The 72,089-nt window shown below is 43.2% G+C and overlaps 1 protein-coding gene and 1 long non-coding RNA gene across 7 annotated transcripts; one reads left to right on the top strand and one right to left on the bottom strand.

Moving 5' to 3' along the window:
- Positions 1–12,634: 12,634 nt before the first annotated feature.
- On the top strand, positions 12,635–66,819 carry IL1RL2 (interleukin 1 receptor like 2). The gene is made up of 13 exons (XM_067704062.1): positions 12,635–12,774; positions 13,379–13,447; positions 14,244–14,475; positions 17,433–17,628; positions 29,691–29,850; positions 33,325–33,399; positions 46,063–46,192; positions 46,967–47,103; positions 50,840–50,983; positions 57,762–57,923; positions 59,530–62,622; positions 62,899–63,077; positions 64,463–66,819. Exons 1-11 carry the CDS (start codon positions 12,678–12,680, stop codon positions 59,946–59,948), a joined length of 1,821 nt encoding a protein of 606 aa, XP_067560163.1. The 5' UTR covers positions 12,635–12,677; the 3' UTR covers positions 59,949–62,622; positions 62,899–63,077; positions 64,463–66,819.
- On the bottom strand, positions 55,610–64,476 carry LOC137205851 (uncharacterized). 6 transcript variants are annotated; one of them, XR_010934328.1, is made up of 6 exons: positions 64,287–64,476; positions 61,993–62,107; positions 60,419–61,355; positions 59,720–59,815; positions 59,413–59,612; positions 55,610–55,875 (listed from the first exon to the last, which is right to left on the bottom strand). It is a non-coding gene; the product is annotated as an uncharacterized lncRNA (long non-coding RNA). The 6 variants fall into 6 exon arrangements; XR_010934325.1 differs by having other exon boundaries at positions 59,413–59,815; XR_010934326.1 differs by lacking the exon at positions 60,419–61,355.
- Positions 66,820–72,089: the final 5,270 nt, after the last annotated feature.

The following is a 72,089-nucleotide window of genomic DNA, read 5'->3' as shown; positions in this document are numbered from 1 at the left end:
GTAACTGCCACCAGAGGGAGAAGCCAACTGCATGATGACCAGACTGCAGCCGTGACACAAGCTGCTCCACCTTGAGCAACACTGAGTCTATTGAGCACAATTCCAGGAACCGGCCTTCAGACAATGGGATTAACACTATTGCTCATAATCTATATATTTGTGGGCGTCTGAGTAATTGCAGCTTGTTCTGCCCATACATGTAAGTGGGCAACTACAACTGTCAGCAAAGATGCTACAAACCCACATCGACATCTTCCAGTCTAAGAATACGGCGCCCTACGTCAGCAGGAAGAAGTTAAAGATGGACCTTCATCCATAATCTCATAGAGATGGAATGAGGTTCTGACAAAGGGGATTTGCAAGCAGCTTTCGGCAGGAAAGCTCTCTCTGCAGGAGGCACTCTACTGCCTTGTTACTATCCTTAAACCAAGTGCCCCCACGCTCTACTAGTCTCCAGCCCTAGCACATCTTTCAAATATTTGATCACACAATATCTTGCCTAATCTATTGGTTCTTTCTGTAAATCAACGTAGAAAAGTAATTAACAGATGACCAGATCTCTTCCCTAGCTCTCCCTTCAGTAATCTCATGAACAAACTGTGAAAAAGAAAGTATCTAAAGAAAAATCACCAGATGTCGACAAGACTGTACGCAACCCTACACACAGTCTGTGCTTTTCGTAGACCTCAGGGGGATAGAGCTATGACTCCTTTGCAAAGGTTTTCATGAGCACCATCTGTGGGCTTAAAGCATGTTCTGGTGGGACTCCAATGTCAAGCTGTTCTGGTGGAAAAACTTTAAGGTGGGGGCTTCCCTGGTGGCGCAGTGGTTGAGAATCTGCCTGCTAATGCAGGGGACACGGGTTCGAGCCCCAGTCCGGGAGGATCCCACAGGCCGCGGAGCAACTGGGCCCATGAGCCACAACTACTGAGCCTGCGCGCCTGGAGCCTGTGCTCCGAGCAAGAGAGGCCGAGACAGTGAGAGGCCAGTGCACCGTGATGAAGAGGGGCCCCTGCTCGCCGCAACTAGAGAAAGCCCTTGTACAGAAACGAAGACCCAACACAGCCATAAATAAATAAATAAACAAATGTGGGCTTTTAAAAAAACACACAACTTTAAGGTGAGGTCTATCAAAAAGTCAATCAGGGGGCTTCCCTGGGGGCGCAGCGGTTGAGAGTCCGCCTTCCATTGCAGGGGACACGGGTTCGTGCCCCGGTCCGGGAGGATCCCACATGCCGCGGAGTGGCTGCGCCCGTGAGCCATGGCCGCTGAGCCTGCGCATCCGGAGCCTGTGCTCCGCAACGGGAGAGGCCACAGCTGAGAGAGGCCCGTGTACAGCAAAAAAAAAAAAAAAAAAAATTAATCAGGGACTTCCCTGGCGGCCCAGTGGTTAAAACCTCACCTTCCAATGCAAGGGGTGCAGGTTCAATCCCTGGTGGGGGAGCTAAGATCCCACCTGCCTCGGGGCCAAAACACCAAAACATAAAACAGAAGAAATAGTGTGACAAATTCAATAAAGTCTTTAAAAATGGCCCACATTAAAAAAAAAATCTTAAAACAGAAAGAGAAAAGTTAATCAGCTCATTCCCCACTGGCATTTTTTCCCAGGGCTCCTTTGGGGAATTAGGCACCTCATGTCCAAGGGAGCCTCTGGACTCCCTGTTCATTCAGCAGAGGGTTAGTCTCTTTCTACCACGCGAGAAGCTCTCATCTTTTGTTGTTTTTCCTCTTATGTTTTAGCCTAGGGCAACCTGATTTCCCATGTTATTTCTCCGGACGGTGAAGGCATTGTTTCTTCCCCAACAGTGGCTTACCTCTTTCGGGTTACTTGCCTTCCGGGAATCCAATGTCACTGCCAAAGAGGGAAGTTTTTGTTTTGTATATTTTTCTTCTGTGTCTGTTCTCTGTTGAACACTTAAAAGGAACATTTACCAATTGAGAAAGTGCATTAGGTTCATTCCAAATGCACTAAATTTTGCAACTTTTCTCCCAGTATCTGAGGCACTTTGCACCCCTTCCACAGAAAAGGTCAAATTTACCATTCTAATATTTTCAGGGGCCTCAAGATCTGCATTAGTATAATGTCTGTAGGCCTGATAAAGATTTTCCAAAAATTCAAAAATGTCTGTTTCTTTAATTTCTTGACTTTTGTTCAAATTCTTTTGCCTTGGTTTCCCTTTTCAAAAACCTGCCACCATGCACTTCTGGGAGTACTCTAATAAGGGCATTCGTCCTTTATTGGGGTCCCAACTCGGTTTACCTGTGGGTGCTGCTAAGTGGGCTTCAGGTGTGGAGGATCCTCCCTGTAAGGAGGATTTCGATCTTTCCAATTAAACAAGTCTGAGAAACCCAGCCAGCTGGTCATTTGCATTTAGGCCCCCTATGAGATGACAGCATAAAGTACACTATCCTGCCCCGGGAGTGACTCTTGGCTCAAACTGGGTGCCCTGTTGAGTCTTAGAAAACGATACCAGACCAAATCCCTGTGCTCCACGAACTAACACAGGATTTTCTAATTGTTCCCTATAAGGACGGACAGTTGTGAGCCCCAGTGTCAGGAGACAGAGAGACATGGAAGGCAGTGGAGGGGGTGGGTATAGTGGAATGATGGCTGGAGTGGCAGGGACAGCTAGCTCAGCTGGAGGAGTTAAAGCTTGAAGCAATGTATCACTCTCATTACCTTCCTTTTCTTATTTTCCCTGATGTAATAGCAGAAATGCTTGTACGTAAAGAATTTCATCATTCTTCCCCGCTTCTTCACAGAATAGCCACCAGAAAACCATAAATAGCAACTGATCATCTCTAACCATTAAAAGGATGTCTTTTTGCCTGGGCATCAATCAACCTGGCTGATTTCTGGACTGGGGCTTTTGGTGATTTTAGGAACCAAGTGGAACCTTTCTCTTCTCCCTGGCAATGTCCTACAGCCAGGTCTTTTTTACTTCTATTCCTTTTCTCTATTTGACATCTGTAAAAGTTTTAAATATCACAAAATCGATTCAGCAATAAACGTGGAAACAGTACAGACAAAATGAAAAGTTAGAACACACCCTCACACCATACACAAGAATAAACTCAAAATAGCTTAACTATTTAAACGAGACATGGCACCATCAAACTCCTACAAGAGAACATAGGTAAACACTGTCGAACATAAATTGTACCAATGTTTTCTTAGGTCAGTCTCCCAAGGCAATAGAAATAAAAGCAAAAATAAACAAATGGGAACTAATTAAACTTGTAAACTTTTGCACAGCGAAGGAAACCATAAACATAATGGAAAGAACTTAAGGAACGGGAAAAAACATTTGCAAATGATATAACCGAGAAGAGATTAATTTCCAAAATACACAAACAGCTCATACAACTCAATATCAAAAGAAAAACCCAATCATAAAATGGGCAGACGACCTAAAAGACCTTTCTTTAAAGAATACATACATACAGATGGCCAATAGGCACATGAAAAGGTACTCAACATCGCTTACTTTTAGAAAGACACAAACCAAAACTGCAATGACGTACCACCCCAATCTGTTCAGAATGGCCGTCATTAAAACATCTACAAATAACAAATGCTGGAGAGGTTGTAGAGAAAATGGAACCCTCCTACTCTGTTGGTGGGAACATAAATTGGTGTAGCCACTATGGAGAACAGTATGGAGGTTCCTCAAAAAACTAAAAATAGAGTTGCCGTATGATCCTGCAATCCCACTCCTGGGCATATTACCCGGACAAAACTCTAATTCGGACAGATACACGCACCCCAGTGTTCACAGCAGCAGTATTCACAATAGCCAAGATATGGACACAATCTAAACGTCCACCAACAAATGAATGGATAAAGACATGGTACATATATATAAAATGGAATATTACTCAGCCATAAAAATGAATGAAATGCCATTTGCAGCAACATGGATAGAACTAGAGATCATATTAAGGGAAGTAAGTCAGATAGAGAAAGACAACGTGTGATATCACTTATTTGTAGAATCCAAAATATGACTCAAATGAGCCCATCTATGAAACAGGAGAACTCACAGCTGTAGAGAACAGACGTGTGGTTGCCAAGGGATAGGGAGGTGGGGGAGGGATGGATTGGGAGTTTGGGAGTAGCAGGTGGAAACTATTATATATGGGTTGGATAAACAACAAGGTCCTACTGTAGAGCACAGGGGACTAAATTCAATATCCTGTAATAAGCCATAATGGAATGGATTATGAAAAAGAACATATATATATGTACACACATATGTATAACTGAAACACTTTGCTCTACAGTAGAAATTAACACGACATTGTAAATCTACGATACTTCAATAAAATACATTTTAAAAAAACCAAAGAAGCAAATGAACTGGTTCACAAATTGGGTAAAAGCCCAGCAACTCTTTCCTCTCTCCAACAGGCTGCCCCACTCAAATGCAAAAACAACTGGCTCATTCCGCGGAATAAAAGCCCCACACGGAGAGCTTTCTGGCTGTACACACCAGAGCAACTTACCCTACTGCGTGCAGTCCTTCGGCTCCCAAATATTGATTCCTTGCTCCAATTGCCAAGCGCTGGGGCGGCCAGAATGTTGAAGGGAAGATCCTCGGACAAGCGGTCCCGGCAGCGGCCAGGACCTTACCCCCAAATTCCCAGGCTGGGATCAGCTAGCCAGGGAAGCTGATCAGCAGCGAGGCTCCTGGCGGGTTTCATCCAAATCAGTTGCCGGGGCTTCCCTGGTGGTGCAGTGGTTGAAAGTCCGCCTGCCGATGCAGGGGACACGGGTTTGTGCCCCGGTCCGGTAAGACCCCACATGCCGCGCGGAGCGGCTGGGCCCGTGAGCCATGGCCGCTGAGCCTGCGCGTCCGGAGCCTGTGCTCTGCAACGGGAGAGGCCACAACAGTGAGAGGCCCGCGTACCGCAGGAAAAAAAAGGAAAAATCTGTTGCCAAGTCCAAACCTTACTACTCACCCCGTGACAGGCCAATAAATCGAAAGTCGAGCTGTTGGGGCAAGAACTAGGGACTTTATTCGGAAAGCCAGCACACCGAGAAGACGACAGACTCCCACCTCGCAAACAACCACCTTGCCTGAGTTAGAATTCACGCTTCTTTTATACTCAAAGGGCGGGAGTAAAGTCAAACACTTCCTGGGTCAGGTGAGATCCAGAGAGGAGGTGTTAACCTCTCCTGTCCTGCAGGCATTCACAGGTGGGCCTGGTCAGGATGTCTCCTGAGAGCTGAACAGAGATATTTTTAGCTTAATGATCATTACCTGGGATCATTAGCTTAATGATCATTACCTGGGCGGCAGTGTTCCCAGAGATGGCCATGATGTATAATTAACGCTTACAGGCAACACCTATTTAGTGATTAACTTGTAATAGAATACAAAGGTTTCTCCCTATGTCAGAAAGTCTGTGTCCAATATCTGAGATAGAATCTCAAAATATATTTTCTTAATTTTACCTCTTGATCAGTACAAGTAAGAGTAAATTCGTTTAATCCAGAAATGAATCTTTTTCAAATTCTGGGGATTGGGGAGTGGAGGGAGAGGAGGGCAGATCGTCCTGGTGTCAGCTTCTAAAAATGATAATAGCTTCCATTTGATCCAAGTTTAGCAAGTCAGGATCTGGCTTGGTGTTTACGATACAGCTGGTTTCCCAAACATTCATTGAAGGGCTAAGTATAAATAGCATACAGTTAGAAAATCAGAGATTTCCATAAGCGAGTTTGTCAGAAGAAAACCTTTTCCCCTTTGAGGCAAGAATCTGTGAGTGTGGTGACTTTGGCTTAATGTGGAGGCCACAGAGAGGGTAGCAGGTAGGGAAGAGAATGATCTGGGGGTAGAAGGGGGAAGTCCTTTCTTACTAAAATAAAACGCACAAGTGAATCATGATAATAGCAAGAATTCAAAAAACAGGGAAAAAATAGACCACCCCTGAAAAAATGTACATGGGGAGATAGCTGGGAGGGACATTTTTGTCGTACTAACATTTATTTTGCAACTAAAGTACGCGTGTGTGTGTGTGTGTGTGTGTGTGTGTGTGTGTGTGTGTGTGTGTGCTGGTTTTAGGGAGGAGAGCTATAGGAAATAGATGACAATATTTAAAGTGAGTATTAATCTTTTAAACTGAAAACATGCTCATCTTAACATGCATGGCTCAGATGCCTTCTAGGGAAGGCTTGGCTGTTTAAAGTTCGTACATCCTGTACGTTCACCTTAAATCTGCTGCCCAAACACAAAGGCAGCAATCACTAAAAATTTCAGCTGTCAGACCAGTTGAGTCTGGACCACCTGAGTCATCAAGACTCACAGGATCCTGTTGACTTGCTCAGGGCTCAGCCAGTGGGGAGATTAATTTACGCAGAGTGAAAATCAAGGAAGCTTGTTTTTCTCAGAACCTTTGACCTGAAAGTGATCCCACGTGTTCCTGTTTCTGGGTCTGGCATGCGCTGCACCGATACCAGTCTGCAGTGTTCGCTGATTTTCCTTTCATTAAACACATACTGGAATGAGATTTCTCGGATGTCTTCAGTGAGAGTGTATTGCATGTTTAACATCCATGGTGTGAACCCATTTCTGCCTTTGCTCGCGTGGTGAATCGTGCCTGGCTACCCAATTTTTCCCTCCTCAGCCATCTCACATCGCTTATCCCTCTTAGTCTGAGACAGATTCCTGCTTCCCATGTGCCTTCTAGTTGTGCACAGTAGCCGTTTAAGTACTTTATTGTTACATGATATTCCATAATCCTTCCTTCCACACTACACTTAATTGCTTCTGAAGTCTTATGTTTCCCCCAAGTGGATCTCAGCCTTTCCTCAAATTCTAAAATAGGGGAATATTTTTGCTCCCGAGTTGACTTTTGGGTTGTTTTAAAAGTGCTATCTATGTGCCTAACATAATAGGCACTGAGAAAATTTCCAAGTTCAAAACAATCTAGTCATAGAGTGTAGTGTGGAGAGAAAGCAGCTCAGGAAACGAACTCATACAATAGATGGTCTTAAATCCCTGACTGAAACATTTGGACTTTATTATCTGGAGTTGGTATATGCGTGCTCTTGGAGACTTTTAAATGGGAGAACACTAAGGTATAAAGTCTTGATGGAGGGGTGGGTATTTTTATGAAGGCAAATTAGAAGGGAGTCAAGTGTCAGAGAGGTCTTAGAACGTTGGGACAGAAATCCCTCTGTGAGTTGATTGTATTAGGAACATTTTTCTTAAATAAATTGAAAATACTTTTTTGTATGATAGAAGCAATGTAGGTTTGAGAGAACACAGAAATTTCTGAAACGTATAAGGAAGAAAAAACTAACAACTAGAGATAATTATTAACATTTTATTGTAGTTTTATGGATATAATTGAGATCATATAATATATGCAGTTTAACACCTTAACTTTTTAAACTTAGTAAAAATATTTGCCCACATTATTATTATTTATTTATTTATATTTATTATTTAAAATATGATCTATGAAGGAGCATTCGTTTTATCGAGTGGATGCTTTATATTTTAGCTTTCCTGCTTTGGTTGTACATCTAGATTATTTCCAGTTTGTAGCTATCAGGGGTAGTCATCTTTACCCAAATATCTCTGTCCACTTCCCTGATGATTAGCTTAGCATAGATTCTTAGGATCAATGGGCCAGAGGGCAATGGACCTTTAAGTTCTTCACTAATTGTGTTCTGTAGAGACATTTGCTTTGCCTTCCCATAGGAAGCGTGTGACACTGAAAATAGTCATTTAAAAATCTTTGTGAACTTGATAGACACAAAGGGTATCACTGTAATAAATATGGTTGAAAGGTTCAGTCAACATTCACTGTACCTGTGGGGGGCAGCCCTTGCCCCCAGATTTGTTACAATTCTCAGCTAGTTAGCAAGAGGGCTGAGAAGGGAGCCCAGATGTTTTGCCTCCCAGATAAATGACCTCTTTAACCAACCATCTTTTACCAGATGACATTGACTAAGGATAAATGTAAGACCCTTCACTTGCAATAAGGAACATGCCTAAACCCTGATGGAAAAAATATGCTTAGTGGCTACAAAAGTGAAAAAAAAAACATTTAGGATGTTGGTGTGCAGTAACCCCAGAATGAATGAATGAGCAAAACCAAAGCAAAACAAACATGTACAAGCCCAAGCAGACCACCATCCCTTCTAATTTGTGTTGTTAACACAAGCCTAACACTTAGAATGTCAGGGATGAAGGTCCCACGTCCTCCATGTTTGAGAGGTCAGCAGCTTAGTTGACTTGCGGGCTGTTGGAGGCCCTGATTTCAGGTACTAGGTCTGGAGAGATCAGTGGTTGCAGGAGTTCTGGCGACATGGCATGTGTGGCGATGTGGAAGACTGCGTTCTCCTTTCTATGGATCCGAAGGATGGAACAAAAATCCCTACATGGCTGAGGTTTCCTCTTCCTGTTAGGAAGGAGGGATTGGCTGGTAGGCCTACAATTTGGAATAGGCTGCCTTGGAGGGAATGAGTTCCCTCAAGCCTGATCTGAATAAACTCTTGGCAAGAATATGAAGATATCTGAACACTGGGTGTGAGATTAAGATGGATGACTTGTGGGTGGGATGTCTCTAGAGAGATGCTGTCCAGAGCCAAGTAGACCGGTGCTGGCTGGGTTGGGGGTTGCGATTATGGCCGTTTTGTGTGTGTGTGTGTGTGTGTGTGTGTGTGTGTGTGTGTGTGCGCGCGCGCGCACACGCACGTAAGCTGTGAGGCCTGAAAAGTGTTAATTATTGCCCCATGTGTAGGAGGGTGCTCATTACTCTGCTCAAGTGATAGCCAGACCTTAGGTCCTATTCCAACCCTGTGATGTCGTGATTCTCCGAATTTGATTTAAGATAGACTGATGTGAAGAAGGAACAGAGAGACCCTCTAATGCATCCCAAATGGGTCTCCATACGTGCATGTCCACTGACATCGGCCTACACCTGCCACATCACCTCATTCTTACCGGGAAACTAACTGCAGGTTATGTTCAATGGGAAATGACCAGCTAGTTAGTTAGAACAAATAATATTACTATGCATTATATTATATATACAGTCGTATATGAAATCTTTAATAAAATGTATTGCTCTGCTACTCTTCTGAATGTACATCACATCCTCATCTGAAGATCAAATCAATTGAGGGTAAAATTCAACTAGTTCGAACTGAGCAATGCATCCGTTGCACTCAGAGCATTGCTTCACACCTGCTCTCAGGATGAGGTAATGAATTGGTAGAGGAATTGTTTCAGCTCATGAGAAAAAAAAAAAAATTGAAAGAGTCCATTACCTATGGCTTGTGACTAATGGCATGAATATCTAAGGATATTCTCACTGCAAAGCTATCTGCAATATTAAATACTGTGGCAAGGAAGAATTAGTCATAACATGATGGTAACAAACTCTGTGCTCATCAAGTTTCTATTATTGTCAGGCACTCTGCAAAAGAGGATTTACAAATGTCACCTCTGAAAAGTGGGTCTAATCATCGCTATTTTATAGATAAAGGGCGCTGCTGGGTTTGAGCTCCCTGTCAGGGGGAGAACAGTGAGGTACACCTGTGCTTCACTTTGAAGGTAACCACATGAAACATCAGAGGTAGAATTTAATGAGTTCTCTACAAATCGATGAGAGGAAGACAAACAACCAGGCGGGTAAAATGGGAAAAACATGAGAAGTTATTCCATACAGAGGACACAGGATGAACATAGGCAAAGATGTTCCACCTTCTTAGTAATTAGAGAATTGTAAAATAAATGCACACAATAGCTTTCCCATCATTGGACTGGCAAAAGCTGGCAAAATATAAAAGTCTGACATACCAAATACTGGCAAGAACATGAAGCAATGACATACTATCCTCCAAAAAATATCAAATGTGGAGAAAATCAGGGTTTCCTAGTATAGTTGAAGATGCATCTACCCAGTGATCCTGCATTTTCACTCACTGGACAATCTCTCAAAAACCCACACAAGGGCTTCCCTGGTGGCGCAGTGGTTGAGAGTCCGCCTGCCGATGCAGGGGACACGGGTTCGTGCCCCGGTCCGGGAAGATCCCACATGCCGCGGAGCGGCTGGGCCCGTGAGCCATGGCCGCTGAGCCTGCGCGTCTGGAGCCTGTGCTCCGCAACGGGAGAGGACACAACAGTGAGAGGCCCGCGTACCGCAAAAAAAAAAAAAAAAAAAAAAAACCCACACAAGAGGACATTACAAAAATCTTCACAGCAGCACTATTTTTAAAGCAAAACATAAATTTGATATTTAAATATCCAACTTAAATATCCAAAGGAGATAGATACATAAATTGTGGAATATTCATACAATAGAATACAATATAGTAGTTGCCTTGAGTGAACTAGAATTACACTTCTCAAAATATTTGAATGTCACAAATATAATATTGAATGAAATAAAACGTTGCATAAGTATATAGTACTTTTTATATAAACGTTAAAAAACCCTACACAACAATATATTGCTTAAGGAAGACACACACACATAACACACACACACACGTCAGAATGATAAACAAGTTTAGGTTGGTGAGTCTGGAGGGTGGGAGAGATGTACACAGGAAACTTGGTAATTATGATTTCTGAGGCTGGGTCTTGCTTATATGACTTATGACTTATTGAATTATTTAGATGTTAGCTATTGCTGACGCCCATTTAAATAGAAAATTTAAAAAGTGAAAATCAGAGAGGAAGAATAAAGTGAATGAATTGAGGAAGTTTTGGCATAAAGCAGCATTTCTCGTCGCCAGAACAAAGCAAACCTGTTTGGATTCCTTCCTTCCCCTTTCTCATTAGCAAACAATGTTCTCCAGTTTCTCTGATTTTTCAGAGTAGTTGAGAACCTGCAGTAAAGGTTTTGATTTTCTATTGTTTTTAATTGCAAAGGTTGCAATCCCCAAGTCAGTTCTGCCCTCAGAGCCAAGCAGTTCATTCCGCCAGTACCGGGAAAGACATTTGGTACAGAAACCATCTCTGGAAGTGCAAGTTTCGCGACCATAGCCTCACCGACAAAGTGAAGTGTCAGCCCGTGTCCCATCAGAGGGAGGCATGCAGGAGGGCTGGCACGCCCGTCTTAACTTCCTAAGCTTTGGAGCAACTATACTGATTGGACTTGGCATGCAAGTTTTTCCTCAAACTATACAAAACAGGATAGGACACAGATTCCTCTATTTATAAGGTAGAAACTGAACAAGACAACAAAAAAGATTTAGGAATAACTTTCAACACTGCTTATAACAATAGTTCTGTATGCAAGTCACTTGGTATCTTTTATAGTAATGCTAGTTTGGGGGCATAAACCTTGCAAAACGTATAAGTATGGAGGAACCTCACTTAATGCTGATGCCAGGGGAAAAGTAATAAAGATCTCCACTTCTGGCTTACCAAGGGGGCCTCAGAGTAGAGAGCCCTAGGGCTCCCTGAGGTCTTTTAAAAAGATCCCTGAAACCAAAACCATTTTCATCGTAATATTAAGACCTTCTCTGTCTTTTTTACTCTCATTCCCTCACCAGTGGACAGTGGACTTTCTCAGAGGCTACATGACATGTAACATCATAAGAGACTGGATATGAGAATCCAACTGTCTTCTGTTAAATTAAACATTAAATAAGAGATTCCCAAACACTAAGCATGGGTATGTAGAGGTGTGTAGAACAATACCACTTGTCTCAATAAGTCTGTTTTGAAAAGTAGAGTTATTTTTCATAAAATGTATGAGATTTATATTAATGTGTAGAGAGTTTATTGCTATTTTAAGTAAATAAGAAAATAAATGTTTCAAACGCTTTCCAGTTTAATTTCTAACATAGTAAATATCGACAGATATAAACCACATAAACAAAACCACTTTGGAATCCTCAATAATTTTTAAGAGTGTAGAAATTTGCAAACCACTGGCTTCCAGCTGGTCACAGAAAGCTTTGCTGTCATCTCCCCTTGCTGCTAATGGCTGCTTTTCTCGCTGTTGGGAATCCCACAAGGACCACCAGAAATAGCTTGGCCAGAAACCTGTTGAATGGAGATTACATTTTCTATTTTTTTCTAAGTCTCAGTGTCCTCCGGGATGTCTCTGGGTGTCTCCTGATGGCCAGGGCAACAAGTCCCTGTTGATGTTGTCAGGGTTGGAAGTTTCAGACAGGAACAGTTTTCCTGCTCCGGCTATTTGAGGATCCCCGTGGGATGCCTGCTTTACAGAAGTTAACAGCACGACCCAGGCAGATAAATAATATCACTTAAAAGCCATCTGGGTCGGCGTCTACTCCGGGGGCATTCTATACAGGCCAATGCAGGGCATGTAATAACTGCTCGAATGGAGTTCGGAAAGGAAGGAATAGTTCATTTGGTGGCACAATTTGGAATAGATTTCAGCAGACAATTAATGGGGATGGAGGACTTCTTAGCTGCCAGAATATCCGGCACAAAGCCTTCGAACCCACTTCCTAGTGCGATGGCACGCTCCTTCCTAAGCTAGCACCGGGAAGGTAGGGCTGCCCCGCCCATCGTAGTGAGGAACTAGCCTGGTACGGAAATGCCACGACAGGACTCAGTCCCGGGCTGTCAGTCTCCACTTTCTACGAGTTCCTGCGCGCTCCGATCCAGTTCTGCAGGTACACATCGGCTCACGGAGTCTGCAGCTGAGCAGGGCGCGGGCGGGACGAGGAGGTGGCAAAAATGTGCGCGACTGGGCGGCGGGCGGCGATCGGGACTCCCGGGCGGCCCCTGACCGGCTGGGCGACCTTGGGGGAGCGGACTCCGTCTGTGGAAGAAGGTGTGGAGCCCGCGTCCACTGCCGGTCCGTCTTCCTCCCTCTTTTCCTGCCGACCTTTGCCATATAGGCCTAAGCTGCCTTCTCCCGAGTGAGCAGGTTTCCGTTTAGACGGCCAGGCCCAGGAGGAACCTGAGGCCAAGGACGCGCAGGGAAGGCTACGCGCGACGCACGGTGGGCACTTGGGCGTCACCACGGGGAACGGGGGCCGCGGGCTGAGGCGGGCCGGGCGGCGAGCTGCATGGCAGAAGGGGATGTCCCTGCGCCCCCAAAGGAGGCGACCGGGCAGCCTGGAAGAGTACCCGCCCCGATGCCCACACTGCGCCTCCGGCCCCTCCCGACCCCTCCCACTGATGCGTCTCCCCCCGGATTCTGGAGGTGGGCGCTCGGAGCAAGGGTGGGGCAAGGGAGGGAGCCGTCTTTGGGGGCGCGTCCGGATACATCTGGGGCCAAAGTTGGAGGTCTCCTCATGGAGCAGGAAAGGTCAAAAGCCTAGCTGGGATCTCTAGCTGGGATTCAGAGGTCGCAGAACCCTGGCCTCGTGCCGCGGGAGGGCGCGCTCCGCCCGCTGCGCCCCTTTCCACGCCTCCGTCTTTCTTCCTCGCAGCCTGTAGGGGAATGCCATTGTTGCTGCTCTGCGTCGTGTGCACCGCTCTTCCACGATTTATCAGAGCAGGTACGTTCGGTTGGTTCGGGTCTCAGTGGCCCCCCTCCCTCTCTGCCACCCTGCCGCTCTGGGCGAGCCCCTGTGCAGACCTCCTGGGGGATCACGTGAGACCGGAGCCTGGCCGGTGACACTCGCCCCAGGGGTCCAGGCAAAATCCCGCGGGAGACGCTCAGCCCCAAGCATCCCCTTCGAGCTTTGAAGTGACTTGAAGAGGGGTAGGAGATGGGCAAATTTGCAAGTCAAGGCTCGAGTTAAAATGCTCAAATAGATCTATAATACCGTCTACTTTATATGACAAACGGACATGTTAGACCCAAGGTAATAGCAAAGAAACCAGCCACGGAACAAATTACTTCCAAGAAACACTAAGCAATTTGTTAGAAACGAACTTTAAAGCGAGCGGAATTGTTTAACAATCCTTTTGGGGAGGAGATGCTTACACCTTTTATTGGGGACGGACGAATTAACCGGGTAGCAGAGCAGTAGGAAAACAGATCAAGTGGGGCTCAGAATAGGAACGTTTACACTGAAGGAGGAAGATGAAGGAATTGAGGGTCTTAGAAGGGAAAGAGGGGACTCATTCCAAATGGGGAGATCACTTGTTGAGGGGGAGGACCGAGTAAATTCCCTCTTATGGACAGATGTGAAAGACTTCGGGTCATGCTTTCACATCAGCAACTCCCATACTGAGAAAACTCTCACATAAAATTTCAAATCAGCAAGAAAATCGAGGTGTTTGTGGAAACTAATAATAACCGACACTAGCGCTCTCGGTTGTGATTATTTTTTTCCTTTCTTTCCCTAGATGCTTGCGAGGACGTGAGTATGCAGGATACTGTGTCAGTGGGCCAGCCTACGGCTTTTCACTGCATATACCCTCTGCCAACATCTGGGAAGGTAGATGCAACATGGTATAAATATCCTAGAAAAATCCCAGTATCCAAAAACATACAGTCTCGAATCCACCAGGACCAAAACTGGATTTTGTTTCTCCCTGTGAAAGGGGAGGACTCTGGGATCTACTACTGTGATACAAAGTAAGTTCCTCATTCATGAGAACTGTCTCTCTCATTTATATATATATATATATATATATATATATATATATATATTTATATAATATGTATAATATTTATATAATATATAATTCTTTTAGAAAAACTCTTGATAAACTCTTAATCAATGTAGAAAACAATGAGAAGAATATAGTTTTGTAATTGTTACGAGGTGGTTTCAATGAACAGACTTTTAAGCAGAACAGATTTGTAAATCAGTTGCTGGACCGTGAAATGCATCTTTTCCTATTGAGATGATGTCCAAGGCCAGACCAGCTTACAAAGCCTGTTTAATTCCAACATGATTGCTGCCTTCTTTCTTGGAATGCCAGAAGTTTTTGCGACAGGTGGTACATCCAGATAGGTATAAGCCTCCTTCAAGCACTTTTTGTAAGGGTTCTGCTATAGGAATTTAACAGTGACCAAGCACCCAGTATGTTCTAGACCCCATGCTAAGCCTTATGCTAGTAATGTAAGTAAGTGACAAAGGTCTGGTGGGAGATAGTTAAGCCTGGTTGGCACTGTGGTGAGCCAGAAAGCGTATGTCACACCAAAGGTGGCAGTCTATGCAGCAGTTCAAGTCCATCTTCCAAAATTTCAAGGTAACCTGGAAATTGGAATGTGTGTGTATGGGTGTGTGTGTGGTTAACTTTCCAATAAGCTTTGTGCATGTGTCCTAATTAAAACACATCTGTGGACCACATTTTGGCTGAGGGCCCCAATTTTGTTATCCCCCTTTGCTAATGTGCATGACCTTCATGAGTCATTTGACCTCCACGAGCCTTGGCTTTCTTATCTGTAAAGTGGGAGTAATGTCAGCCAGATAGGGTAGAAGTTAAAATGACCCCAGCTCATGTGTGAAGTAGGTACTCCAGGAACGTAGCTGCATCCTCCCTCTCTTGCGGTTCCTCGGTATTTGCCAGCCTCTTTCTGTGTTTCAGGATGGCCATGTCCTTCTCTGATTCCTGCCAGATTCCTCATTTCCGTGTGATTGACTCGAAGTACATGGTTACTCAGTGGCACAGGTGGAAGTGCCAGTAGCCCCTTCCCCAAAATTTCACTCACTCTGCAGACCGGCTGCTGACGTCTTGAGGGGGTCTGCTCTCCTCTTTCCTCCAGGTTATTCATTAACCAGAGTTGGAGATCGTATGCCGCACAAATCTGTCTGGACGTCCAGGCTGGATTTATTTATTTTTTATTCTAACTGGGACTTCATTTTTATTTATCTTTATTGGGGTATAATTGATTTACAATGTTGTGTTACTTTCTGCTGTACAGCAAAGTAAATCAGTCATACGTATGTCCACTCCTTTTTAGACTCTTTTCCCATATAGGTCATTACATAGTATCGAGTAGAGAGTTTCCTGTACTATACAGTAGGTCTTTATTAGTTATCTGTTTTATATATAGTAGTGTGTATATGTCAATCCCAATCTCCCAATTTATCCCTCTCCCCCCCTTTCCCCTGGTAACCATAAGATTGTTTTCTACATCTGTAACTCTATTTCTGCTTTGTAAATAAGTTCACTTGTACCATTTTTTTTATATTCCACACATAAGCAATATCATATGATATTTGTCTTTCTCTGTCTGACTTACTTCACTCAGTATGACAATCTCTAGGTCCATCCATGTTGCTGCAAATGGCATTATTTCATTCTTTTTTATGGCTGAGTAATATTCCATTGTGTGTGTGTGTGTGTGTGTGTGTGTGTGTGTGTGTATAGCACATCTTCTTTATCTGTTTCTCTGTTGATGGACATTTAGGTTGCTTTCATGTCTTGGCTTTTGTAAATAGTGCTGCAATGAACACTGGGGTGCATGTATCTTTTTGAATTATGGTTTTCTCCGGATATATACCCAGGAGTGGGATTGCTGGATCACAGGCTGGATTTAAAATATTTAAATATGGGAGCTGTGAAATGGGGCAAAATAATCTTTCCTAGAACGTAGACATCAATACTGTCTGTCATGGAAGAAAATAAACATGAATTCTCACAAATCTTTAATATATAGATATGATACATGTTTAGTAAACTGTATATTTTTACTTTGAAATAATTCAAATTCATATCACATTTGCAAGAATTGTATAAAGGGCTCCTGCCTACCCTTTATCTAGATTTCTATTATTTAACATTTTGCCACATTTTCCCCATCATCCCCTGTGTATGTTACACACGGTATTTTTTCTAAACCATTTTATTCCAAATCATCTCAGTTGTATGCATCAGGTCCCTTTACCCCTTAATATTTCAATGTGTCTTTCCTCTCAGCAAGAATATTCTCTTAGTTATATTAGAATAGTTATCACATTCAGGAAATTTAACCATCACACAATACTTTATCTAGTAACCAATTTGTATTCTAATTTTCTCAATCTTCTCAGTGATGACTTTTATAAATGTTTTTCTTCCTTTTCCTGTGGAAGATTGAATCCAAGATCACTGCATTGCATTTGGTTGTCATGTACTTTTAATCTCTTTTCATCTGGAACAGATCTTCAGCCTGTTTTGTGTGTGTGATATTGACATTTTTAAGAAGTACAGACAATTATTTTATATTGTATCTCTTAATTTGGGTTTGCCAGATATTTCTTCATGAGTCGGTTCAGGCTGAGCCTTCTTGGCTGGAATGCTATGGAAGTGGTTTGCATTCTCTTCAGACAGCACACTCAGAGACACCTAGCATCCGCGTGTCCCTGCTTGGTGATGTTCATTTTGACCATTTGGTTAAGATGTCCTCCCGTGTTTCCACCATCCAAATACATCTTTTTTCCTTTCGTAATGAATGACTTGTGAGATGTATGCTGTCTTGTTTGAGGCAGAGGGTTTCCACAGTGCTTGGAAGAGGATTTGGAAATATTTGGAGATAAACAGAATTATTTGGTTTTGTGACTGTTTGAGTTTATGAGGTTTCAATCTGTTGTTTTCTTACAGTGATACAAACACCTGTCCCAGAATGCAAGTCAACCTCACTGTATTTAAAAAACATTGGTGTGGTACTTCTGGAAACAGTCAACCGCATGTGCCAGATGAGTACAAACAGATTTTATACGTTGGAAGAGATGACATTCTTATATGTCCTCTGAACTTCCCAAACAGTTTTCATTTGGATTCAGTAAAGTGGTATAAGGTAAAACAAAAAAAATTTCCTATTGCTATTTTCCTTCCTCTTCTTTAAAACCTACTTGTTTTTTTAGTTTAAGCTGTACCTTTTGAAGCAGAACTGGTAAAGAGAGAGATTTGTGTACGTAAGATTTGTTAGCTAATTGCTATGGATAATTTAACGCTGTTAATTACTTATTTTTTAAATTTGTAGTTATTAGAGCTTGGTCATAGCTTATTATTGGAATCCACCCCTCCCCCAATTATTCTTACTTTTCAGACTATCCTTCGTTATTCTTTTTAATTAAGATTGATAAGTAGTTTCTTTGAATGGGTAGTACACACATAGGTTTCAGGAATCACGAAGTATCAGAAGGCATGCCCCGGAAAGTCCCCTTCCCACTCCTGATTCATATTTGCCCAGGCCCATCTCACCTTCCATGACATGTGGCTGCTGTAATTGGTTTCTTGCAGACCTTGCATTATTCTTGTGTAATGCCATGCAAGCAGATAAAACTATACATCCTAGTCCTTTCTTTTTTTATGGAAACAGGGCATCCTATACTCACCTTCCTGCACCTTGTGTTTTCACCTTCAAACCTTCTCTTTTCTTGATTGCACTGGCAGACAATAATGGAAAAGGCATAATCCTTGGCACAGAGGTGCACAGGCGAGGTATTTAATATCTGAATTAGTTCTCTCCCAGCTCTGCTTGTTAGCGTTTGCCAGTACAACCATCTGGGTCATGAGTACTCTTTGTGGGAAGGTTTTTATGTACTGTTTCAATTTCTTTAATGGTGATAGGATTATACAAATTTCTTATTTATTCTTGAATGGGTTTTTGTAGGATGGTTTTCTAGGAAATTGTTCATTTCATTAAACGTTTCAAATGCTCTGGCATGAAATGGTTTATCATTTCTCTGCTTTTAATGTCTGCTTCTGTAGTAAGGTTCATCTTTTATCCCCATCACAATATGTTTCTCTCTGTCTCTGTCTCTGTCTCTCTCACACACACACACTCTCTTTCTCCTTCTCACTTGATTAGTCTTATAAAAGATTTGCAGTCAGTTCTATTACTCCTTTCAAAGCACCAATTTTTGCCTTTGTCAGTCCTCTCTGTTATGTATTTCACATTCATTTAGCTTGTTTCTGTTTTCCCCCTCACAAGGAAAGTGGCAATGAATGCCCTTATCTTGTATTTTATTTTATTCTAATTTTTTTCTTTCCCATTATGGCTTATTACAGAATATTGAATATGGTTCCCTGTGCTCTACAGTAGGACTTTGTGTATCTCTTTTATATATGATCGTTTGTATCCGCTAGTCCCAAACTCCTAATTCATCCCTCCCCCCACCTCCCCACCCCTCTTTCCCCTTTGGTAACCATAAGTTTGTTTTCTATGTCTGTGAGTCTCTTTCTGTTTTGTAAATAAGTTTGGTTGTATCATGTTTTAGATTCCACATATAAATGATAGCATACAATATTTGGCTTTCTCGGTCTGACTTACCTCACTCGGCATGATAATCTCTAGGTCCATCCATTTGCTACAAATGACATTTTTTAATGGCTGAGTAGTACTCCACTGTATATATGTACCACGTCTTCTTTATTCATTCACCTGTCGATGGGCATGGTTTCAGTGAAATCCTCATGTGGTGAATCAGCTGGAAGGGCTTGAGTATGGTGCCACGTTGATCGTTAGTATTTCAGAAATTGAGTTAGGAAGCGGGGATCATTAAGAGAGCATGTGAAGTAGAACGGATAGAATGAGGGGGGAAGGGGAGGGTGAGCAGGGGGAGGGAACTCATTCCTGCTGCCTCCGATTGTCCCTGTCAAGTGGAAGGAGATGTGATGTGGAGAGTGTGAAAGAGCAGACAGGCGAGCAGGTGGGAGAGAGTTGAAGGAGATGCAAAGACTTTCTACGGTGAGGACCATGGATTTGTTTATGTTTGTGTGTTTAGCTCCTGTCGTGCTCATCCGGTTGTAGGGGTGTAGGAGAGGGATGGCAGGATGAACCCAGCATGGGGTTTCTCTGGATAAATACACTGGAAGGATGAAGGGTTTCCTTAATCCTTGACTTGAGAACTTAAAAGGAGATCATTCAAGTGATGGCCACATGAGTCTAGGTGGGACAGGAAAGGAAATGATGCCTGAAGGATACTGGTGATTAGGAGAAATTAGAGGGGTCCAAGGACTGATCCAGGTTAAGATGGAAAAATGGGCTGGATAGCTAGAAAGTTCACCATATCACATGATGGATGTGGTGGGTACAGGCTCCCCATCCACGGGGAGGCTTTTTATATTATAGAGGTTGCAAGGCTATTGATAAAAAAATAAGAACAAAGCACCCAGAACCACACCCTACGTTTTCCTAACCTATAGCTAAGGTTCTGGATGTGGTACAGTTTCTCCAGCTGGCTTCACTGAAAAGCTAAAGTGAGTATGGTGATCTGCTTTTCTACCGGACGTGGGCTTTCTGCCGCAGTGTTCCGGGGCCCAGTCTCCAGCTTCGTGGGAGATGAGAAGCAGTAGGCATGTCTTCTGACTTATTGTTGTTGTGGCTCCAGCAAACGTGCTGGGACTTCACTTGCTGCAGTTGTGTAAGTGGCAACTCCCGGTCCCTGACTTGCAGGTGGTATATCTCAAAGTCTCGATTCCCGCCATCAGGATGGTGGTGGAGGAAGCAGCTATCATGCGAACTCGTTCTGCATTGTGCTTCAGCGCCTAAGGTTCTGTTTTAAATCCTTTTCTGCTTAAAAGAGCTAGAATTTTTTTTTTTTTCGAAACAAATCCAGTCTGGGAGACATGGCCTCACAGAATTGTTTGGAAGAGTAATTGAAATAATCTATCCACTAAGCCCTTAGTTCAGTGTGGGTACATAGTAATTACTTAATAAATAAATACTAGATATTATTACTTAGTTAAAATAAAAGAAAGAAACAGGTGGAATAATAAGAAATTATCATCAGAATGGTATATTTTTTCTAAATTAACAATGTTTTATTGTGCTAAAATATGTATAACATAAAATTTAGCATTTCAATGATTTTTCAGTGTACAGCTCTGTGGCATTAAGTACATTCACCTTGCTGTACAACCAGAACTTTTTTATCTTCCCAGATGGAAACTCTGTACCCACTGAACAATAACGCCTCATTTTCCTCCCCACTCCCAAGCCCCTGGCAACCACCATTCTATTTTTTGTCTCTATGAATTTGACTATTCTAGGAATCTCATATAAGTGGAATCTTACAGTATTTACACTTTTGTGACTGGCTGATTCTACTTAGCATAATGGCTTCAAGGTTCATCCGTGTTGTAGCATGTGTCAGGATTTCTTTCCTTTTTAAGGCTGGATAATATTCCATTGTATGTATAGACCACATTTTGTTTATCCATTCATTTTTCAATGGACACAGATTGTTACCGTCATTTGGCTCTTGTGAATAATGCCGCTTTAAACATGGATGTACAAATATCTCTTTGGCCCCTGCTTTCAGTTCTTTTGGATATATTATCAGAAGTGAAATTTCTGGATCATATGGTAATTCTATGTTTAAGTTTCTGAGGGATTGCCATAATGTTCCCTTTTCTCCGCTCTTCCTCCCTTCCTTCCTTCCTTCTTGTCATTCTAATGATAAGAAGTGAGTTTATGTGTTCAGCACTTATTCTGTACATGGTACATTACTTTCCCAATAATGCTTTCAGTGGTGTGTGTGTGTGTTTGTGTGTGCAAGACAGACACATACACATAAGCTGTCTGGCTATAAAGCCACGGAAGGCACTGTGTATTATTTATTACTCTCCCCCTAAGGTCTATCGTAGTGTCTTCACTCTATTAAAAAAAGAATGAGGTCTTCCTGATTTCAGCTGAAGAGTTTGATTGATGTTTCTTCCATTGATGTTTGAATGATGTCTCCAAGTGACTGTGTCAGTGTTCAGACAAATCACATTTCACTGTTCTCACCAGACTGGATGAGGCACCAGCGTGTGAGTGCAATGCAGTGAATTTGTCTGTACAGTGACACAGCGACTTGGAGAAAGTATGTGACCATATGGTAGTTGCTATGCTCAGTATGTCTAAGTTCCTGACATTTCCAGTTTCTATTCATTCCCAGCAGAGATAAGAACGGCATGAGGAGGGAGAACCACAGCAGTGTGTCCGAGTTCCTCCTCCTGGGGCTCCCCACCCTTCCAGAGCAGCAGGGCGTGTTCTTTGCCCTGTTCCTGGGCATGTACCTGACCACGGTGCTGGAGAACATGCTCATCCTCTGTTCATCAGGCTGGACTCTTGCTTCCACACCCCCAGGTACTTCTTCCTCAGGCACTTGGCCCTGACTGATGTCTCCTTTTCATCTGTCACTGTCCCAGAGATACTGATGAACATGCAGATTAATACAAATCTATCACATAGACAGGGTGCATTTCACAGGTGTATTCTTATATACTTTTTGGTTCTGTTGATAATCTCCTCCTCGCCATGATGGCATATGATTTATTTTTGTATACAGCATTAGGAAGTGTTCTAATATCTTTCTTTTACATGTAGCTGTCGAGTTTTCCCAGCATCACTTATTGAAGAGGCTGTCTTTACTCCATTGTATATTCTTGCCTCCTTTGACAAAGATAAGGTAACCATACGTGCATGGGTTTATATCTGGGTTTTCTATCCTGTTCCATTGATCTATATTTCTGTTTTTGTGCCAGTACCATACTGTCTTGATTACTGTAGCTTTGTAGTATCGTCTGAAGCCAGGAAGCCTGATTCCTCCAGCTCCATTTTTCTTTCTCAATATTGCTTTGGCTATTCGGGCTCTTTTGTGTTTCCATACAAATTGAGAAATTTTTTGTTCCAGTTCTGTGAAAAATGCCATTGGTAGTTTGATAGGGATTGCACTGAATCTGTAGATTGCTTTGGGTAGTATAGTCATTTTCACAATGTTGATTCTTCCAATCCAAGAACATGGTATATCTCTCCATCTGTCTGTATCGTCTTTAATTACTTTCATCAGTGTCTTATAGTTTCTGCATACAGGTCTTTTGTCTCCTTAGGTAGGTTTATTCCTAGGTATTTTATTCTTTTTGTCGCAATGGTAAGTGGGAGTGTTTCCTACATTTCTCTTTCAGATTTTTCATCATTAGTGTATAGGAATGCAAGAGATTTCTGTGCATTAATTTTGTATCCTGCAACTTTACCAAATTCATTGATTAGCTCTAGTAGTTTTCTGGTAGCATCTTTAGGATTCTCTATGTATAGTATCATGTCATCTGCAAACAGTGACAGTTGTACTTCTTTTTTGATTTGGATTCCTTTTATTTCTTTTTCTTCTCTGATTGCTGTGGCTAAAACTTCCAAAACTGTCGAATAATAGTGGAGAGAGTCGGCAACCTTGTCTTGTTCCTGACCTTAGAGGAAATGGTTTCAGTTTTTCACCATTGAGAACGATGTTGGCTGTGGGTTTGTCATATATGGCCTTTATTATACTGAGATAGGTTCCCTCTATGCCTACTTTCTGGAGAGTTTTTATTATAAATGGGTGTTGAATTTTGTCAAAAGTTTTTCCTGCATCTACTGAGATGATCATATGATTTTTATCCTTCAGTTTGTTAATATGGTGTATCACATTGATTGATTTGCATATATAGAAGAATCTTTGTATTCCTGGGATAGAACCCACTTGATCATGGTGTATGACCCTTTTAATGCGCTGGTATTTTGTTGAGGATTTTTACATCTATGTTCATCAGTGATAGTGGCCTGTGGTTTTCTTTTGTGTGTGTGTGACATCTTTGTCTGGTTTTGGCATCAGGGTGATGGTGGCCTCATAGAATGAGTTTGAGTATGTTCCTTCCTCTGATGTATTTTGGAAGAGTTTGAGAAGGATAGGTGTTAGCTCTTCTCTAAATGTTTTATAGAACTCTCCTGTGAAGCCATCTGGTCCAGAGCTTTCGTTTGTTGGAAGATTTTTAATCACAGTTTCAATTTTAGTGCTTGTGGTTTGTCTGTTCAAACTTTCTGTTTCTTCCTGGTTCAGTCTCGGAAAGCTGTGCTTTTCTAAGAATTTGTCCATTTCTTCTAGGTTGTCCATTTTACTAGCATATAGTTGCTTGTAGTAATCTTTCATGATCCTTTGTATTTCTGTAGTATCAGTTGTTACTTGTCCTTTTTCATTTCTAATTCTATTGACTTGAGTCTTCTCCCTTTTTTTCTTGATGAGTCTGGCTAATGGTTTATCAATTTTGTTCATCTTCTCAAAGAACCAGATTTTAGTTTTATTGATCTTTGCAACTGTTTCCTTCATTTCTTTTTCATTTATTTCTGATCTGATCTTTATGATTTCTTTCCTTCTGCTAACTTTGGGTATTTTTTGTTCTTCTTTCTCTGATTGCTTTAGGTGTAAGGTTAGGTTGTTTATTTGAGATTTTTCTTGTTTCTTGAGGTAGGATTGTAGTGCTATAAACTTCCCGTTTGGAACTGCTTTTGCTGCGCCCCATAGGTTTTCGGTCATCGTGTTTTCATTGTCATTTGTTTCTAGGTATTTTTTGATTTCCTCTTTGATTTCTTCAGTGATCTCTTAGTTATTTAGTAGTGTCTTGTTTAGCCTCCATGTGTTTGTATTTTTTACAGTTTTTTTTCCTGTAATTTATATCTAGTCTCATAGCATTGTGGTCAGAAAAGATGCTTGATATGATTTCAATTTTCTTAAATTTACCACAGCTTGATTTGTGACCCAAGATATGATCTATCCTGGAGAATGTTCCATGAGCACTGGAGAAGAAAGTGTATTCTGTTGTTTTTGGATGGAAGGTCCTATAAATATCAACTAAGTCCATCTTGTTTAATGTGTCATTTAAAGCTGTGTTTCCTTATTTATTTTCATTTTGGATGATGTGTCCATTGGTGTAAGTGAGGTGTTAAAGTCCCCTACTATTTTTGTGTTACTGTCGACTTCCCCTTTTATGGCTGTTAGCATTTGTCTTATGTATTGAGGTGCTTCTGTGTTGGGTGCATAAATATTTACAATTGTTGTATCTTCTTCTTGTATTGATCCCTTGATCATTATGTAGTGTCCTTATTTGTCTCTTGTAATAGTCTTTATTTTAATGTCTATTTTGTCTGATATGAGAATTGCTACTCCAGCTTTCTTTTGATTTCCATTTGCATGGAATATCTTTTTCCATCCCCTCACTTTCAGTCTGTATGTGTCCGTAGGTCTGAAGTGGGTCTCTTTTAGAGAGGATATATATGGGTCTTGTTTTTGTATCTATTCAGACTGTATGTCTTTTGGTTGGAGCACTTAATCCATTTACACTTAAGGTAATTATTAGTGTGTGTGTTCTTATTACCATTTTCTTAATTGTTCTTGGTTTGTTTTCGTAGGTCTTTCCCTTCTCTTGTGTTTCCCGCCTAGTGAAGTTCCTTTAGCATTTGTTGTAAAGCTGGTTTGGTGGTGTTGAATTCTCTTCACTTTTGCTTGTCTGTAAAGGTTTTGTTTTCTCCATCAAATCTGATTGAGATTCTTGCTGGTTAGAGTAATCTCAGTTGTAACTTTTTCCCTTTCATCACTTTAAATATGTCTGCCACCCGCTTCTGGCTTGCAGAGTTTCTGCTGAAAGATCAGCTATTAACCTTATGGGGATTCCCACCAGAGCGGCTCAGGCCTGACACCAGGCCAGAGGAGCAGGACCCTGTCAGCCACACAGCTCAGAAGAAAAGTGAGACAAAAAGGAAGAAAAAAATAAATAAATGAAAAAATTATTTAAATAAAAAAATTAAAAAAAATAATAATAATAAAGGAGAGAGCCACCAAACCAATAAACAAGTCCACCAGTGATAACAAGGGCTAAAAACTAAACTAAGATAAACATAAAAATCAGAAACAAATCAGTCACAGATAGTAAAACTCAAGTTTACAGTTGCTCCCAAAGTCCACTCCCTTAATTTTGGGATGATTCGTTGTCTATTCAGGTGTTCCACAGACGCAGCGTACATCAAGTTGATGGTGGAGATTTAATCCGCTGCTCCTGTGGCTGGACAGAGAAATTTCCTTTTCTCTTCTTTGTTCACACAGCTCCTAGGGTTCAGCTTTGGTCTTGGCCCCATCTCTGCGTGTAGGTCACCTTCAGGCATCTGTTCCCACCCAGAGAGGACTGAGTTAAAGCAGCAGCTGATTAGGGAGCTCTTGCTCACTCAGACCAGGGGGGAGGGAGGGGTAAGGTAGTTATAATTGGAATGCAGGGCGAGCCTGCAGCGGCAGAGGCCAGCATAACGTTGCAACAGCCTGAGTCGCACCATGTGTTCTCCTGGGGTACTTGTCCCTGGATCACGGAACCCTGGCAGTGGCAGGCTACACAGGCTCCCGGGGGAGGGGGGTGGTGGTGGTGTGGATAGTGACCTGTGCTTGCACACAGGATTGTTGGTGGCTGCAGCAGCAGCCTTAGCATCTCATGTCCGTCTCTGGTGTCCATGCTGATAGCCGTGGCTTGCGCCCGTCTCTGGAGCTCGTTTAGGCAGTGCTCTGCCTTCTGTGGGCAGCGGGGAAGGAATCCCCTTTCCTCAAACACCGCAAAACAATGGTCTCTCACCTCTTAGGCAGTTCCAGACTTTTTCCTGGCCTCCCTCCCAGCTAGCTGTGGTGCACTAGCTGCCTTTAGGCTGTGTCCACGCAGCCAACCCCAGTCCTCTCCCTGGGATCTGACCTCCGAAGCTAGAGCCTCAGCTCCCAGCCCCCACCCACCCCGGCGGGTGAACAGACAAGGCTCTCAGGCTGGTGAGTGCTGGTTGGCACCAATCCTCTGTGTAGGAATCTCTCTGCTTTGCCCTCTGCACCCCTATTGCTGCACTCTCCTCCGTGGCTCCAAAGCTTCCCCCCGCCAGCCCCCGTCTCCGCCAGTGAAGGGGCTTCCTAGTGTGTGGAAACTTTTCCTCCTTCACAGCTCCCTCTCCAAGGGGCAGGTCCCGTTCCTATTCTTTTGTCTCTGTTTTTTCTTTTCTCTTTTACCCTACCCAAGCATGTGGGGATTTTCTTGCCTTTTTGGAAGTCTGAGGTCTTCTGCCAGCGTTCAGTAGTTGTTTTGTAGGAGTTGTTCCACATGTAGGTGTATTTTTGATGTATTTGTGGGGAGGAAGGTGATTTCCATGTCTTACTCCTCCACCATCTGGAAGGTCCCCCCAAGAATGGTATATTTCTATTTTTAAGAATTTAGAGACAGAGTAGTTCTGGATAATGACAAAATCTGGCTTGTGGCAGGGAGAATTGAAGACTCATAGGAGTAGAGGTGGTCCTTGAGATTGGAGGTGTTCCAGAGGAGAAAGTTCAGGTGTTAGAACATCCATGCTCATAGACTCTGAAGTATCCACATTTGGAAAAACAGGAATGTCTCCTTTTGTTTTTCAATTCCAAATTACTCCTCAATACAATGGTTTCTGCCCTACCACCATACGGGATCTATAGTTGCTGAGTTACTACTGGCTTCCCAGCTGCTAAATCTAACATTCATTTCCAATCCTGATCCTGATTTTGATCTCTTGTGGTGTCCATCGCTGCTGGACGTGCCCATGAGCTGAGAGCTTCATCTTCTCTCCCTTCTGAAACTTACTCATTCTTTATCTCCCCACCCCCTGTCTTTTCCTTAGTAATCATTACTGTGTTCTCATTCTCTGGGTTTGGGTCTTAGATTTTAGGGGTTCCCAGTTTCAGCCATGGTCATCTTCAGTTCTTGCTTTGATTGCATTCAGGTGGAAGGCTCATAGGACCATCGCACACAGATGGCTCCCAACTCTCCTTTCTCCCATCTCCAGATACTTCATCCAACAACCTAACATACATTCCATGTAGACATTCCCATCACACAACTCACCAGATTCACCATGTCTAGAGCCACGTTTTAATCTTAACCTCAAACCTGATCATTCTTCTGTATTTTCTTTGCATTCCATCTCCTATCTAAGGACACTTTTGCATCCCTAAGCTGGGACCATACCGGTCCTGTTCCCTCTCCATAGTCCAAATTTGTCACTAAGGCTGTGAATTAGAACTGCTTAAAGCACTGTTTTTTGTTCCCTTCTGGTTATCCCCAGTGTACTGCCTTAGTTCATGTTCTATTCAGCCTTAGTGTGTGGAAATAACTTCCTAAATTGTTCCCTAGTCGTTAGGATTGCCCCCATTTTAATCCTTTCCCACACAGCAACCAGACAGATTGTGCTCCAAGGCAAATATGCACACCTTGGTCCCTTGCACAGACAGCTTCAGATGCTCCTCCCCTTTTCATGGTTTTCTATGATTGGGCTCCTGACTCCCTCACCAGTTTCATCTTCATCACTCTCCTATGACCACTACAGCTTAGCCAGGATGCTCTCGTCTATTTTGTACCTGTGAACCATTGTACATGCTGGGTCAGAATTGTTCTTCTTGGTGCTAGAAAGACAAAAATTTTCAAATGTTGGCTGCTAATATTACTAATTAAAATCTTATTAGTGAGATATCACCACTCACTTTTAACTAAAAATCAAAGCCTTCTGAGAAGTAAAACTCTAAAATAATGCAGCGGATTACAATAGAGACAGTTCTAGTTACTGAAAAAGGACAGAATGGCTCTTCAGCTGTCCAGGGTAAACTTTAATATGATTAAATATTTGTATGTCTTGAATGAGTCAATCAGAAAGGGAACTGATCAAGATCAGAGCATAGAAACAGAGTCCCAGAGATTGCGCCCACACAAGCCCCACCCAGGAACGAGGTTTCCATAATCCAAACGCTCACACTTTTTGTTTGTCCCTATTCTAAAGAAGGCAACATAACTCATGTTATCAGCATCTGACTCTTACTAGTAATTCCCATTCTACTCAGTAAGCAATTATCTGATTATAATTTGGTTTCCCCTATAGAGTGTTTACAGAAAAAATAATATAAGACTTCTAGAAAGTTATTGTTCACAGGATAAATAAATAAACAAATGTTCATTTTGGCATTATTGAGTTTCACCTTCCACGATGGAAGCATTCACACTGTTCCAGTGGTGGAGAGTGAATTCTGACCATGGTTGACTCAGTGAGGATAGAGCTCAAAACTTGAGCGATTACGTCTTTATATAATTAGGGGTTGTATGTTTGTCTTCTCTATTATAAGGATTGTGAGCTCTGAGGGACTGCATCTTATTCCTGCATGACCAGGGCCTCTCACAATGCTAGCAAAGAGCAAGAAAAATAGTTGAGTGAATAAATGGACTCAGTTATCCCAGATGTTATTTTGTAGATTGGCACTTCCTGAAGAAATGGGAAAAGGTTTGAGAAAGAGTTCAAGAGTGGGCCTCTGAGATGGAAAAAACGATTCACATGAGAATGTGAGCTTATGACAGGACAGATGAATGGTGAGGCTTGCCCTCTGGGTGGAAACTGAGGAGAACAATGAGAAAGGCCTTCCTGAGACTAACCAGCCTTCAAGGTGGTTTTGTGTGAGGCAGTTTCCTTGTTGATGCAGTGGAAGCCTGGGTGACTTAAGAAGTGACGTGATATCTGCTCCCCTTAACCTTGCCACGTACTTTGACTATTGCTCAGGCCTCCAGATAGAAGGTTGGTGAAGTTATTTTGGACCTCGGCAAAGTCCAACCCCTGATAGGTGGAGAAGGTGTGATTGGACCTGTAACACAGAGGACGCAGTCCTTATTCACCTGGGCTTGCAGTCTTGCAAAGGGGCTTGGTGCCATTAGACGGTGGTCCATTGAGAGACGTGGAGGACCTTCCTGCTTGTTCACATCCTCCTACCAGACTCCTTTATGGACTAGGTCCAATCCTTCTCCATAAGGTCTTCCTTCCAGCCTTCATAGGCCTCTCTCCTCTCAACTCCCCGTATACCTCATATTTATAGCCCTCACTGTAACCTGTAGAATATTCTTTATCAGTTTTCTGGGGAGATATGTACATATCTTATATAAATATACATATGTCTTCAATTAGATTGTAAATTACCTAAGGTCTAGAGATCACATAGGTTTCTTGTCTCCCCATGGTTGATAGAATGGTGCTAACTAGGAATGTAACTGATACCCCAAAATACTCTTTGAAATGAAAAATATACTTTTAAAATTTAGGACTGTAAAGAGATTGAAGGAGAACGATTTATTTCTCGGAGAAAGAAGCTTTTAGTGAAGAATGTCTCGACAGAGGATGGAGGGAACTATGCGTGTCAAGCCACGCTCACATACGCAAAGCAGCAGCACACTGTTTTAAATAGCATTTCTGTGAACATCAGTAAGTACACTCTTACCCGTCACCTTGACTGCCTCTTGGCTTTGCGTGAGAGGTTGGCTTTGGGCAGAAGGGATTCCCGATCTTGATTTTCCTGAGGGTTAGCAGTCCCTCAAACACGTCATTATTAGAATCAGAGGGTAGGAAGAGTGGGGCAAAAGGGCATGGGCTGTTTAGTTTTCTCATCTGAAAAAAAGGAATACTAAAATTATTGGTTTATTCATGAAAATAAAATGAGATCATGTCTATGGAGTAGCCCCCAGGGTGCCTGGCGAAGTATAGGTATTCAGTAAAGGGCAGACATGAATACCTCAATGATCTTATGCTCTAGTCTTACATTGGTGGCTGAGGGAATTCTTTATGAGATGGAATTTCAAAGGCAAAATGAAGAATACCTTAAGAGATCATTGAGTCCAATAATCTGTATTTTATGTCATTGCAATAAATGTTTATTTATAATCTGCTATATGCCAAAAATTGTTAAAACCTATAATTAAAAAATTAAAAAAATTCTTTCTTGTATTTGAGAAGCTCTCAGCCTGGTTGTAGTGGTGCTAGAAATGTAAATGGGTCATCTTAACATTATGTGGTAAGGAGAGTGTTATAGACAGTGTCCAGGGGAGCAGGAAAAAAAAATCAGAAGTAGCTGCATAGGTGGCAAGTAAATAAATGGTCTTGGAAGCTTTCCAAGAGGAAATGTCTTCTCAGCTGAATTTTGAAGGATGAGCAGGGTTTACAGAAGTAAAGAAGAGGGAGGAGGGGCAGAGAGAAGTGTCTAAGGCAAAGCATAGAAGCATCTACCATGATAGTTTATGTTGGATCTAAAAGTAATTTTGTTAGAGCATAAAAAGCTGTGAGCTGAGGAGTGGTGGGAACTGTAGTCATGGAGTTAAACAGGGGAAAGGTCAAGGGGTCTGATTATACGCAGGTTTTACCGTGAAGCACTGAAGAGCCCTTGGATGAGTGTAAATGCAGAGCCATGAGGCTGCATTGGTGATGGATGAGATCAGTCCTAAGATGGTTTGAGCAGGAGTTGAAGGAGGTCGTGAGGCCTGGAGACCACTTAGGAGGCTGCTGCAACATCTGGATGTAACCATCTGAACTTCGCTGGAAGTGGTAGGAGATTCTTCAGGCAGTAATTTAGTGCCCATCAAGGTCAGGTCCTGTGCTGGGCAGGGAGAACATGATGGTGAGGCAAACAGCCATGACCGCTGCTTGGATGGAGCTTTGAAGTCTGAGCAGAAAGGAAAATGTGATATCAAACAGACAAGGATCTGTTGAGAAGGAAGTGGGTCAGGGAAAGCTTCCCAATAATAGTGATGCTGATGGTCAGGAAGCATTAGCTGCTGAAACGAGTGAGGTTTTTTCTAGACTGAGGGGGCAGCCAAAGTGAAGGCCCTACAAGTCAGACCATGGTATGTCTGAAGGATGGGAAGTAGGTAGGTTGGGGGGATGATGCTGAATAAGGGAGATCACAGTAGGCAAAGAGGTTGGAGAAGCAGTCAGGGGCCAACGTTAGGTAGGAACATTCAGTCCAGTGTGGGAAGCACGGATTTTCTCCTAAGAACAATGGGAAGCAGGCAGAGCAGTTGAGAGCAGGAGAGTAGCATGGTGTAACATGTTTCTGAGAGCTCACTGTGGCCACTGTGCACAGAGCGATCCCTATAGGTAAGAATGGCAGTTAGGAGACAGGTGCAGAAATGCAGGTGAGACATCAGCTAGGCACAGGTGGATGGACTCCAGGCATTCTAGGAGGTAAAATCCACAGGTCTTGGTGCCAGATTGAATGTGGGGTGAGAGACATGGCAAGATCCAGGAAGCTAGGCCTTTTGGATGGTGATACGATTCAAGGAAAAAAGATAACTCTGGAGGAAAACTGGATTTAAGAGTGAGATCATGAGTTTGGTCATGGGTGAGCTGAGTACTTGGTGACTTGAGATGTCAAGTAGGTCATGGCCTATATAGGTCTGGAGCTTAGAGTTACACCTTGCAAAGTCATTGAACTTTAGACGATAATTGAAGAGGTGGATGTGAATGAGAGTGCCTAGGGAAAGAGTAGAGAGTAGAAACTAGGGTTTAGGTGTAAAGAAAGAGGCACAGACTGAGAAATGCTAAGAGGTAAAATTAGTTTGGCTGGGTGATGATCATATGAAGAGGGTGGGAGGAAAGCTGTTACTTAGAATGACATCTAGATTTTCTATGTGTGTGATTGAGTGGGAGATGGTATATTAACTGGCTGGTGATGACTTCTGTTTGGGACATACAGTAAGTCCCCCACATGAGAACAAGTTCCATCCCAAGAGCATGTTTGTAGGTCCAACAAAGTTAGCTTAGGTACCCAACTAACACAATCGGCTATATAGTACTGTACTGTAATAGGTTTATAATAATTTTCACAAAAATAATACGTAAAAAACAAACACACAAAATAAAGAAAACACTTTTAATCTTACAGTACAGTACCTTGAAAAGTACAGTTGTACAGTACAAGAGCTGGCATACAGGGGCTGGCATCGAGCGAACAGGAAAGTACCAGCTACATCACCGCTGCTTTTACACTTGCTTCTGGACATCCTGGGCTTGAAATAAAGATACTCTACTTTATACAGTACTGTACAGTAAAGTACACAAAAGCACAACCACTTGTAGAGGTTGCACACATGTGACAATGTATGCCAGACACATGAACTAACTTATGTGGACACGCAAACGCAAGTTAGCATCTTTGAAAGTTCACAACTTGAAGGTTTGTATGCAGAGGACTTACTGTACTGAATTTGAATAGTTTGTAGAATGTGCAAATATTATTGCCACCGCAAAGGACATATGGTTTTGCATTTTTATAGCTTCCCTCTTATAACTTTTTCACCTCGCACCCCAAATGGAGAGGAGAAATGTGGGATCCAGAGGGTGATTGCTAAATATTGGTAGACAAATGGGGGAGGGAGGTGTGGAGAAAGACAAAGGGGTGGGGAGTCAATACAAGGAAGGCAGTTATAAAGTGGGGGGGAGGGATGAAAAAGCTGAAGAATAAGGAAGGTCTGCGAAGAATATGGAATAGCAGGGTTGGAGGATGGAGGAGTGGAACTGAGGACAGACCATTAGGGCCACTGTTTCTTTCTGTCTAGGACCCAGGCCAGAGCTTCGCTTATCGCCAGTGCTTAAGACGTGTACTGAATGACTAGGCAATGAGAAGTTAGTACACAATCTCATCAGTTTATATTTATGTCAAATATATAATGATGATGTGAACTCTCTTGGTAGCCCAGCTTTTAGATTGTCCCCTTAGCAATTCAATTATTTCTGGTTGAAAACTATGCACTTATGGAGTGATACTTTGTCACATCATGGGTATTGTTTTTTCTTGACCAATGTTTATTGAAGGTCTGCTCAGTACCAGGTTTTCTTTATGTTATTACTGCATTCAAGTAGTTGGGAATGTTTCTAATACAATTTCATGTGGGTATGATTTCTTAGCAGAAAAAGTGGGAAATGGAAGAAGAATCCCTAAGATCATTTATCCAAAAAATAATTCAATTGAAGTAAAACTAGGTGAGTAAACTTATTGAAGCCACTGAAATCCTAAGGGCAGGAATCAGTAAGTCCACATATCCTTGTGAATGTTTTTGAATTTCAGGAATGAAGACAAATCCCACACAGGTGTATCCAGTTTCCAGCTTTGGATATACCTGAGTTCATCAGGAGAGGTATCAAAATAAAAAATCACAGAGCAGAAGGCTGGGGAGGTTGTGCTATGAAAGGTCTGGCTGCAATCACTATGCGTCTGAAAGATTACTGTAAATCTGTTCACGCAAAGACAAATCCTTCCTGAAAGACATGATATGTAATATCAAACTACTATTAAGTAATGTTGATCAAGAGTCCTGGGTTATATTATCTCACACTAGGAAGGATATGAAAGGAGTAGGGGAAGTTATCATGTTATTTTCCTTATTTTACATAGGAAAGGATCAATAAACACTGCCTCAGTTTGTGATCTAAGTGGAGAAAAAGGGACTCAAATAATTTTTTAAAATTTAAAGGTAATCACTAGTAAGGTAAAAATGTGTTGAGTACCTTCTGAAGAAAAAATAAATTAAACAAAGTTTTTATTAAAAGACAGATGCTCGAGACTTCCCTGGAGGTGCAGTGGTTAAGAATCCTCCTGCCAATGCAGGGGACACAGGTTCAATCCATGGTCTGGGAAGATCCCACATGCCATGGGGCAACTAAGCCCGTGTGCCACATCTACTGAGCCTGAGCTCTAGAGCCTGTGAGCCACAACTGCTGAGCCCACTCTGTACAAATACTGAAGCCCACCCACCCAGAGCCCATGCTCCACAAGGGAAGTCACTGCAATGAGAAGCCCGTGCACCACAACGAAAAGTAGCCCCCACTCGCTGCAACTAGAGAAAGCCCGCGTGCAGCAACAAAGAGCCAATGCAACCAAAAAATTAAAAAATTAAAAAAAAAAAGGCAGATGTTCAGGTTGAGTCAAATATTAAAATCCAATTATATGCTCTCCTCAAAATACACAGATCTAAAAATACATGTCCTAGAAGGTTAAAAATCAGTGCATAAGCAAGATATGCATAAGATTTGCATACAATAGCAATACAAAGAAATCAGATTTGCAACATTAATCTTTCAATCTGATAATATATCTTTCAATGCAAAAAATTAAATGACAAATTGAATCATTTTATACTAATAAAAATTATCCTTCCCCAAATAAAAATGTTTATGTGTCAAATAGCCATGCATCAAAATAAAATATATAAAGCTAAACTCTCAGAGATACAAGGACAATACAACAAGACAGTACAATAGTTTCAGTTATAATGGGAGATTTTAACATACTCTGGCTTTGACAAATTTGCTAGTCAAATAAGGATCTAAAATACTCTAGTAATATATTAAGAATAATGTATTTAATGGATAGCACTCATAAACATCTATGAGAAGCTCAGAGACCCAAAAAAGGAAATTATACAGACCATGTGGTATAATCCCCATGTAGGTAATCTAGAAATTTACAGCTAAAGTCAAAACAATGATAAACCCAACAAAAAATAAATCCACTAATTAAAAAAAATAAGCAACAATAAATTTAGCTTCTAAGTATTTACTTTCTTGGTTAGATTAAGCCAAAGCCATTGGTACAGAATATTTAGAAAATAATGGCAGAGAGAACATATTAAATGGAATGTGACCAATGGTGAGTTCTAAACAAGCGTGTATCTTTAAATATCATTATGATTAATAATAAGTGTTGAAAACATTAAAATCCATCATCTAACCATTTAACTCTATAAAAAAGAGCAACTAAACAACTCCATGGAAGGAAATAAAAAAGATAGGTGTAAAAAATTATAAAGTTATTATAAGGAAAACAACCAACAAATAGAATTGATAAATTCCAAAGTTGGTTCTGGGATAGAAGAGTTGGGGCGGGGGTGGGGTGGAATAGAAAAAGAAGATAGAGGAACCTCCAGCAAACTAATCCCCCCCAATGCAGAGAAACTCAAACATTAAAGACAGAAATGAGAAAGCTTACAAAGCAACACATGGAAAGGAGATGAAATCTACTCAGTACTTAAAAGGCTCTGCACCCACAAGTTTCGAGGAGAGTTCTTTAGTTCTTCTGAATTTTCAAAGAAATAATAATGCCCATAATAAAAGATAGTTGTCTACATATCACTCACCATGTGAATACCCTAGTGGATTTCATAAACACCTAGAAAGGATAAACATACCTGTTATTAACTCTCTTAATTAACGTTGTTGCCCTCTCCTGTCTTTGAAAATTCTAGCCATTGTGTTTAGATAATTAGAAAGAAAATATAAGCCATGAGAGAGGAAGATAATCATATAACTATTAAATAAATTTAAAATCTTCCCACAAACAAAATTCCAGATTCAGTTGGTTTTACTGGTGAATTCTACAAAACATTTAATAAAGAGATAACATCAATTTTCAACAAATTGTTTCAGAGAGAAGTAAAAGAGGAAATAGTCCTTATCTCATTTTATAAGGTCAGGAAAACCTTGACACCCAAACCCAACAACGACATTATTAATTTTTTAAAAATTTATTTTTGGTTGCATTGGGTCTTCATTGCTGTGCACAGGCTTTCTCTAGTTGCGGCGAGCTGGGGCTACTCTTCACAGTGGTGCATGGGCTTCTCACTGCGGTGGCTTCTCTAGTTGTGGAGCACGAGCTCTAGGCGTGCAGAGTTCAGTAGTTGTAGTGCACAGGCTCTGTAGTTGTGGCTCACGGGCTGTAGAACACAGGCTCAGTAGTTGTGGTGCATGGGCTTAGTTTCTCTGTGGCATGTGGGATCTTCCTGGACCAGGGATCGAACCTGTATCCCCTGCATTGGCAGGTGGATTCTCAACTACTGCACTACCTGGGAAGTCCAGGACGTTATTACAAAGGAAAATTTCAGGCCAACTCTCATTCATAAACACAGATGAAAAATGTAAGCAAATTAATTTTAACAACATGCATAAAAGACTAAATTGGGGTTATACGGAGCAATACAAGGTTGTTTCATATTAGATAATTCACTCTTTTATTTTGCATAAACAAACTAAAGGAGAAAAATAATACACTTACCTTATAGATACAAAAAAGTCATTTAGAAAACTTGAACTAGGAATTCATTATTTTAAAAAAACAACTCTTTTATTAAGAATAGAAGGGAATGTCCTTAATCTGATTTTTAAAAATCTATTTTTAAAAACCGATAGAAACAACACAGTCAAGACTGAATTATTGAACGCTTTTTCTTTGTTTTGAGGAAGAAGACAGTCAAAATCTTAACAGATTTTGGTTTTTGCAGAATTTGATATATTGATTATAACATTGGTATGAAAACTCAAAGATTGAATAATAGTTAAGACACTTTCAATGAAGAAGAACTGAATGGGAGGATGAGTGACACCAGATTTCAAGATTTGCTAAAAAGCTATGGTAATTTAGACACTCTAGTCCTGGTATGAGGATCGACAATAGAACAGAACTGAAGGCTCAGAAATAGATCCATTCATGCAAAGCACTTGGCTTTGACACTACAGAGGAATGGGGAAAGTGCAGTCTTCTCAATAAATGGTCCTAAACAATTAGATGTAATATAGAATAAGGCAAAACTTTCCCCCTTTCTCGTGCCTTTTATAAAAATAATTTCAAGTGAATTGTAGACCTAAATATGAAAGTCAAAACCACACATTTCTAGAAAAATACCTTTATGATTTGGGGTAAGGAAAGATTAAAAAAAACGAAGAACATACAAATTACTAGTATTGAAGGAAAAAATTGGTAAATGAGGCTACATTAGAAATAAGAACTTCTATTTATTCAGAGAGTGGACAGACAAGCCACAGAGTAGAAGAAGATACTTGAAGTAAGTGAGCAAAGGTCTTGTATGCAGGGTCTAGCCCAAGCTCCTCCAAAATAATGAGAAGAAGGCCACCCGGTAGGAGGACAGACAAACCAGTTGGACCGACAGCTCAAGTAGAGGATATCAACACAGCCAATAAAAAGGTTAAAAAGGTGCTCGATCAGGTGCAGTCTAGGGAGATGTAACTTAAATTCGCTAGGTGATATCAGGACACATACATAAAGATGGCTAAAGTAAATAGACTGACAAGCCCAGGCATCATGGAGTCTGTGCAGTAACAGGAACTCTCACACTGCTGGTGGAAGTGTCAGGTGGTACAACTATTAGAAAACAGCTTGGCATGTCATTTCAAGTTGGAGCTAGGCATAATCTATGATCTCCCAATTTTACTGGTAGATAATTCTGTATACTCATCATGTACACGGGTGTATACTCATCATGTACACGGGTGTATATACACATGTGACCTGGGAGACATGCAGAAGAGAAGAGAGTTCAAATAGGCCATAGGCATAGGAGGTAAATAATAGAAACCATGCCAGTGCGTTTATAGCAACAGTAAGAGAAATGAATAAGAACTAGTATGTTGGAGACCTTCAAGATGGTGGCAGCGTGAGATGTGGAGATCACCTTCCTCCCCACAAACACATCAAAAATACATCTATGTGTGGAACAACTCCTACAGAACACCTACTGAACGCTGGCAGAAGATCTCAGACTTCCAAAAAGGCAAGAAAATCCCCACATACATGGGTAGGGCAAAAGAAAAAAGAAAAAGAAGAGACAAAAGAATAGGGATGGGACCTGCACGTCTGGGAGGGAGCTGTGAGGGAGGAAAAGTTTCCACACACTAGGAAGCCCCCTCACTGGCAGGGATGGGGTGAGGAGCTTTGGAGCCACAGAGGAGAGCACAGCAACAGGGGTGTGGAGGGCAAAGTGGAGAGATTCCCGCACAGAGGATCGGTGCCGACCAGCACTCACCAGCCCGAGAGGCTTGTCTGCTCACCCGCCGGGGCAGGCGGGGGCTGGGACCTGAGGCTCAGGCTTCAGTTGGAGCGCAGGGAGAGGACTGGGGTTGGCGGTGTGAACACAGCCTGCAGGGGGTTAGTGCACCACGGCTAGCTGGGACGGAGACCAGGAAAAAGTCTGGACCTGCCGGAGAGGCAAGAGACCATTGTTTCGGGGTGCATGAGGAGAAGGGCTTCCTACTCCGTGAGCCTGCAGACAACAAAGCACTGCCTAAGGGAGCTCCAGAGATGAGCACGAGCCACAGCTATCATCTTGGATGTCAGAGGTGGGCTACCTCTGACACCTACCTACTGCTACCTCTGCCACCACTGCCATCAAGAGTCCCGTGTGCAAACACAGGTCACTACCCACACCCTCAAAGGAGCCTATGCAGCACACCACTGCCAGGCTCCTGTGATCCAGGGTCAACTTCCCCAGGAGAACACATGGCGCACCTCAGGCTGTTGCAACATCACACTGCCCTCTGCCACTGCAGGCACTCCCAGCATCCCATTTGTGACTACCATACCCCACCCTCTCCCCCGCCTGAGTGAGGAAGAGAGCCCTAATCAGCCACTGCTTTAATCCTGTCCTGTCTGGGTGGGGAACAGATGCCTGAAGGTGACTTACATGCAGAGGCGGGGCCAAAACCAAAGCTGAACCCCAGGAGCTGTGTGAACAAAGAAGAGAAAGGAAATCTCACTGTGCAGCCTCAGAAGCAGTGGACTAAATCCCCACAATCAGCTTGGTAAACCCTGCATGTGTGGAATACCTGAATAGACAACGAGTGTTCCCAAAATTGAGGCGGGGGACATTGGGGGCAACTGTGGACTCAGGGTTTGCTTTCTGCATTTGATTTGTTTTTGGTTTTATGTTTATCTTAGTTTAGTTTTTAGTGTTTGTTTTCATCTGTGGGTTTGTTTATTGGTTTGGTTGCTCTCTTCCTTTTTTTTTTTCTCTTTTTCTGAGTGTCTGTGTGTATGTTTCTTTGTGTGATTTTGTCTGTTTAGTTTTGCTCTTACTGTTTGTCTTGGGGTTCTGTCTGTTTGGGGTTTTTTTTTTTTTCTTTGTGTGTGTGTGTGTGTGTGTGTGTGTGTGTGTGTGTGTGTGTATGTATGTTTCTGTGATTTTGCCTGTTTAGTTTTGCCTTTATCATTTGTTTTGGGGTTCTGTCTGTTCTTTTTTTTTTTTTTAACCTTCCTTTTATTCTGTGCTGTGCGGCTAGCAGGGTCTTGGTGTTCCAGCTGGGTGTCGGGCCTGGACCTCCGAGGTGGGAGGGCCATGTCCAGGATGTTGGACAGCCAGAGACCACCTGGCCCCATGTAATATTAATTGGTGAGAGCTCTCCCAGAGATCTGTCTCAACACTAAAAACAAGCTCCATCCAATGGCCAGCAAGCCCCAGTGCTGGACATCCCATGCCAAACAACTAGCAAGACAGGAACATAACCCCACCCATTAGCAGACAGGCTGCCGAAAGTCATACTAAATTCACAGACCACCCAAAACACACCACTGGACATGGCTCTGCCCACCAGAAAGAGAAGATTCAGCCCACCCACTAGAACACAGACACCAATCCCCCCCACAAGGAAGCCTACACAAGCTACTGAACCAACCTAACCCACCAGAAATAAGAGGAGCTACGAACCTGCAGGCTGTGAAAAGAAGACCCCAAACACAGTAAGTTAAGCAAAATGAGAAGACAGAGAAATATGCAGCAGATGAAGGAGCAAGGTAAAAACCCACCAGACCAAATATATGAAGAGGAAATAAGCAGTCTACCGGAAAAAGAATTCAGAGTAATGATAGTAAAGATGATCAAAAATCTCAGAAATAGAATGGAGAACATACAAGAAATGTTTAACAAGGAATTAGAAGAACTAAAGAGCAAACAAGTAATGATGAACAACACAATAAATGAAATTAAAAATAGAAGGAATCAATAGAAGAATAACTAAGGCAGAAGAACGGATAAGTGACCTGGAAGACAGAATAGTGGAAATAACTTCTGCAGAGCTGAATAAAGAAAAAAGAATTGAGGACAGTCTCAGAGACCTCTGGGCCAACATTAAACACACCAACATTCGAATTATAAGGGTCCCAGAAGAAGAGAAAAAGGAAGGGTCTGAGAAAATATTTGAAGAGATTATTGAAACTTCCCTAATATGGGAAAGAAATAGTCAATCAAGTCCAGGAAGCACAGAGAATCCCATACAGGATAAACCCAAGGAGAAACATGCCAAGACACATATTAATCAAACTATCTAAAATTATATACAAAGAAAAAATATTAAAAGCAGCAAGGGAAAAGCAACAAATAACATACAAGGGAATCCCCATAAGGTTAATAGCTGATCTTTCAGCAGGACTCTGCAAGCCAGAAGGGGGTGGCAGGACACATTAAAAGTGATAAAAGGGGAAAATCTACAACCAAGATTACCCAGCAAGGATCTCATTCAGATTCAATGGAGAAATTAAAACCTTTACAGACAAGCAAAAGTTAAGAGAATTCAGCACCACCAAACCAGCTTTACAACAAATGGTAAAGGAACTTCTCTAGGAGGGAAACACAGAGAAGGAAAAGATCTACAAAAACAAACCCAAAACAATTAAGAAAATCGTCATAGGAAAATACATATAAATACCTACCTTAAATGTAAATGGCTTATATGCTCCAACCAAAAGACACAGACTATCTGCATGGATACAAAAACAAGACCTGTATATATGCTGTCTACAAGAGACCAACTTCAGACCTAGGGACACATACAGACTGAAAGTGAGGGGATGGAAAAAGGTATTCCATGCAAATGGAAATCAAGAGAAAGATGAAGTAGCAATACTCATATAAGAAAAAATAGACTTTAAAATAAAGACTATTACAAGAGACAAAGAAGGACATTACATAATGATCAAGGGATCAATCCAAGAAAAATATATAACAATTGTAAATATTTATGCACCCAACATAGGAGCACCTCAATACATAAGACAAATGCTAACAGACATAAAAGGGGAAATCGAGAGTAACACAATAATAGTAGGGGACTTTAACACCCCACTTACACCAATGGACGGATCATCCAAAATGAAAATAAATAAGGAAACACAACTTTAATGCACATTAGACCAGATGGACTTAATTGGTATTTATAGGACCTTCCATCCAAAAACAACAGAATACACTTTCTTCTCAATTGCTCATGGCACATTCTTCAGGATAGATCATATCTTGGGTCCCAAATCAAGCCTTGGTAAACTTAAGAAAATTGAAATACTATTAAGTATCTTTTCCGATGACAATGCTATGAGACTAGATATCAATTACAGGAAAAAAACTGTAAAAACTACAAACACATGGAGGCTAAACTAGACACTACTAAATAACTAAGAGATCACTGAAGAAATCAAAGAGGACATCAAAAAATACCTAGAAAAAAATGACAGTGAAAACATGACGACAGAAAACCTATGGGATGCAGCAAAAGCAGTTCTAAGAGGGAAGTTTATAGCACTACAATCCTACCTCAAGAAACAAGAAAAGATCTCAAATAAACAACCTAACCTTACACCCAAAGCAATTAGAGAAAGAAGAACAAAAAATACCCAAGGTTAGCAGAATGAAAGAAGTCATAAAGATCAGATCAGAAATAAATGAAAAGAAATGAAGAAAAGAATAACAAACATCAATAAAACTAAAAGGTGGTTCTTTGAGAATATAAACAAAATTGATAAACCATTACCCAGATTCATCAAGAAAAAAGGGAGAAGATTGAAATCAATAGCATTAGAAATGAAAAAATAGTAACATCTGATGCTGAAGAAATACAAAGTATCATGAGAGACTACTACAAGCAACTATATGTTAATAAAAGGGACAACCTGGAAGAAATGGACAAATTCTTAGAAAAGTACAACATTCCAAGACTGAACCAGGAAGAAATAGAAAAAATGAACAGACCAATCACAAGCACTGAAATTGAAACTGTGATTAAAAATCTTCCAACAAACAAAACCCAGGACCAGACAGCTTCACAGGTGAATTCTATCAAACATTTAGAGAAGAGCTAACACCCATTCTTCTCAACCTCTTCCAAAAAATTGCAGAGGAAGAAACACTCCCAAACTCATTCTACGAGGCCACCATCACACTGATAACAAAACCAGACAAAGATGTCACAAAAAAGAAAACTACAGGCCAATATCACTGATGAACATAGATGCAAAAATCCTCAATAAAATACAAGCAAACAGAATGCAACAGCACATTAAAAGTATCATACACCATGGCCAAGTGTGGTTTATCCCAGGAATGCAAGGATTTGCAATATATGCAAATCAATCAATGTGATACACCATATTAACAAATTGAAGGATAAAAACCATGTGATAATCTCAACAGTTGCAGAAAAAGCTTATGACAAAATTCAACACCCATTTATGATAAAAACTCTCCAGAAAGTGGACATAGAGGGAACCTACCTCAACATAATAAAGGCCATATATGACAAACCCACAGCCAACATTGTTCTCAATGGTGAAAAACTGAAACCATTTCCTCTAAGATCAGGAACAAGACAAGGATGTCCACTCTCACCACTATTATTCAACATAGTTTTGGAAGTTTTAGCCACAGCAATCAGAGAAGAAGAAGAAATAAAAGGAATACAGATTGGAAAAGAAGAAGTAAAACTGTCACTGTTTGCAGATGACATGATACTATACATAGAGAATCCTAAAGATGCTACCAGAAAACTACTAGAGCTAATCAATGAATTTGGTAAAATTGCAGGATAAAAAATTAATGCACAGAAATCTCTTGCATTCCTATACACTAAAAATGAAAAATCTTAAAGAGAAATTAAGGAAACACTCCCAATCACCACTTCAACAAAAAGCATAAAATACCCAGGAATAAACCTAGCTAAGGAGACAAAAGATCTGTATGCAGAAAACTACAACACTGATGAAAAAAATTAAAGACAATACAAACAGATGGAGAGATATACCGTGTTCTTGGATTGGAAGAATTAATATTGTGAAAATGACTGTATTACCCTAAGCAATCTACAGATTTAGTGTAATCCCTCTCAAACTACCAATGGCATTTTTCACGGAACTAGAAAAAAAATTTTTTCACAGTTTGTATGAAAACAAAGAGACCCCAAATAGCCAAAGCGATCTTGAGAAAGAAAAACGGAGTGGGAGGAATCAGGCTCCCTGACTTCAGACTATACTACAAAGCTACAGTAACCAAGACAGTATGGTACTGGCACAAAAATAGAAATATAGATCAATGGTACAAGATAGAATGCCTAGAGATAAACCCACACACATATGGTTACCTTATCTTTGTCAAAGGAGGGAAGAATATACAATGGAGAAAATACAGCCTCTTCAGTAAGTGGTGCTGGGAAAACTGGACGGCTACATGTAAAAGAATGAAATTAGAATACTTCCTAACACCATACACAAAAATAAACTCAAAATGGATTAAAGACCTAAATGTAAGGCCAGACACTATCAAACTCTTAGAGGAAAACATGGGTAGAACATTCTATGATGTAAATCACAGCAAGATCCTTTTTGACCTTCCCCCTAGAGTAATGGAAATTAAAAAAATAATAATAATAAATGGGACCTAATGAAACTTAAAAGGTTTGCACAGCAAAGGGAACCATAAACAAGATGAAATGACAACCCTCAAAATGGGAGAAAATATTTGCAAACAAAGCAATTGACAAAGGATTAATCTCCAAAATATACAAGGAGCTCATGCAGCTCAATATCAAAAAATCAAACAACCCAATACAAAAATGGACAGAAGACCTAAACAGACATTTCTCCAAAGAAGATATGCAGATTGTCAACAATCACATGAAAGGATGCTCAACATCACTAATCATTAGAGAAAGGCAAATGAAAACCACAATGAGGTATCACCTCACACCGGTCAGAATGGCCATCAACAAAAATTCTACAAACAATAAATGCTGGAGAGGGTGTGGAGAAAAGGGAAACCTCCTGCACTGTTGGTGGGAATGTAAATTGATACAGCCACTATGAAGAACAGTATGGAGGTTCCTTAGAAAACTAAAAATGGAACTACCATATGACCCAGCAATCCCACTACTGGGCATATACCCTGAGAAAACCATAATTCTAAAAGATACATGCACCAAATGTTTGCTGCATTTACAATAGCCAGGACATGGAAGCCACCTAAGTGTCCATCGACAGATGAATGGATAAAGAAGATGTGGCACATATACACAATGAAATATTACTCAGGCATAAAAAGAAATGAAATTAAGTTATTTGTAGTGAGGTAGATGGACCTAGAGTCTGTCATACAGAGTGAAGTAAGTCAGATAAAGAAAAACAAATACGGTGTGCTAACACATATATATGGAATCCAAAACAAAAATGGTTCTGATGAACCTAGGGGCAGGACAGGAATAAAGATGCCGACATAGAGAATGGACTTGAGGACACAGGGAGGGGGAAGGGTTAGCTGGGAAGAAGTGAGAGTGGCATGGACATATATAAACTACAAAATGTAAACTAGATAGCTACTGGGAAGCAGCCGCATAGCACAGGGAGATCAGCTTGGTGCTTTGTGACCACCTAGAGGGGTGGGATAGGGAGGGTGGGAGGGAGGGAGATGCAAGAGGGAGGGGATATGGGTTTATATGTATACATATAGCTGATTCACTTTGTTATGCAGCAGAAACTAACAGAACAGTGTAAAGCAATTATACTCCAATAAAGATGTTAAAAAAAAAAAAAAAAGAACTAGTATGGTCCATTGTCTGTATGGACTATGGTGACAGCATCGGTGTCATGGAACAGCATGGGTGAGCATCACCAACTAAACATCGATCATTGGATGCCAGGTTTCAGGCATGAGTAGGAAGTGATAAAATATAAAATAAGGACAGCAAGTGGGCGGCTTCTGGCGTTTTGGCAATATAGTATTTTCTTGATGAGGTGAAGGTGATGTGCATATTTGATTTTTAATAATTCAGTAACTTTACACTTATACTCTATACTTTTTACCATAACTGTGTTATATTTTACAAATTAAAAAAAAATACCACCTAGAGTAAAGAAAGTTAAAGTAGACTGTTAGAAGTACAGTAATTTTTTTACATGTAGTAAATAGATCGAATTTATTAGGCTTTGGGGGCAAAATAAGATGAAATGTAAATTTATTTAATATGATTTTTGAATGCATGTGGAGGCAGGATAAAGAGAAGAGAGAAAGGGTAGGGGTCACAAATGCTAAAGTAGAAATATCACTGGATTCGGAATTAGGAAACCAGAGTCACATCTCGTTCCTTCCTCTAAGGTGTGACCTTGGGCAAAGCACTTGATCTGTCTGAACCTCAGTGTTCTCATCTATAAGATGGGGATAATAGCTCTGCCCCTTTTCTGCCTTGTAGGAGTGTCTGAAAGATAAGAAGACTGAATGAGAATACGTGTGTGACATACTTTGTAAACTTTGCTAAGTTTACTGAGAGTAGAAGCAGTGTGTGTGCCCCTGATATTGTGGGGAAATTGGTCTCAAGCTGGTGACGTTTGACAGCTTATTCCTGTCTCTGTACAATAGGCATCCTGGAAGATCATGTGTCCTTGTTCTCTCCATCCAAGGAGAGAATAATGTACAGTAGATGAACATTGACCTCAGGGGGACATTTTTGGTCATTGAAATATATTCAAGGCTCAGAAGCAAGGTGCCTTTGTTAAGCAGGTCACTTTGGGAGTGTTTTCATTGTGTGTTTACGAATTTGCTTGCACAGGCTCCACCCTCATCGTGGACTGCAATATAACAGACGCATGGGGTAACACAAACCCGCGCTGCTGGAAGGTCAATAATACATTGGTCGATGTTTACTACAAGGAATCTAAACGAATTCAAGAAGGAATCGAGTAGGTGTTTTGCTTTTCTGGCTTCCCTAAAACCTAGCAAGAATTTCTCCATCTAAATGATTTTGGTGCTGGTACTGCTTTATTTGAGGTGGCTTTCACTGTCTCTCCCCTCACTCCTTTTGGTTGTAGCTTTCAAAGCCCTTTTCAGTACTGTGGGGTCAAGCCTCTGGTTCAGAGAAGATGCTCACGTTATTAATCCTGCGTGGATCACAGAGAGAGGAGGCAAAACAACAAAGTATGGCTTCAAGCAGCAAGATCGGTTTCTCTCCGCTACTCCTTTCAATGAGTCTCATCCCTATTTAGGAAGGCCATGGGCCTTCAAGGCTTAAATAGCAAAATGGCCACAACACGGGGATTCTTGGGAGAGACGATGCATGATCGTTAGCTAACGGAGTGGTGTAAACCCAATTTATGGTGGTTTAAGTGGAGTGGTATGAAACGAGACTGACGAAGCCAAAAGGCAGAAGAACTTGTGTTGGGCTTTGCAGTGGAGGTAGGTTAGGATGAGTGGAGAGGGATAGGGGAAGGCCCCTTTGGGCTGAGGATGGTGTCTCTAATTAAAAGGACTACACTTCTGCATCGCCGTCCAGAAGAAAATGCAAATTTGGTGTTACACAATCCGTCACCTCATTGAGCCAGCAGGGTGTATTTAGGGTGAAATGATGGCCCCAAGTGTTCTCCAGGAACGAACTTTATTCTCCAGACAAAAGGTTATAAAATATGTTGGTTAAATACAACTCATGTACATATTAATGACTGGCTCTTCTTTCATAGAAACTACACTGTTTCTCAAGGACACATGTTTTACACAGTGAACATAACCTTCTTAGAAGTGAAAATGGAAGATTATGGCCGCCCGTTCACATGCCATGCTGGAGTGTCTGCAGCTTACGTTATACTAAAACTCCCAGGTAATACTCTAGTGGGATGCGTTCTGCTCAGTGTTACAGGTGATGGCAAGGAAACACAAATGAAAGAGGAGTGACTTTAAATGTTTGGTGTGAGGCAGCAGAATGGTATTAAATAGGAAAACTCAATATGAAATCTAGATAAAAGCTGATACCCTGTCTGATCATGTTCTTGGGGTCAGGCTGTGGCTTCACTCCAGTGTCATTAGAAAGCTCCCTATTAATATGCATTGAGATTTTAGGCATCAGACCTCTAGAAAACAGAAGTATTCCTTTATTAAACCCGCTTGCTCAACTTTTATAATCATGTACTTGTGATTTTCAGCTTTTAGGTTGTTTATTATAAACCATGTGATGTAAAAATAAAGTGCTAACGTATATTTTTATCATGTAACTTTGTAAAATTATCTGTAGAGGCTGAATTCTGATATTGGAGCAGGAAGGCTTCCAATTCCATGTGCGTACACAGATTGTGCACTTAACACTGTACAGAGTGTGTTGATTATCCATTGGAGGTGATGGAACCAGAGAGTAAATAGTGGAGGATGAAATCATAATCTCGAGAAAAACTTTCAATTCTTAAATGTATCGGGAAAGGTCATAGAAAGTCGTTTGGGATCACTTTCCCCCAATCAGTCATGTGCATCCCATCTCCCTCTATGGTACATCTGGGTGATTCTATCCTCAGAGCCACTCTTTCTATACACTCCTCTCTGATATTATCCCTTTTCCTCATGGTTTCAACTGTCATCCCTGTGTGTGTGAAACAAATTCCACATCTCCAATGACATTTTCCCTTCCCATGTGGCACCTCTGCATTTCCAACTGCTTACTGGACAGATTTTGAACTTTCTATAAAGAGAGTTACATAGTAGGTTTTCTTTGATGTGTTGCTTCTCTTCTTAGGTTTACAGGGTTCACTGAGGCAACGGTGATGTAGCGTGTAGCAGAAGTTCATTCATTTTCAGTGCTGAATCCTGTTCCATTGAATAACTAGGTTACAGTGTATCCATTCTACTGTAACTATGTGGTCATTTGAGTTGTTTCCAGTTTGGGACTGTTAACAAATCATGATGCTATGGAAATTCTTGTGTGTTGGTCCTGGTGCTTATGTAGAAGCATTCCTTTGTGATACATCATTAGGAGTAAAATTGCTGGAGCGAGTGCCTCAGGGTCCACACCAGAGAAAAGAGGGGAACCTGATTGTGGGAAGCCTTGAAAATTGCACAAGACCTGAAGTGGTTATAACTGAAGTCTGCCCCAACCTAGACTGAGGAAGACCAGTGTCAATTTCTATGTCAATACTGCCTTATAGGTAATAACCACGTGGAAGCACTGTGTTCAGAAGGATTCTGAGGCAAAGTCCAGGCTCAGAGCAACTAATGATGTTATCAATTAACACCTGCTGATCGTACAGGAGAGGGGACATGTCCTTAATCTCCTTTGTTTTAGGTTAGTTAGGAAACCTACACTTACTAAATTCATCTTTGTTCCTATCAACACTTATTTCATATCTCACATGCAATGTATATTTGGACATGTGCACTCTGTTTTGTTTTCCCTAAATTCTTAGGAACAAACCCTCTTAAATCCAAGCCTCTTGGGCTTCCCTGGTGGCGCAGTGGTTGAGAGTCCACCTGCCGATGCAGGGGACCCGGGTTCGTGCCCCAGTCCGGGAAGATCCCACATGCCTCAGAGCAGCTGGGCCTGTGAGCCATGGCCGCTGAGCCTGCGCGTCCGGAGGCTGTGCTCTGCAACGGGAGAGGCCACAACAGTGAGAGGCCCGCATACCACAAAAAAAAAAAAAAAAAAAAAAAATCCAAGCCTCTTGTTGGTTTCCTTGGGACCTGAAGTAAGGTTACAACTTCTCCATTGGACTTCCTGATTTTTGTTGAAGACATCTTCAGATGTGAATCATATTTGGATTATCGGAAGCAGGCTCTCTAGAGAGTTGTTTGGGTTGGGTGTGCTCTTCTATGAATTTCCTTTAATCACTTGTTCTCAGCTACCATCTCAGTTTAAGGCTGGTGGTAGCCATGTGGACCCAAGAGGTAAATACCCCCTTAAATAGGGGCTTCAATAGGACACCTGATGTCTCAACAGAGAGTTTTCCATTTATTTCCGTTTCAAAGCCAATACTTCCTTTGAACTTATTCATTAACTTCCTGTTTGGAATTTCATTGTCTTTTAGCTCAATTATAGAGCAGAGGGTGTCGACACTCCTGAATGCAGCGAATGATCAACCCAAGAATTTCAGGCCAACGCTCCTGTTTACTTACCAGAGGCTTTTTGAATCTCATGAATATTGTGGCCATGGTCTTTTTATCATGACCATTTGTAATGCCAAGATCCCCGATGTGTACAGTAAAGGTCCCCAGACACAGGTCTTCCCGAGGGGAGAGGTGGCACCGTTGCTCCAAGAGCTGGTAAAAAGCATAGAAGTGGGAGGTGGCAGTGGGAGGAGGTGATTCCATCCAACAGATAGAAGCTAGAGGTTCAAACACACGGTCAGGACCAAATGGGCATCAGCGTGCAGAGCAGATCCACTTGGCTATGCTGCGACTTAGTCAATGGATTAATTTGGGGGACACAGAGTGTGTTTTTAGTTATTGTGCTTTATCATGCCATGTATTTGAAGACATACAAGCACGCATAGAGATTTCTTTGCAAAATGTTTGCAACGTGGTGTGGCCTAGGGCAGGTTGTGATCAGCTCTTTAGTAAGCTCCCCTCCCCCCTCCCGCCCACCCTCCTACACACACGCACTTTCCAGTGGGGACCGGAGGACCAGGGAGGGGGCCAATGAAGGAAGTGGTGGATGTGCGGTGGATTCTAAGAATGGGGAGGATTTCTCTTCCCCTTTCCCACTTCCTCTTTTCTAGTTCTCTCCTTCCTAGAGCCTCCTTCTTTGACAGCAGCGCTCTGGGCTGTGGGGAGGCAGAAAGCTGTGCTGTCCCTCTTTTCAGATAGGTAGGAGCATGCTTTGAGGGGACTTGGAGTCGCAGAGAAACTGGTTCTTCTCCTTGGTCATCTCTTGCCCACTGCTTTTGCTTTAATTGCTTGGCAATGTGCTCACAAAAGAGAGCAGGGTGTAAACGCCCTTCCTGAGACCATGTCTTGCAGACAGGGGCCCAGCCTGGCCTCTGCTGGCCCAGAGGGGATGAAGTGGGAGTCTGGCTCTCGGCCAGTCTTATGAAGCCACGGAGATGGCTTCCAAGGGAGGCAACTGAAGGTTCTTTATTTATGACAGGGGTCCTGCTGCTCAAGTTTGAGTAACTGGGAAGGCGGTTATAACAGTAGTATAATCAAGAACATGCAACAGAACCACCTGGGGAACTTTCCCAGTAAAGGTTCTCAGGCTCCACCTATGGAGAGTCTAGTGTTGAGTAAGGAGGACCTGGCCATGTGTGCTTTGATAGGTGAGCAGTCTTCCTGTGGTCAGAGCCATGCCACATCCACCGTCTGGAGCTGGGGGTCTGCAGAATTTCCCTCTCCAGATTCCCAAGAGCACATTTTCTTCCCCAAATTCAAGGTCAAGGCCAAATTATTCTACCCCCCCATACCTATTACTTAACTGTAAAGGAATAATTAAGTGTTCCCCTCTCTGCCATCTAATACCCATTTGGCGTATGTAATGGGACTTGTGTAAGTTAAGTGTATAATTGACTCTTTGTAGTATTATTATTTTATTATTTATTGGGGTTTTTTTTTTTTTTTTTTTTTTTTGCTGTCATTTGTAGTTCCAGATTTTCGCGCTTACTTGATAGGAGGGCTTCTTGTTTTCACCAGCGTGGCGGTGTCTGCAGTGTGTATCTACAACGTTTTTAAGATCGACGTTGTACTTTGGTATCGAAGTGCCTTGCATTCTGCAGGGCCCATAGAAGGTGAGTAGCCATTGAAACGTGCATCGTCCTGGAATCTGCTCATCCGCATAACGGTTGTAAATATACTTGACCATCTTTACTAGCTTGCCTTTCATGTTGTCGGCAACTTTAGAGGAGAGCATCTCCCTGGGGCTTCTCGTACTTTAGAGAAAGGATTTGCCCGTAGCCACCAGCACTGTACAATCGCGTAAGCCTTGCAAGCTAGGAGTGACCTGGCAGATCGTCTTCTGGCTCCCAGTGCAACTGTTTTAGGAAGGTTCTCACGTCCACTGGTGTAGGCAAAAGACAAAAATTTCTCTTGGAGCAGCGTGGGCTCTGTCCACGGTACGTTTTCAACACAGCACACGTGCATGCAGAATTTATGTCACAGAGAGCAAGGAGTTGCCTGTGTTTGCAGCTCCTTCTGGGCCTGGGCTGGGGGCCCAAAAAGATTTATCTCCAACTTTCAGGTTTGGAGAGAGACAGACCTGGGTTTGAATTTGAGTTCTCCACTTACTCCCTGTGTGATTTAGGTATTTAATTCTCTTCTCTTTCTTAGGTATAGGTGGAAAGGAGGGAGGGAGGGAGGAAGGGAAGAGGAGGGGAGGGGAGGGAAGGGGAGGGGAGGGAAGGGAAGGGGAGGGGAGGGGAGAGGAGGGGAGGGGACCATGATCAGAGCCTGCCTCACAGAGTCCTGTAGGAATAGCAGAGTTGAAGCTCAGGAAAGCACTGAGGGTCCTGAGGTGCAGGGGGCTCCCATGTCTGAAGGTCCAGGCAACCTGCCCCTGCTGCTCTGCCAGGGGGTTCACTTTGGCGTGGGGAGCCGCGTCCTGCCGGCACTAGTCACCGGAGAAGTGCCCGTGTGGTCCCGAATCTGAGGATCCGGCATTTCCCATCACTGTGCTGCTTTTTTTTTTTTTTTTTTTTTTTTTTGCGGTACGCGGGCCTCTCACTGCTATGGCCTCTCCCGTTACGGAGCACAGGCTCCGGACGCACAGGCTCAGCGGCCATGGCTCACGGGCCCAGCCGCTCCGCGGCATGTGGGATCTTCCCGGACCGGGGCACGAACCTGCGTCCCCTGCATCGGCAGGCGGACTCTCCACCACTGCGCCACCAGGGAAGCCCCCCATCACTGTGCTTTTAACTCTGTGCTATTTTCTTTGTATCTCAGAATAGATGTGATCAGTCAAGGCCTCGCACAAAAGTAATGCGTCTGCTTTAACGTGTCCTAACTGGATAAAAAAGTCACACATGGCTGAGAGAGGTCCGTGAGGCTTTCCTGCACGGAGATACACAAACGCGTCCCTTTCAAGTCCATAGACTTGCAGTGTTGCTGGGAACTCAAGGAGGTGGGGTGGGTCCCAGCGCGTTTTAGGAATCCCTATTACACAGAAGGGTGGTAGTCATACTGAGTGCCTGCTTGGCATATAAAACCACGTGTCTGTCCACATGTTTGATAAACCGTAAGTACCCTAACTTGGAGTTTAAGTTAAATTTCAGAATTCAGAATTGGCGGCCCTTGAGCAACCTGGAAGGAACCAGACTCCGGTTTTGTTTTTGTTTCTTTGACGGCACAATTCACTTGTGGAAATCGGCGTTGCATGTCCAATGCAGCCTGAAGCTCTTTCAGCGTTGCGGGCGCTGAGCTGGGCCCTGGCCCTTGTAGCGCCTACTCTGCGTAAGCCCACCTCTGCCTGTGGTCCTCCTGCATCTGTGTGAGAAGACACCTCAGGGCAGCACGGCTGCTTGTCTTTTCTGACACAGAGACGCTTTGTTTGTTGACTGACAAGGGACTGCGTGGGTTCAGTGTTGTCCCCGGAACTCCCTCCCTGACCTACCGGGATCCCCGGAGCGTGAATGCCGAGTGTGTGGTGAAACCGCCACGAGTGAGGTCAAGTGTAGCAGGAAGAGAAAAAAGGAATTGTGCCTCACCCTGAGCAGGGGAAGCTGGGCAGTTGATTGACTCAGGGAGCCCCACCCTCTGCTCAGACTGGGCTGCTGCCCAGATTTGGTACCGGCGGGCTGAGGATTTGGAGATGGGAACCTACAGTCAGCCAGCGGTCTTCTTCCTTTTAAGTCAGAAAAGTACACGCACGCTTGGTGATTAAATTTCCTCCAGCTCAGGCTCTGAGAACTGCACTGTGAGTCCTCTTTGAGTGTGACTTCAACAGTGAGTTAGTGATGAGACCTTGAGATGAGTCCCAGATGCTGTTTCCAGTTTTGTGTCCCTTGAGGATATTTTCTGGTTAGTTGAGAACATGTGGAGTAATGGACAACAAATACAAGTGAGGGAGAGAGAGAACATGTGTCCTTCTCGTGATAAGTTGTTTATTCCAACCAGATTCGTCAAGCCGCAGCTGTGATTAATAGTGAGGTGTGTATAACTCACAGTTTTATTGAGTCATGGACAGGCCTGGCTAAGTCCAGGAGCTCTGTGTATTGTCTGTTAACTCACAGGAGGGAGTTTAAAAATTCTTATCCCACGTGTGCATGTGTGTACACGAATCTAAGGATTCGTTTACAAATCTACGTGAGAGATGTGTCTATGCCTCACCTTATTCCAAATGGGTTTGTGGGGAATGCACCTGTAGAACAGATGATTAAAAACAAAAACAAGGGCTTCCCTGGTGGCTCAGTGGTTGGGAATCCTCCTGCCAATGCAGGGGACACGGGTTCGAGCCCTGGTCCAGGAAGATCCCACATGCCGCATAGCAACTGAGCCCGTGAGCCACAGCTACTGAAGCCCATGTGCCTAGAGCCCATGCTTGGCAACAAGAGAAGCCACCGCAATGAGAAGCCCGCGCAACACAGCAAAGAGTAGCCCCCCGCTCGCCGCAACTAGAGAAAAGCCTGCGCACAGCAACGAAGACCCAACGCAGCCAAAAATAAAATAAATTAAAAACAAAAACAAAACAGGTACAGTGAACAAAGGGTAGAATGATAACATAAGCAGGGCAGGGGACAGTTAATGACCCACCTTGGATGGTTTTTAAAGATGCTCTTGCTTTAAAAGTGAAGGCAAAGCCATGACAAGGTTCATGGCACTGTTTATACAAACTTTTCATTCGCTCAGGAGAGCACATGGCTTTTTCTGGGCCAATTCCTCAGGAAAATTGTTTTGTAGTGAGATCTTGTTTTTAAAGCATGTGATGTAATGAACTTTGCTTGCAACAAAATTCCTATGGTAAATGTAAAAGCTTGTTTAATGTGCCTTTTCTCCAGTGTCTTCATGCTAGGGCAAAAATGCCAAAAACTCATGCAATTCAGTTAGCGCGCTTACCTGAAGGTCAAATTGATTCCGTCTGATTTTTCCACGGGACCAGTTTGATCAGGTTTAAAATTTAACAACATCGTATTGAGAGAAGTAGGGAATCAAATCATCTTTAGGCAACTTTCATAAACATTAAGTTGTGCAAACAAATGACTATTTTTGCCAACAGCCAATGAGGGTGTACACAGATGCTTTAACATCAAAAGTAGGGATGAATCTCCTTAGAAAATGAAAGGGACTTCACCAGAACCTGGGTGCCCTGTTTCCCCACCATTCCACAGAGAGAGCAGGGCCCACTTTCCTTAGGAAACTCACTAGTAGGTCTGTGTCTCTGTAATTTTCTTGATGATGTAGACAGTTGCGGGGAGTGGTCCCCCTCATTGTTATTTGTTGCTATTCATTGTTATTTCCCCAATCCCGGCCCAGTTACTGTGGCTGGGAATCAAATTACCTCAAAACTTTACGGCATAAAACCACCACTTATTTTGCTTATAGATTCTGTGGGTCAGGGGTGCGGACGGGCAAAGCGGAGGTGGCCTTTCTCAGCCCCGTGATGCCTGGGGCTTCAGCTGGAAGACAAGCAGCTGATTTGGGCTGTTGACTGGTGGCCTGGGCTCCTCTCCAAGTAATCGCTCAATGGGGGCTACTACACTGGGCTTCCTCACAGCATGCGACGGCTTCCAAGGGCTAGTGTTTCAAGAACAGCAGAGCTAGGTAGAAGCCATTATTTTTTTGATGACTCAGACCCTGAATTTCTAGTATCAATTCTACCTTGTTCACTTGTCAAGGCAGCCGCAGAGTCTTACCCAATTCTAAGGAAGGCGAAACAGATGCTGCCTCTCTGTGGGGTGTGGCAAAGTGCAGAGAGAACATATGGGACTGGAAATACTGCTGGGGCTATTTTTGGAAACTACCATCTGACACAGCTGCACAGGATGAATCAGGGATGAGCTTTGTGAAGCTTCCTTCTCCTCATTTAATCAATCGAGCCTGTGTAATGAAGCCTCCATAAAACCTGGAAGGACAGGCTCTGGAGAACTTCTGGGCTGGTGAGCAGGTAGAGTTTGGGGAGAGTGGTGCCCCCCAGAGAGGGCGTGGATGCTCTATCCCCTTCTCCATCCGTTGCCCTGTACATCTCCTCATCTGGCTGTTGATTTCATACCCTTTAAAATCCTTATATAATAAGTCAGTGGTCTAGTAAGTAACATGTTTCTCTGAGTCTGTTCTAGCAAATTAATCGAACCCAAGGAGGGGGTCGTGGGAATCTGGTTTATAGCCAATTGGTCCGGAGTACAGGTAACACCCTGGACTCGCTCCTGGTATCCTGAATTAGTGTTACCAAACTCGCTCGAAAGCCAATACTCGAGAGACAAGGGTTGGGTAGAAAAGGAAATGTTGCTTTATTCAGGAGGCCGGCAACCAGGGGAGAAGGAGGACTGGTGTCCCAGAACCAACTCCAAAGATTCTGCGTGGCCATGAAAGTGTTAAAGGGAAAAGGGGAAATAATCTCAGTTAATCACTGAGAAAGGGGGTCAGATTCTTCACCATCTCCCACTGCTTGCAGGCTTGTTGACTCCTCATGATCTTTCTTTAGATGCTATCTTGTGCACACAGTCTGCTTGTGAGATTACTGAAGGGGAAGCTGGGGAAGAGATGTAGTCATCTGTTAATTATTTATTCTTCATTTCTACTTCTAAGAAAAGAATCAACAGGTTAGGCGAGGCCTTGTGTGATCAAAAGAGTCGAAAGGTGTGCTTTGGCCAGAGGTTAGTTAAGCATGGAGGCACCTGCCGTAAAGGTTAAGTTAAAATATAGCTTTGCTAGAGCGACAGGACAAAAGGGCCTCCTGCAAAGAGCTGCTTCCTTCAAGGAGCTGCTTACATTGGGGTGGGTCGGGGGGAGTCGTTGGAACCTCCAGTTTGGAGCGCCTTGGTCAGAAGCACAGGTAACAACTGGGCGTCTCAAGTGGAATGTGATCTTGTGGGACTGAGCCCTTTCCCTGTGCAATCTGATTCTATCTCTGGGTAGAAAGTGTCAGAATGGAGTTGAATTCTTAGACACCCTGCTGGCATCCAAGAATTGCTTGTTGGTGTGGGGAAACCTCCACACACACATATTGCAATTGGGTCTGGGAACCCTCTTCAGGGACCCAATCATAAAGGGGCCCTCACACTTTCGTGAGTTTTACTTCCAGGAGCCTGACCAAGCTCTGATGGTAAATATCAGAGAAAAATTCCTTTATGTGCTTCCAGCAGGGAGAGGGGAAAGGGGAGAGGGAGAGGGGAAAAGACACCAGAGCATTCTGTTCTTAACAAGGACTGCCCTCGGGATACACTAGTTAATGAGAGCCTAACCTGCTGGGGTTTTATCAGGGGCCTGACTGGCCTGAGCAAAGGGAAATAACAAACTCCAGCCCTCTCTAGCCATCCTGCCCAACCTAAGGGCGGAGAAAACACTGAGAAACATTTGTGAATTTCATAGTCCAGAGGCATAGGCTCACTAAAAGACTGAGATCTAATCATAGGACTAGAGAATACTTCCCCTCTTTCCATTCCTCACCACATGTTGCTAAAGACCTACTTAGAGCAATTCCTTTTACCTGGTAGATCACATCCAGCTATCAAGAAAAACTATAAGGCCTATTAGAGGACAAAACCCCCCCACAATTTGAAGAGACAGAGCAAGCATTAGAACTAGATATGGTGGGGATGTTGGAATTATCATACTGTGAATTTAAAACAACTATGATTACTATGCTTAGGACTCTAAAGGATAAAGTAGACAGCATGCAAGAACAGATGGGCAATGTAAACAGATGGGAATAGTAAGAAATAACCAAAAAGAAATGCTAGCAGAAAACAAACAAAAATGAAGAATGCTTCTGATGGGCTTATTACTAGACCAGACACTGCTAAGAAAAGAATCTCTGGGCTTGAGGATACCTCAGTAGAAACCTCCAAAACTGAAAAGCAAAGACTGGAAAAAATAAAAAAACAGAACAAAATATCCAATGACTGTGAGACAACTACAAAGAGTGTAACATACATGTAATGGGAATACCAGTAGGAGAAGAAAGAGAGGAACAGAAATATTTCAAACACTAATTACTGAGAATTTCTCCAAATTCATGTCAGATACCAAACCACAGATCCAGGAAGCTCAGAGCACTCCAATTAGGATAAATACCAAAGACAAACAAACGAAACTACACCTAGGCATATCATTTTCAAACTACAGAATAAAAAATTCTGAATGAAGCCAGGGGAAAAAGACACCTTACCTCTAGAGAAACAAAGATGAATTACATTCAACTTATCCTCAAACAACTATGCCTGAAAGAAGAGATTGGAGTGAAAATTTAAAGTGTTGAAAGAATGAGATGCAGTGCTTGGCAATGAGTCAGCCAACGAGGCACCCGGAAGTCATTGAACCCAAGGAAAAAGACACCATGATAGCAACTCAGATGTTCACTTTGTGCACATAATTTGGTAGGAATAATTTCACGAGCTTGTCCCATTTCCTTTTCAGATGGGAAGCTGTATGATGCATACGTCTTGTACCCCAAGCCTCAAAGAGAAAGCCACAGCCATGATGTGGACACTCTGGTGCTGAAGATTCTCCCCGAGGTGCTGGAGAGGCAGTGTGGATACAAGTTATTTATATTTGGCAGGGATGACTTTCCTGGACAAGGTATGTTTTAAATGAGGTATAAAAATAAGAAATGAATAAAATAGAAAGGAACTGAAATTCCCTGCTGGTCCAGTGGTTAGGACTACGTGCTTCCACGGCAGAGGGCACAGGTTTGATCCCTGGTCGGGGAACTAATATCCCGCATGCTGCAATGCAGCCAAAAAAAAAAAGGAAAGGAACCTCTCTGTTTTTGACTTTACAGACAGAAGGAGCTATGCTTGCCTTTCCCACAGAACCACAGGGAGCCTTTCACTCCCCTGCCCACAGCCCCAGAGCTGAGGAGGTAAGACCAGGCTCTCTTCTCTCATTAGGCTCATCCCTACAACAGGATAACGGGGATTCCTGGTTGAAATCATGTGACTTTCACTTTGGGTAAGGAGGTGGTTGACCCATTTGTATGAACCGCTGGATGATGACATACACAGCCTTGGCCAAGAGACGAAAAAGGGACAACTGGTCATTTGCTGTCACACCCTTGAGACTAACCGCTGAGTATTTTCTGTCAAGTTGAATTTGTAAAAGAGCTCATGTTTAAGGCTGGTTTTATAAACTTCAACTCTCTCCAGCCCTGCCCTACCTAAATAAAATAGAAGTTATTTATTTCCCCCTTTTAATAGGAGAGTAGCTTTGGGAAATGCAGTTAACATCACTGAACCTCAGTTGTCCCATCTGTCAAATGGGGTTGAGAATGCTTCCCTGACTCAGTTGAGAGAATTAAATGAGGTAAAACCTGAGTAGGGACCAGTATGGAGCTTAGCACATATCAGATACTCAACAGATGAAAACATCCCTCTTATCCTATACCTTCTCTTTCTTAGACGGCGATACAGTAAACAGCTGATATTTGAAATATCACCAGGAAACCAAGATTACTACCTAGTGGCCTGTTCTGGGTCATTTTAAAAGGTTTCTAAGAACTTTGGATTTGTAGGCTGCTCCTATCCATAGCTTATCACATCTTTTCAAGTTATGAAATCATCCTCCATGAGGAAATGAAAATGTGATCCAGTGCTTGTTATAAACCTGCAGAAGAGCTCTCATTTCATAAGCGTATCAATATTTATTCATTCATTCACTTCTTCAACAAATATTTATTGAGCATCTGCTATGTGCCAGGTAATGTTGTAGGCACTAGGAATATTAAAATAAACCAAAGAGAAGAAGGAAGTGCTCTTGGGGTGGTTACAGTCTATTCTTATATCCTAAGCATAAGGAGGATATAAAACTTGGCCTTTGTTTTGAAAAAAGACCAAGTTTTATCCGTAGTTGGATATTTCAAGAACTTTCCCCTCCCCTTCCCAAGAAATCATTAGGATATGTTATGTGGTTTCAAGTTAGTCTTTTAAGCCCTGGTCATTTAAATAGCTATGAAGCACAAGAGGAAAACACAAATAAAGATTAGTACAACATTTGAGCTAACTACATGTGTCCTATCCTTTAAAAGTCTGTTGCTTTTTAAAAAGTATTTATCCTCTAATATATACCAAACCTTTAGCTGAGTTTGGAGATACAAAGTTAGACATGATAAGATCCTTGTTCTGAGTAGTGCATGGTCTGTGGCTCTTTTCATCATGAGATGTCCTGCATCTTCTTTCTTTATTTCCAGCTGTGGTCGATGTCACTGATGAAAATATTAAGCTGTGCAGAAGACTGATCATCATCATAGTTCCCGAAGCGCTGAGCCTTGACCTATTAAGGAACATGTCAGAAGAACAAATTGCAGTCTACAATGTTCTCATCCAGGATGGGATAAAGGTCATTCTGATTGAACTGGAGAAGGTCAAGGACTATACAACCTTGCCAGAGTCCATTCAGTACATCAAACAGAAGCATGGGGCCATCCAGTGGAGTGGGGACTTCACAGAGCAGTCACAGTGTGCGAAGACCAAGTTCTGGAAAAAAGTGAGGTATCACATGCCACCCAAAAGGTGGCCACCTTCTCCTCCCGTCCAGCTGCTAAAGCACACGCCCTTCGACCTCATGGACAGCAAGCGGGAGGCCAACGTGGGGTTCATCACCCCGTGATGGAGAGTTGGTTGTCATGTGGTGGCTCACACTTAAATTAGGATGCATTGCATTTGGGCCATTCGCTTGAGGCTTACGGTTGGTACTCGTGGAAAGGACTGTGTTTATTTGCTCATTTTGGTCAGAGCTACTTCTTTAGGGAAAGACATTACCTCTCCCGAAGCCCTCGTTCACTGACTGGCGCTGAACACTCTTGAACACTGATGAGCCTGGAGCATTAGCGTTTGAGCCCCTGGGGATGGGACGTGGAGGGTTGTAGAGCGACAGTTCAGATGTCAGGTGGTTTGGCATGTGGTGTGGCCCTGGTGGGGCTGGGTAGCCAGGATACAGGAGGGCAGTGTGGGCTTGGGTAGGGCTGGCAAAGGTAATGGCCCTCACTCTTCATGCCTGACCAGTTGTGCAAGGCCCTTGTCCTCAGGGAATATTTGCTGTGTCTCTGAGCCCCTCACTCCTCAAATGCAAATAAATACCTGTGACCCCGCAGTCTGAGCACCTTGGCACTGGAAGCAACTTTGGGGTCCCCTGTGGGGACCAACTCTGGTGCCACTGAGATTGCCCGTGAATCACCCTGCTGGTGGGCCCCATGCTTTGAAAGACTCTACCTGTCAGACCAAAATAAGTAATTACTCACTTAGTTTCCCAGCTGGCCTACGCCAGCCAGAATTCTGAGCCACACATGATAGATGCAGTTACCACACCAAGAGGATGTACTTCTAATCCAAGCAAACAAAAGCCGTCTTTCAGTTAGCCAGCACACTCTCATCACAGGTCAGTTTATGATTTAGCAAGTCACAAAGATTTCTGACACTAAAATTGAGCTGTAAACTCTTATCATTACTTTCAAAGACCCAAACTGTTGGAGCTTAGATATAGTCCAACTCTCTTATTCTGTGGTTGACAACAACAGCATTCAAAGGTGGCTGCTGTGGTGAGAACGTTCCTGTCCGCAAAATTCGTATGTTGGAATCCTAACACCCAACGTCATGCTTTAGGAGGTGAGGCCTTGGGAGGTGATTAGGTCTTGAGCGAGGAGCCCTCATGGATGGGATTGGTGTTCTTTATTTTAACACCTTTATTGGAGTATAATTGCTTTACAAGGTTGTGTTAGTTTCTGCTGTATAACAAAGTGAATCAGCTATACGTATACATACAGCTCCTCCGTCTTTAGTCTCCCGAAGCACTTTGAAAAGCCAGGTGAGGGAGGGGTGTGGCAGGGGCTGTGATCAGCTTGTGCACAATTCTCTGATTAGCTGATGGTAAGGTAGCAGGGTGGTGTCACAGGGGTTAACACTATCAGTCTTGGGACTTCCCCGGTGGTCCAGTGGTTAAGACTCCGTGCTCCCAATGCAGGGGGGCCAGGTTCGAGCCCTGATCAGGGAACTAGATCCACATGCCGCAACTAAGACCCTGAACGTCCAAATAAATAAATATTTAAAAACAAAACAGAACAAAACATTATCAGTCCTTAGGCTCCAGGAGGCCTGGGGCTATGTGCTCACGGTCATCGGTTCACATCTTCCATTTGTTGGAGAGGGGGAGGTTTTTTACATCTGTAACAACAACTGAGGAAATGTGCCTCAGATACTGTTACCTGGGTACTTCAGAGAGGAGCTACGGCGGAGGATATGATGGCGGGGGAGGTCTGTCCTGGGACGGCCCCATGGGGTCCTGCTCGGTTACAGTGAGAGGTGAATAGGTCAGAGTGAAGGTGAAATACAGATGCTGCGCCCCTCATTACCTTTTGGTTCACCTTCCTGTAATGACTGAGCTGGCCACAAAACCCACTTCCTTTGGTCTCCCACCTCAAACGCCGTGAGTCTGCCCATGAGAAAGGGCAGGGTGAAGGCTGAGTCACATCATTTAAAGGGTCCAGGAAGGGCTGGTCTTTTCCCAAAAGACTGAGATGCAGATACACACGTGTAAGTGCTTGGCACGCTCTGTGGTTCCACGAGGCACTGTCTGACTAATGGGGGGGGTGGGCAGCGGAGCCCCTGTCCCTTCGTGCCTCCTGCCATCCCCCATGCCCCCCCGCACACTGACTCACAAGGCTTCCTGCTGTGTCCCAGGCCGCTGACCTTTCCTCAGCTCTCCATCCTGCTTCATGTTTATAAACTTTCCTCCAACACTCATTTGTGTGGTTGATTTATCCAGGGCTGTGTCTGGAAAGTTAAGAAAGTGGATAATTCCTCCCTGGTTTCCTTTTTTAGAGACTATTCTATAGACGACAAAGCCACAACATCTGGAATAAGTGACGGGCTGGGTCGGGTGGTGACCCGGGCTCTCAGAGCGGCAGGACATTGGGCCTGAACTGCTGGAAGCCACAGATCTCAACAGGAATTCTTCTGGAGCCCTTCAAGGAGGGAAACTCTGAGTGCGTCCATCCCTTCTCTCTTGCCGAACCCAGGCAGCTTCTAAGGGATGCTGACGTTGTCGTAGTGAAACTGAACCCTTGTCCCGTCCTCTTCCTCCTCTGAGAGGAAGGGGAAAGCAGACCTTGTAGCCCTGGGTCTTGTCCTGAGTCACCTCTCCCCAAAGGCTCTTTTATTGGTATTACTATTTTTTAACTCAAATCCACAAAATCGAGAAAGCCAACACAATGCCTGCCTGTGAGTGGTAAAGGGAAGTGCGGAACCCATAATCTGCATGTTTGCCGGCACAAAACCAATCCATTCAGGTAGGTTTTTCAGTAATGTGTCTATTTTTTCCTAGATAATCTGTTGGTTTGGGTCAACCATTGACTCAAACTCTGACAAAACACAAAAATTAGCTCTTTTCTACTTTGGCAGGGTGTAAGCAAGCTGCTTTAATATGACAAGCAGCTGTTTTGTTTTTCCTGCCTCTCTTGACTGCTGGGGAAGGGTTTGCATTCTAAGCGGTCTTTGTCAGAGGCTCTCTTGTTAATGACAGTGGCCACTGCTCACCCTTGATGCTCTGGCCTAACCATTCTTAGGAGCAGAGCTGACACTTATCTGCAAGGACCAAAAAGCTTTTACCGAAGGAGAAGGGAGAGCAAGAGAAAAGGGAATCCACCGGGAGACACCATCAGATGATTGGACCACAGGGTGGAGGTTTTCTTGTCTTTATCAGGAGGCTGCCCAGCCCCCATCTCCCACCCCCCTCAGAAGACACGTAAGTGCATCTTTTCGGATTTCAGGCCCAAAATGGGGCCAAGGGGGTTAAGAGTGCACTCACACCGGCTGAAACAGGCGGCACTAAAGTGTTTCGCTGGATGGGTCATGCTGTGTTTCGGTCTGTCTCATCTTCTCTGCCTGCTTCCAATTTCCTGCTGCAGGAGGGGCTGGGGGTGGGATTCTGGAGACCCAGCTGGGCTCAGCCACAGAGGAGAGCTGGATGGGGTGAGAGCCTGGGGTCTCGGTGGGCAGGAAGCCTGTGCCTGTGCCCCTTCCCCTCTGCGTCCACAGTGAAATAATAAGCTATAACTGTTGCAAATGTCAGCAGACCAGGAAGAAAATTTCATTCTCAATTTTGAAATATACATAATAGTTGTATTTGTTGAGCACTCATGAAAGTGATCAAAGTTCTTTTTTATCCATTGAGAAAATTAAAACCTGTTTCTATTACATCTAAGTAACCAGCTGGTCACCATTTAAGTATTTATACCTTGGCGCTGGTGTCAACTGAAAAACTGGCAAAACCCAAAGTGTGGTTACAGTTATAGAAAAATGTGAGGATAATGTGCAAAAGAAAAAATGTTCCCCCTTACTCAGTGGATGTATTATTTCTTAATCTGCATCACTGGGATCTACTGTTTTATTGATTTATTCATGTTGTCCCTGAACTTACCTGGAAAACCCTGGGGATGGAAGATTCATATGGTGATGGTGCTGTGGTTCCCGCGGGCCCTCTGACCCCCATTTCCCCCCATTTCCCTCTGTTTTTAGTGCTGTATCAGCGGGATTTACTCGCCCTCCCCCCAAACACCACCATCTCTGCCGTCACTCCCCTTAGCGTCTTTCTGGAAAATAAAAACATTAATAAGGACTGAGGCTTGGGCAGGGGCTGGATGATTTTTCAAAATATCTATCAAACATGGCCAGCTACCCAGACCAAGCCACGTGCAAGACAGACCAGGGCTGCAGAGCCTGGATTCCCAGGATTTGGCTGAAGGACTTGGATCATCTACCAGCAGCTTTCACATTTTTTAAACTGCGAACTACAGAATTAGATATGTTTTACATTGCAACCCAGTAAACACACGCACGCACACAAAAGAATGAAAAAATTTTCTGTTCTATTATTGGTTCTATTCTGTTTAGTTTTGCTCAATTTTTTCGAAATGTGGAGCCCAGTCCCTCGATTGTTTAATGACCCACTTACGTGTTTCCAAAGTAATTAGACAAACACAGATCCAGCTTCCCAGCCTGCGGGTCACCACGCAGGAATGATAGTCCGCTTTCTTCAATCGACAGGCTTTATCGAGTAGCGATTTCGGCTCTTCTTTGATTGCCTAACTTCTGGGTCAATTCGTTTTATTTGTTGTTTTGTGACCGCAGGGCAGGAGAAGTCTTCCCAACAGCCAAGTGAACAGAACTTCCTGCCTGTGTAACAGGATGACATGGAGAGGAAAAGAAAGTCGCCCCGTGGGTGAAGAACCTTGGGAAAGAGAAAAGCATTTCCTCTCTTGAGACCCAGGAAAAGCGAGGTTCACCCCCCCCCCGACTTGGAGACATCAGACGACACGTGGGTCCTCCCCACGGCGCCACTGCGCCCTCTGCTGGTGGCCGAGACGCTGCTCTCCATCCCTCGGCGCGGAACCCCCTGGGCCAGGGGCTGCATCGCTGGGCCGAGAACGCATCCTCTTCTTCGCTGGCGCTCGCGTGCAGCCTGTCGGCGTCTCCACCTTAAGGCTAAGAGTCTCCTTCTTCTTTTTAGGCTGTGGCAAACGTTGAGAGAGTGCCATTTTCTAAATCTGTCACTGTGTTCCTAATCCTTGGGCTTCCAAGACTGTAGCCATCTGTCCACAAGTTGTGACGGGGAACAAGAGGTCCTGATTATACGCCCACAAGGCAGGGATCTAAGGTGGTGGTTCCAGAAAGGTAGCCCTGCCATCAGCCTGCCTGGATTCCAGTCACAGCTCCACCACCTACTAACTGAGTGCATTTGCTAAACTGGTGACTTCTTAGCTTCTCAGGCAAGTCACAAACCCTGTGCCTCAGTTTCTTCCTCTGTAAAGAGGGGATAATAAAAGTACCTACCTTGTAGGATAACCAGCAAGTAAAATGCTTCTTGGTGCCTAGCAATACCTCAGTGAACATTGGTTTTTATTATTATTATATTGTAATAATTAATAGTATTTATACTCTATTCGTTTGCACTTATTATTTTTGTTACTACAGTAATCATGACGAAGATGAAGGGTAACATTTATGAAGCGCTCACAGCATTTCAGACACTCTTCTGTATGCTTTATACTTATTGACTCATCGTCAGCTCTGTGAGGTGGCCCCCTAAGGACCTTCCTCACTTTGCAGGTGAGGAAGGAGGCATAGTCTGGTGTTCGAGGGGCTTGGGAGGCAGATAACCTGGGCTCAAGGTAGCTAATCTCTCTGTTCCGTTAGCCCAGTGTTCCATCCCTAGAATCCAGATGAGAATAATACTTCCTTGATAAGAGGATGGTACGTATTAAATGCAATATGTGGAAAGCACTTCAAGCCCTAGACAAAACGGCTAGTTGGTATTCCTGTGAATATGGTAAACCCAAGATTACCTTATATCACTGAGTACATATTTAGAGTAGTTCCACCTTAAGAAAAACCTGATTCTACCAAAAAATATATAAGCTCATGAATTCAGAGAGTGATTATATTTTTGCTTTTTTAGTGAAAGTATAGATTACAGGGCTCATTTGATGAGTGATTCTCAAAGTTTATATGAACCAAATTAAAAAGACACGAAACCACAAAACACTGAAAAAATATAGCTGTATGTTAGATTGGATCCAAAGGAAAGGAAGGACACATTTTACTACATAATCACAAGTAAAGTAGAAAAGTGTAGAATAAACTGAAAAAGAATGTGAGCAAGCATATGAAAGATAAAGGTTGCCATTCTTAATGCCCCCTAGAAAAAAGGCCAAAGGATATGAACAGGAAATTCACAAAATAAGGGCTAATTCGTGCAAATGCCTAGTGAATGAGAAAGTGGAAAACATCGCAAATCACCCGTTGCTACTAGTTTAGGACAGTTACAATGTGCCAGACTCTATGCTAACCTCTTTGATATACTCTCTCATTTATTACTCTCAATGATCCTATATTTTCTCCACTTTAAAAATGAATTAATTAAGGATGGAGGAGATCACCCAGGGGTAATGCAGTTGTAAGAAATGCCCTAGGAAAAGTATCACTAAGTGTTTCATGATACTGTAACATTACCATTAAATTTTTTGGTGCGATAACAGTAGCATTGTTAAGTTTCCAAAAGAGTCCTTGTGTTTTAGATGTGATATAGTGAAGCATTTATGGATGAAATACTAAGATGTCTGAGATTTGCCTCAAAATAATTCAGTGTAGGGAGAGGAGGAGCCCTTTAGAGAATGGAGGAAACAAGATGGCCATGAATGAGGCTCATGGGGGCCCATCGTATTATTTTCTCTATTTTTGGATACGTATGAAATCTTCTCCAAAGTAAGCTTGAACGTTAAAGTAGTTAAAAAGATTTTTAGAAAAACAACTAACTCTCAGACACTTGAGCAAATTTGCCTATGAAAAAAGAAACACATTTTTCTTTTCTAGCTAGGGAAAAAGGCATTTTGTTGTCCTTTGTTTTCAAAATATAATCAGCTTCTTCTTTTCCTGATTATTTGCTCATTGGAAAAATTCATAAAAACATGAAATTATTTTAAAAACAATATTTATTAGCATTTTGGTGTATATATGGCTATTTACATGGGTTTGATCTTGCAATACATATCTAATTGTTCCCCAATAAAATATGAATATATCAGCATAATAACATATCATGGACATAATTACAAGCCAGTAAAATAAAGCTACATCCTTTTTTGTTGAAATATAATTGACATGTAGCATTATGCTAGTTTCAGGAGTATGACATAATGATATAATATTTGTATATATTGTGAAATGATCATCACAGTAAGTCTGGTTAACATCCCTCGACATACATAGTTACCATTTTTTTTCTTGTCATGAGAACTTTTAAGATCTACTTTCTTAGCGACTTTCAAATGTACAACACAGGATTATTAACTATGGTCCCCACACACCATTTTTAATGGTTGCATAGCATTCCCCTGGATAGATGTATTATCATTTTTAAACTAATTCTTGATTTAAGGATGTTTAGGTTGTTTCCAATTGGTTACTTTTGCAAATGTGGTGCATTCGTCTGATGATTTGCCTTGAATGATGACTAGAAATAGAATTTCTAGGTTAAGACATCGGAAACATCCTTCCAAATTCCCCTCCAGAAAGTTTGTGGTTGTGACTCATACCACGCGTTGGTTGAAGATGCCAGAGAGTTAAGTATTTATTCTAAGGTGTCCCAGTGAAGAATTTCAGGCTCATGTTTGAGTTCCTATTTTGGTCATAACAATGGGAAATTTCTTGTTTCATATGTTTTTGCATGTTTCAAAAGAGATGATCAACAAGATGCATGGGGTGGGATGTTTGGGGTCTTGAAGGATGCAGTCACACACTTCTCGGTGCTGGGGTGCAGCTGTGCAATTCCCAGGCCCGTCTCCCTGGAGCGGGCACCTGTGGGATCCAGCGTGCTGTGCTGCTGGTGGCCCTGGAGGGTGTGGTCTCAAGCAGGACTTTGTCGTGGAGGTGGGGCCACTCCTGCAGGTTTGGGTTCTGTTGCTGCCCCATCCAATTGGCTGCATCCTAAACCTTGAGGAGCCATAGTATTGGGTTGAGGAGAGGCCCGGGGCTCCAAACGAAGGGGAGTGGCATCTAGGCTGCCGCTACCGCTACCCACTCTGGTAGCGTAAGTTACTGCCACAACAGCAAGTCACAACCCGACTGTGTTTTCTCCTTTCCCACCCCACCCCAGGTGAGAGAGGCCAATGTCTTTGGGGTCTTTGGTTTTAGGGCCCCATGGGGAAGAGGACGGAGTTCGGTCAGATAGGGTGCAGTGGTGAGCTGCTCCCCTATGAGGCAGAGCCCCTAAAACTAACAGGAGGCTTGGGCTTTCAGGATGTCCCTGCCCTGCTTCGATGTCACCCTCTCTGAGTTCATTTCCCACAGCATAGTTGATAGGGCACAGACATTCTTGAGAAGAGATGCTTGGGCCCTTGAGAAGGCTGCAGGTTTTGTGTGTAAGTATTAATATCTGCTTGTTGGAATAAATCAACAAAACCAAATCCTTTATTGGGGGAGGGGTGGGTGCACAATCGCAGGATATGTACTCCTAGCCTTTGTGCTTGAAAAACCATTCCCTTCTCAGTTTTCCCCCTTTTCGGTTTCAAGTAACATCAGTCAGCTTGGAAAATCCCCACAAATGACTAACTGAATGAGAGGCAGGCTCTGTCCGTCTCATTCGGGGTAAAGATAAAGCACCCACATCCCTTGACTCTGACAGCGGCCATGTGTGCCCCCGGGGACACAGCCATTGCCTCCGGGGGAGTCAAGGGCCTCCAGCACAGCATGGTGCCAGCAGATCGGCGGATGAATGAGCAACGGGAACGTGGGACGCAGGGATATTTACTTTTGGCCTGATGTTCTTTGTATCTATAATCTGAGACTGTGCCAGATTTCCGTTGCACTGCTGCAGTGCTGGTCTCCCTTAGGAAATTTTGCCCAGTGTGGCTCCCGGGGAAGCCGGGAACAGGTGAGCAGCCCAACACTGGGCGGGAGCCCCTCCCAGGGCTGTGCTTGCCCCGCCTCTCAGGGTGTGGCCAGGGAACGCGGAAGATGTGCTTTGCCTGTGTTCCTAGAAGCCCCATCTTTCACGCACACACACACACACACACACACACACACACACACCTGCTCCAGCCTTCACCTTCCACACCAACGGCGAGAGTCCAGTCTGTAGACACTCAAGAGACCAGGAAAGAGCCCTGGGAGGTCGTTTGTCAGAGGTACTGTGCTCCAACACGTGTCCCAAACAGGACTTTTGTGGTCTTATTGTCATCTTCTACCATGTGTTCATTCAGCCAATGGGCCTCCTACGTAGATACAAAGATGAACAAAACAGCCCGGTCTGTGCCCTGATGGTCTGTGCAAGCTAGTGGACAGGTGAGGTAACAACAAGAAGGGGAGAGGAGGGACTTTCCTGGTGGTCCAGTGGGTAAGACTCCGCCCTCCCAATGCGGGGGTCCGGGAACTAGATCCCTTCCCGCATGCATAACACAACTAAGAAGGCCGCATGTCACAGCTAAAGATCCCGCATGCCATAAATAAATAAATAATAAATAAATAAATATTTTTTTAAAAGGAGGGGAGATGGGCAGAGGGTGCAGGGGGGTGCAGAGCAGAGGGAGAGAAGAAAAAATCATGGGGGAGAAAGTTAACTGATTGGAGATCGTATATCTTATCTGTATCTCTAGCTATCTGTATCATCTGTAATATTTTAAATGCAACAAAGGTCACAAGGGGACATGGCTGGCCTGGATGTTACCTGGCTAAATGAAGAGGCTGCGGGGACCCAGCTGTTTTCCATTGAGCATCCCCGTTCCCCGTGGTCCGGCTCCCCACGGCCATCAGGCGTCCGCGTGGGAAAGAGCTGCGGCCAGAAGCCACTGGGATCCTTGAACAGGGCTGTGGCGTCTGCCAAGCTGGTTGGTTTAAATTAAACCTAAGACTAAACCCTCCACCAGACATGTCCGTTTCGGAGAATGGAGAATAAATCATTTAAAGTGGTTTTCCCTTAGTACTCGGGGAAATTGTCCCGAGTTTGGGGAGGGTGGCGGTAGCTGCGGGAGGGGGGAAGATTCAGCCTTGCTGATGACAGAGAATCTGAAGAATGGCTTGTCCTCAGGGCTGCTGTCCCCTCCTCTGCCCCAGGGCAACCCCCAGCCCCCCAGCCCCGCCCCCAATCACGGCTGGCGGGTCGCTGTGGCGCAGCCCCTCTTGGGAACGCCACCGACTCCCCTGGGAGGTGGCTATCTGTGTGCTCCCAAGGACAAGAACGGACTGTGAAAACCCCTGCAGACAGCTTAAAGCTGGTGCTGAAGCGGCGGCCCACGTGGCACCCGCGATTGCTCCAAGTGTCCTGCAGGGGGCGACCTGGCATTTTTTTCTTCAATTTCTAAGGGTTCCTGTAAAGAACTGTAACGTTGATTTGACACAAAGCAATAAAAATCTATGCTAATAAAATACGGGGGGAGGACAGACTGGCTAGCTGATTCTACATTCCTCCTCCTTGCCTCAGAAACACAAGAAACGTCCGCTAGAGACACAACTCACAGCCTTAGCTTCTGGTACGGTTGGATGGGTAAGTGTTTCGCTGGTGATTCTTCTAGAGATGGCCCATCAAGGATGGAAAAGTGCAACATGAAATCTCACTCCATCATCCCAACCACTCCCTAAGACTGGTAGCAGGTGGAAGACCCCAGGTAACTGAGCTACATGACTGTGGTACTAATGTGGTCGTCCCGCACCCGCCAATGCTGAGCCCCCTTCCCCATCAGCTCCCTTAATGAGCACTTGGCAGGATTTGATAGCTTCGTAGTCACTTTTGGTGCTTTGAAGTGTCATTTGGGGTCTAGAGGATGCAGCTCTAGTCCAGATTACGTCATCATTTGAGACAGAGCCTTTCTGCTCCTCTCTGCCGCTAGGAGGCGATGGGAGCTGAGCCTCTAGTGGTCGGATTGACGGTGGGTGTAGGTCATGCCCCCCTCCTCTTGCTCTCTCTCTCTTACCTCAGTTGGAGCAGTGAGATGGAAAAGATAGAAGCCTGTATCCTTGACTGTACAAGGTGGCAGCCCCCTCCCTGGGGCATCTCAGTGGCTGTCCTAGCTCGTTGCCCACGGGACTGAGGTGGATGGATGGTGAACTTCATGTCTTACCTACAAGGAGCTCACACCTGGCTGTCCTTCCAGGCCCAGCAAGCAGTGTGGGCCCTCACACCACATACCTCGGTGTTTGTGCTCCCGGCTCAGCAACCTGCCATGGTCCCGCACGCGCGGGATCCATCTTTCCAACTGCTTGGAAGCCAGAACCCCTGGTGCTGTGGGCACAGGTGGGAGTGGGCATCCCTGGCCTGCCGCACCTGGTAGTGCCCACCAAGCCAGCTCTTCTCAAGTCAACTTTTATCTAGCTCAGAAGCACAGGGGCCCTTCAGTCAATCTACCAACGAAGCGGACACACAGCAGGAATTGCGATCCCGTCCCTCTTTCTTGCTAGCACTCTTAAGGTTTAGGAGCAATTCTCTTGGGCTTCCCCCACCAGGAGAGTAGAGAAGAAATAGTCTCTTTGCGTGAACCAAATACTCATAGCAGGGGTGGCCCATGACTTCTCTCCGGACGCGGGGTGGTTGTTCCTCGGGGTGGGGTGTGTGCACTGCTGAGCAGGACTCAGGCCAGCCCCTCTGCAGCATCCCTCCCTCTCAGTGGGCCTGCGGCCGAGCTGTCTGCTCTTAGATTATGGGGAATTAAGCACATTCTCTCCTCAGTCTTGAAAATCAGGGACAAGAGAAAAAAAAATCTGCTTGGGTTCCTTTTTCACAGATTTTTAGATGAGGAAGACGGAAGGTTTTAGGTGATGAGGTCGACACTCCATGAGCAGAGTTAGGTCCCTTAATTCAGTGCTCTTCCCAGAATCACCCCATGAGGCACGATGCTAGAGGCATCCCCTCGCCTCTGTTCACCCAACTCTGACCCTACACACCTGTGAATCAGTGTCAGGGAAAGAAAGGAGATGGAAGGGCTGGAGGAAAGGGCCGTGGGAGGCATTTGGGGTCATCCTGACATGGACTGGAACAGGCTTTAATGGGAGAGAGCTCTTAAGAGAAACAGTGAATCAGCTATATGTATACATATATCCCCTCTTTTTTGGATTTCCTTCCCATGTAGGTCACCACAGAACACTGAGTAGAGTTTCCTGTGCTACACAGTAGGTTCTCATCAGTAGTCTGTTTTATACATATTAGTGTATACATGTCCATCCCAATCTCCCAACTTATCCCACCTCCACTTCCCCCATTAGTGTCCAT

The sequence above is a fragment of the Pseudorca crassidens genome, chromosome 14 (assembly GCF_039906515.1).
Source record: "Pseudorca crassidens isolate mPseCra1 chromosome 14, mPseCra1.hap1, whole genome shotgun sequence".
Classification (NCBI taxonomy): domain Eukaryota; kingdom Metazoa; phylum Chordata; class Mammalia; order Artiodactyla; family Delphinidae; genus Pseudorca; species Pseudorca crassidens.
This window is presented reverse-complemented; position numbering and strand designations above follow the sequence as displayed.

Excerpts from the sequence above, each read along its gene's own strand:
- IL1RL2 (XM_067704062.1), top strand. The coding sequence starts at position 12,678 with ATGTGCGCGACTGGGCGGCGGGCGGCGATCGGGACTCCCGGGCGGCCC. Across the intron at positions 33,400-46,062 it reads TTCAATTGAAGTAAAACTAG|GCTCCACCCTCATCGTGGAC; the intron begins GTGAGTAAACTT and ends TTGCTTGCACAG. Across the intron at positions 46,193-46,966 it reads CGAATTCAAGAAGGAATCGA|AAACTACACTGTTTCTCAAG; the intron begins GTAGGTGTTTTG and ends CTTCTTTCATAG.